General features: G+C 40.7%; 5 protein-coding genes across 6 annotated transcripts in view; 2 read left to right on the plus strand and 3 right to left on the minus strand.

Annotated features, from left to right (window-relative positions):
• LOC308097333 (cell division control protein 42 homolog) overlaps window positions 1–10,852 on the minus strand; it is an 11,794-nt gene extending 942 nt beyond the window's left edge. Inside the window, exons 1-6 of one of the 2 annotated variants that reach the window (XM_080445069.1) lie at window positions 10,795–10,852; window positions 6,830–6,954; window positions 6,495–6,567; window positions 5,417–5,526; window positions 3,176–3,373; window positions 1–1,144 (exon numbers count right to left, since the gene is read on the minus strand). The exon at window positions 1–1,144 is cut by the window's left edge and continues 942 nt beyond it. In XM_080445069.1, the coding sequence (XP_080301195.1) occupies window positions 1,055–1,144; window positions 3,176–3,373; window positions 5,417–5,526; window positions 6,495–6,567; window positions 6,830–6,934 (576 nt within the window). In that variant the 5' untranslated portion in view covers window positions 6,935–6,954; window positions 10,795–10,852 and the 3' untranslated portion in view covers window positions 1–1,054. The other variant, XM_080445070.1, reaches the window with a different exon arrangement.
• Window positions 10,853–20,192: 9,340 nt separating this feature from the next.
• On the minus strand, window positions 20,193–21,754 carry LOC308097140 (CMRF35-like molecule 3). The gene is made up of 5 exons (XM_080444744.1): window positions 21,667–21,754; window positions 21,368–21,546; window positions 21,083–21,269; window positions 20,710–20,776; window positions 20,193–20,556 (listed from the first exon to the last, which is right to left on the minus strand). The coding sequence occupies exons 1-5, from the start codon at window positions 21,701–21,703 to the stop codon at window positions 20,403–20,405; spliced, it is 624 nt and encodes a 207-aa protein (XP_080300870.1). The 5' UTR covers window positions 21,704–21,754; the 3' UTR covers window positions 20,193–20,402.
• A 2,869-nt stretch (window positions 21,755–24,623) lies between these two features.
• On the plus strand, window positions 24,624–33,783 carry LOC308096575 (acidic mammalian chitinase-like; the record flags this gene model as incomplete). The annotated part of the gene is made up of 12 exons (XM_080443992.1): window positions 24,624–24,628; window positions 26,157–26,215; window positions 27,081–27,110; window positions 27,404–27,605; window positions 28,388–28,444; window positions 29,086–29,251; window positions 29,908–30,032; window positions 30,551–30,674; window positions 31,192–31,377; window positions 32,244–32,360; window positions 32,977–33,118; window positions 33,488–33,783. 12 exons carry the CDS (start codon window positions 24,624–24,626, stop codon window positions 33,781–33,783), a joined length of 1,509 nt encoding a protein of 502 aa, XP_080300118.1.
• An 889-nt stretch (window positions 33,784–34,672) lies between these two features.
• mfsd4ab (major facilitator superfamily domain containing 4Ab) lies at window positions 34,673–43,171 on the minus strand (the record flags this gene model as incomplete). Its single annotated transcript, XM_080443678.1, has 10 exons — window positions 34,673–34,798; window positions 35,547–35,667; window positions 36,037–36,107; window positions 36,320–36,467; window positions 37,055–37,228; window positions 37,398–37,513; window positions 39,201–39,360; window positions 40,301–40,552; window positions 41,967–42,165; window positions 42,942–43,171. 10 exons carry the CDS (start codon window positions 43,169–43,171, stop codon window positions 34,695–34,697), a joined length of 1,575 nt encoding a protein of 524 aa, XP_080299804.1. The 3' UTR covers window positions 34,673–34,694.
• A 25,667-nt stretch (window positions 43,172–68,838) lies between these two features.
• Window positions 68,839–72,089, plus strand: part of lemd1 (LEM domain containing 1) — a gene marked incomplete at its 5' end in the record, with an annotated part of 9,027 nt that continues 5,776 nt past the window's right edge. Inside the window, 2 exons of the mRNA XM_080443691.1 lie at window positions 68,839–69,054; window positions 72,013–72,089. The exon at window positions 72,013–72,089 is cut by the window's right edge and continues 14 nt beyond it. Of these exons, the coding sequence (XP_080299817.1) occupies window positions 68,839–69,054; window positions 72,013–72,089 (293 nt within the window). The remainder of the gene's footprint in view (window positions 69,055–72,012) is intronic.

The raw sequence follows: 72,089 nt of genomic DNA on the forward strand, positions 1-72,089 counted from the left end.
TGCCATTATCATGGGCTGTGAGCTCCCATCAATCACTGCCAATTAAATATAAGATAATATAAACATTTCAACAGTGGTTCAATAAAAATACCATTTCAGGGTGTTTTGCACTTACACATAAAATCTACTGTATATTTTAGTAGAACCCAACCAATAGATCGGTCTGACCATTATTTGACTTTGTCATTGGTCTAAAAGTTAAAATTTTAGTAACATTAAGTTAAATGTTATATATAAATTTTAATCAAATCCAAGTTTTTCAAATTGATCCAAAAGGTTTGCACTTCGACAATTTCAGTCAAACATAGGTAATCGGTGGGCTAGGACTCTCCAAAATCAGGATTGGCATTATATCCAAATATATGGCATCGGTCGGGCTCTATATTTTAGTGTAAGTTAGCACTGCAGGCCTTGACGCCCCAACAAAGTGAATAACTGTAAACATACTGCAGTCCCACTCAAATGTGGTGTGCTTGTACAACACTTGTATATTTTATATCAACTCGTGAATGGTTACATCTTTAGTATCCAGTGTTCATGTCACTAAAAGACCATTCTGATCTCAAAAGTCAGATTCTGCCCCTTAAAAGGGCAACTTTGCCGATTTCTTACCTGAATCCAAATCATTCTATTGTGGAAAAAAGAAAAGGAAACATTAAACATGATCTATACTTAGCTGCGTGCCGGTGTTGTGCACCTAAAATAGCAAATCTACCAACGCACAATATGCTGCGGATGTGAGCTTGTAGATCAGCTATTTTCAGCGCACAACACCCACGCACAACTAAGTGTAACATCTTGTGTCCGTCTCACAACAGAACGATGGCATGCAGATTAGAAATCAGCAAAGTTGCAGTTCAAAGTCACGCCAAATACACCAGCTAGTTCGTTTCCATGTCAAACTCTACCATAAGGAGGCATGTCATTTGTGACACGCCAACTTATGTGGGAATGGGATTTTACAGTAACACTTGGACTCCTGCAATAGTGTCAGTCTACTGTAGTTATTACGGTAAAACGGGGGTGGAGCAGAGGGACAAGGCTGGTAGGAAACTCAGAGCAGTACACATCTACGCCTTTTCTTAGGTTCAGGGGGCTCCAGGGCCGCCAGTATGGCCTCATCAAACACATTCTTTAATCCTTTCTGTGGAAACAAAACATTCACATTCAAAAAAACAGAACTACCTCTCAGAAATCATTGATGAACACGGCCAGGGAACAGATTTGTAAAATTGAAATTCCACTTGAACTGGAGCGGAGGACTCAGAATGTCCCTTTATTCAAATTAACAGTACAAGATTCCCCCATAACGATCAACTTGTCTGTATAAAGGACAAGAGCCAATGGAAAACTTTGATCTGGCAAAAGGGAAAAACAAGAATGGATCTAGAAATACAGACAGGATACAGTATAAAGCCTGATTTATAATTAGTTGTGAAATAGCAGAAAATAGCAGATCTACGAGATCTGCTACAAGACCTGTGGTGCTATGTCACGCACTGACAAATGCCAATCTACAAGCTCACAGCAAGCTTGTAGATCTGCCATTTCCGGTGCTTTGTAAGGACACAAACAGAATAGTATAGCTGAGTTAATAACAGAATTTAAAAAATGAAAAATACATCTGCTATGCACAACCAAATGTAAACGATTATTCACACTTCATCGCACAACTCTCCCACGCCAAAAAAATGAAGAACCCTACTATTCTACATCATTATAATCATCAAGTGACAAAGTATAAATTAAGCCGGTATTGAGAACAGAGAGATGAAAAGTAAAGATTGGCACGGTTATGATAAAGGACAAGGCAGCAATGGGCTAATTGAGATTAGGCCGAGTTCAAACAAAAGCAGACATGAACAACAGATGGTGGAGTGTTAATAGGCATACATTTCAGATGGGCATCGTGATTATTTTCGGTGACAAAAGGACTTCCTTTACTGTGAATAAGCAGCAGACAAGAGGCAAAAGCGAGACTGAAGGAGAGACATCAGAACAGACAGCACTTTCTCTTTCTCTGAGTTTCGGGGGGCTCTAAAGCGGCTAGGATAGCCTCATCGAAAACGTTCTTCAGTCCCCGCTACAGGAGGAGAAAAGGGGGGAGGAGATGGGTGAACAACACTGGGGTTAGAGGCCAAGTCGGAAGGAGTTAGCAAAGAAGACAGCCAGAGCAAACCGTACGATGTCGGGACGGGTTGGAAACCTTTTATGTCCAAAACCGTTACTTTTTAGGAAATTGAAAAAAGTACCTGTGTTCCAATGGATACAATGTAGTGTGTAGTTATTATTTAGTCACAAGCGCTTGTTAATACTGTACTTTTCATTGGTTAAATATGGATAAAACACAAAGTAAGAACTAACCCATTTCAACCTGGCGTCCCTATACTGGCCATGACACTATAGGTGAAACCTTTACAAAAATATTTAAAAATTTCTTCCAAAACAGCAAAATAGGGAGATGCGGTTTCTGCCCGACAGCGACCAAATCATTTTAGCAGGGTTAAGCTGGTACCAATTCTGCCAAGAACGTTTTTTTTTTTACATTTCACCCAAAGACCAAGGAGATATGATTTTTCGAAGATCTAGACTCCTATCCACTTCCTTGTTAACTTAAAACTTAAAAATCCTGTATCTCGGCTCCTGAGTACTTTTTTTTTTCAATGAAAAATCTCTGGCAGTGGGCAAACGCGGCCAGAAAAAAGACCTCACCAAATTTTGTTTCTGCAAGAAGTATGCTGCAATTATCTAATAAGGCTGGGCGATATGGACAAAATCAAATATCATGATATTTTTTACCAAATACCAATATGACACATCATAATATATATATTACATTCTATATTCTGTGAATTTTATCAGTTTTTCAAAAAATATAAAAACTTTCTAAAATAGCCGATCTACAATCTCACAACACACTGTATGCTTTGTGAACTTGTAGATCAGCCATTTCTATAATTCTTGAACATTTTTAAGTAAAATAAAATAGGGCTTAAGTTATTAAAACCAGGAGAAGACAATATCCCAATATTATGATGTCCAAAATCCCTATCTAGTCTCATCACGATATCGATATAATATCAATATATTGCCCAGCCCTACTATCTAACATTCATATGACACACATGACGTAGCTCACCAACAATGTAAAACGTGATTCAATTTAACGTCCTACCTGTGTCAGAGCTGAACACTCGACGTATTTGACAGCCTTAAGGTCCCGGGCCAGCTTCTCTGCTGTCTCGGGGGTGATGGGTTTCTGTTTGTTCTTGGCCAGCTTCTCCACTGTGGAGGGGTCATCTCGCAGGTCTATCTGGGTTCCTACCAACAGGAAGGGGGTCTTGGGACAGTGGTGAGTTATTTCAGGGACCCACTGTTGAAAGACAAGAGGCACAAATATTGTCAATTAAAGATGATTTAATACTTTTTTGGAGTCAAATTTTCCGAATTGAGGATGACATCTCTGATGGGGAAATCCAATGCTGGCAAAAGCTGGACTGTTACCATAATAAAGTAAAGTAAAAATAAAACATTCAATATTCTGCTTTTGAACTTTCATTAATACTAACACAGAAGTTCTTGGGTTTTAAAGACCAGCTTAAAGCTCTATTATGTAAATTATTTGTTTATAAAATGTTATTGTATTATGTTGTTAGGACCCCCTCGAAAACAAGATGCTGCATCTCAAGGGCTTATCCTCTAGTTACATTTCAAAAATAAATAAATGTCATCTGTATGGTAGAGTAGGTGACTTACAGGATACAATTTGGTCTCTCTGCTCTTCTATTGAGACATTAAGATCCTGTGTCTAGGTTGAACACAACCCTGTTTTCTGGTTTGACAAAAAAGGTCAAAATTCTATTTCTTCCCCCAGGTAAGCAGGCAGGCTCCATTAGCTCAGTGGTATACATTTCAGCACTTTGCAGGTTCAAATCCAGGGTAGAACAGTTAAGTTACATAGTGCAGCTTTAAATGCTATTTTGAGAGTGTTGCATTTCCGTATCGTGACGCATTTCCTAATTAAACCATAGCCGAGTGCACCTCAGCCAATTACAGCAATGGGGTTGAACAGCATGGATCATTGCAACCTCCAAACACAGTACAGGTGCACAACATTTACCCGGCTATGTGCACTAATCCTGGGCATGGACACACAGTACCATGGCCCGCCCTGGAGGCAACCTCACTCAGACCACAAAGTAAAAAAAATCGAACAAGGCTATGCTGAATAGTTTCTGTTACTGCATTGCCCATCTTTCGCCTCAAATGTCTACATTGAAAATGCAGCACTGCCCTCTAGTGTCTAGAATAATGAATCTGTGTGGAACAGTGATTGACAGGTGCATGTCATGATTTTTATTGGTTTTAACCCATTAAGACCTGAGGCAATTCTTAAAAATTGATTTCTAAATCCTAACAGTTTTTTTGAAAAAAAAAAGAAGTTTTTCAAGATTTTTCAAAAATAGCAGATCTACAAGCTCATAGCGCGGCTATGAGCTTGTATATCTGCTATTTTTGAATAGACAAAGACATCTAAAGTGACACAGAGGCGTTCCAGGTCTTAATGGGTTAAGTGGTTGGTACTTGCTAATGTAATCACACGTAGCATTTTAGTTTGTGAAGCAATTCAGATTGGACCTTTGATATAAAAATACACAAAAAAATGAATTTCTTCTCTTTTTTTTGGCATCCATTTATGTCCCCCATATGACGGATATGCTCCAAAAGGGTGAAAAACATATTTTTCATTTCAGCTCATCTTTAATGCCCTTGTGAACAAAGTTATTTTTAAACATTTGACAGAGGACGGTTGGTACATTAAGCAACATCAGCAAGGCAGGTTAATCATCAAACATATGGATGGGCAGCAGCTTAAAGGGACAGACGATTGGAGTGAACTGATGGAACAGGCGCCATCACAAAACATCTAAGATTAACATATTTTAGGCATGACACAATAAAGAAAATTATCTAATAACATTTTTGTACTCAAACAACTGGTTTAGTGTTGTGTAGCATAAATATCTTTAATATGCTATATTTACAACCAAAATGTGAATGCTTGTCTTTGTTCTATATAATAAAATAAATGTTTTTGACTGCTGGGCAAACATTCATTATTACGCAATTTTGTTTCTCTGTCTGGGTTCAGATAACTTAAGCATTTACTATTACCATTTTATTACCTTATTTTATAAACATTTCTAGTAAACAATTATCACATTAATTTAATAATCTATTGAACAATTGACTAATTGAATAATTGATCAATTATGAAAATGATTGTTTAAATAATCATATAGGCCGACATATATCAAATGGTGACATGCTATTTTCCGTGGAATGTTAACAACATGGATGCTAGGTTTCATGTTGGTTAATAACCTGCTGGACAGGTCGAACAGAATAGACTAACCTTCTCTTTGACGTTCTCAAAGGAGGAGGGTGAGACGGAGGAGAAACAGACCAGGAACACATCTGTCTGAGGATAGCTCAGTGGTCGTAACCTGTCATAGTCCTCCTGACCTGTCAACAGAACAGCAATAACAACATGTCACACACTGACAAATTAGTTCTAAACTAGAAAAAGTGCTCCTCGGAGCACAGGTCTCCGCCAGGTCAGGTAGGTTATTGTGGCCACCTGGTGGCGCTATAATAGGACAATGTAAAAAAGGGTGCCATTTCTTCCTCGGGCTAGTGGGAATGTGCGTGCATTCGTGATTTGAGGCATTTTGTTGCAAAAAGGTGTTTTGGTAAATTAGACCTGCTGGTGGCGCTATAACAGGCCAATGTGAAAAGGGTGGCATTTCTTCCTCGGCCTAGTGGGAATGTGTGTGAAAGTTTTCACGGAAATCGCACACTGTGTTCATGATTTGAGACATTTTGTTCAAAACGGACCAATCCTGCAAACTTTGGAAGCCAACCTTAGCCAATCTGGATGGAATATGAAATATCGGACAGATCCATCTTGATCACATGGACACATGGACAGACACACGGACGGACGGACGGACAAGGGGTAAAACATACTCTCTCGCCATGCCTTTCGGCCTGGCGCAGACAATTAACCCATTAACCAGTGGTTCTGTGGTTAATTTCAAGAACCGCCATAACTGAAGAGTGTACAGAGTTACAGGCCTGTAAGGGGCCATTTAGAACCCCTTCAGGGAACTCTGGGGTCCCTGGACCCCAGAGAACCACTGCAATCTACAAGCTCAATGTGTCACATTGCGAATGTTGCCAGTTTGTAAAAATGTTTTGTCATTTTTTATTTTATTTTTTTAAATTTTTGTCAACTGTTTTCAAAATGTTGAAATTTCTTTAGAAATTAAATACCCAAAATAGGGACACCAGGTTGAAAGTGGTTAAAACCTGTTTTATACTTCGTGGTATGAAGGTAGCTGATCTAATAAGCTCACAACGTGTCGTGCATTATTTTCACTAGTATATAACTAAACCTAAGTATGAATCAAGACGTGATAAAAGAGTCTTACCTGCTGTATCAAATAATCCTAGGGTGTAGGGTTCACCCCCAATCATTACAGTTACTGCATAGTTATCAAACACCTGGATTCAAACAATGACAAAGAAGATATGACAGTTAACACCAACGTTCACTCACTAAACTCTGTAATTAATTAAAAATAAATGTTAAGTTTAAAAGAGTTTCCTTAATATTTTGTTATAGTGTTTCACTGGTCAAAAAAAACTGTCCACAAGTAGTGTACTTGAGGTTAATTCAAACTCTTACGGGTCCATTTAAATTACAATTTTACCAAGGTTTTTACGGCGTACTTTGAGAGTTCAAAGTGATATTTGGCGTACTCACCGTCGGTACATATTCGGAGGGGAATTTGTTGGTCGTGTATGAAATCAGTAGACAGGTTTTTCCCACGGCTCCGTCTCCGACCACAACACATTTGATAGTCTGCATGTCTGCGTTGTTTACAAGACCTGATGGAGAACGCACACAATTACCATCATGTCACACAACTGCCATCATGTTCTCTCAGCTGAGTCGAGTCACATCTCATTGCCGTCGGTTAGAAACCTTGGATCTCCATATATTTCAACTTTTGATGTTTTTCAATAAATTAATGTCCTACTTTGTCGTACAAAACATGGACCATCTACAAGCTCGCAAGCTTGCAGCTCTGCTATTTTTGACAAAATAATGTTTTTTAAGTTGAAGTGAAAGTGGTTAAGTGTGTTTCATAAATATTGAACCAATGAAAAGTATTATTAGCTTGTGACTTAATAACTACATTGGATCCATTGGAACACAGGTTCTTTTTTCCATTTCCTGAAAAGGACATTTATTTGTATAGGAAATTTCACACACACAGCAAACTGAACTCAAGAGTCCTTCACATAAAATAAAAAATATACATTAAAGGAGAATTTCGGACCGCCCAACGTTTTTCTTACCTTTAACCCATTAAGACCTGGAACGTATTTGTGTCACTTTTTGATTTGAGCTAAAAAAGCATTATTTTACACTTTGGCTATTCAAAAATAGCAGATCTACAAGCTCATAGCGCGGCACCGAGTGCCGCGCTACGAGCTTGTAGATCTGCTATTTTTGAAAAATCGTGAAAATGTGTGCAAATCTTTGAATATATAATGTTAACTTTTAAAGCAAACATTTTTTAACTCAAATCTTTGCTTCTGGGGGGTCCCTGGAACAAAATATTTTGAGATGGGGGTCGGCGGCCAAATACATCTCATTTTGGGGGTCCTTGACATGAAAAAGGTTTGAGCACCACTGATATAGAAACATTCAGAATACTGTTGGGATTTAGAGGGCATTTGTAGAATCGGCTTCAGGCCTTAAAGGGCTAATATGATATTATGATGTCCTAGGACGAGTGGTACAGTAGGAAAAATGTATAACTCCATCCCGATGTCGACCGCAGCTAAAAAACAGAACCTATGGTACTTGCGCTAGATCGCATATTTTAATAGCGTTTTTGTTGTTGTTGTGAGATCTAACGTTCTTATGGACAGAAAACACTCCACAGTGTTTATGTTGGATGAGCCTCTCCGGAAGTCTCGCAAGACGAGATTTCACCCGTGACGTCATCCATGTCACTTTGTCAACAGTATGGCGGCTCATTTGGGACAAAAACATTGTGGATTTTTTTTGTCCATAAGGACGTTAGATCTCACACACAAAAAAAAAAAAGTTATTAAAATATGCGACCCAGTGCAATTCCCATAGGCTCGAGTTTTTAGCTGCGGTCGACTCGGGATGGAGTTATGAATTCTTTCTACAGTACCACTCGTCCTAGGATATCATAATATCATATAAAAAGGGTCGTGCGGAATTCTCCTTTAAAAAAAGATATGCGTCTATGCATTTAAGACATACAAACTACAGTATAACCATCAACATTCATGACATTTATTTGTATGTCATTTGTAAAAAAAAAGATTTATAAAGTCCACTCCTTTACATAAACAGAAGAGAACAAGAAATATAATTTGATGAAAACAATCCCATCGTGATCACTGTAATCGTTATCAAGTCTCTAACAGTGGGGTTTAAGTAGTGATCGACACGGTTTGCATTAATCCGGACATTCACAAAATGCAGCACTTTAGGACCCCACCCAACAAATAACTCTCTGTGTCTCTCTCTCTCTCTCTCTCTCTCTCTCACACACACACACGGCCTGTGAAAATAAGCAGGCTGCTTTGACAAGATTATAACGTAGTAGTTTCAGTGCAGTTTGTTCCAGAGAATTGGACCATGGTGACTAAAATGCATCTTCACCACATGCATGCAGATGTTGCTGTAGCTACAGTTATAGTGTCTGATTATCTGACATGTAGGGCTGTCACGATTACACATTTGAAGTTGACAATTAATTGTCACTCAAATAATCGAGATTTGGCATTGAACATTGGAACTAATGAATACACATTTCTGTTTGCCTTTTAGGCGAAGTTCATAATCAAAAATGGCACACGGCAGATGATGACAAATAACTTCAATTTACACTTTTCAAAATAGTAGAAATAGTTGATCTACAAGCTTACAACGCATCACAAAGTGACGGGTTGTAAGCTTGTAGATCAACTATTTCTACTATTTTTTGGAAAATGTTTGAAAATTGATTCACATTTTTCAACATTGATAAGATTATGACGATTATGTAAAATAATTGAGATTATCTCAAATAATTGCGATTAGGTGATTATGTAATAATTGTGACAGGCCTACTGACATGGGATTATTGATTACTGATTGACTGCTTTATCATTATTATTATTGTTGGCACAGACAGTGGACAGACTGTGATTGACTGTCACACAACACCTCATCACTGAGCTCTGCTGTCACATCTAATCACCAATTATGTTTCCTAACCAGTGGCTGCCTTTACAAGCCTAGCAATTAATGAACAGTGGTGGAAAGTAACTAAGTACCTTTACTCAAGAACTGTACTCGAGTACAATTTTGAGGTAATTTTTGCCAGACCCAAGGGGTCGGGCTTGTTTTCTCCATACATGGGCATGGTCACTTTGTCCCCCGGCCCCAGCCAAAAAAGTCTGTCCCCCTTTCGTCACGAACTATTCATGACATCATTACTATGTCACAAGTATGTAATTAAGTAACATAGGACTTCATTCTGGGTCTGGCAGAACCAAGGTCTCCTGGTCTTGTTTTTAATTTACTGGAGTATTTCCAATTGTCAGTACTTTTACAGAACATACATTAACCACTTCAGTCCTATTTTGGCCATTTGAAAATAGCCGATCTACAGGCTCATGGCAACCTGCTGAGCTTGTAGATCTGCTATTTTATACCTTGAAAACCTGTGAAACGGGACATTCTGCGTAATGAGTACTTTTACTTTTAGTACTTTATGTACATTTTGATACAAATACTTCCGGGCTTTTACTCAAGTCAATTTTGAATCCCGGACTTTTACTTAAACAGTAGACTCAAGTAAAACAAATCTGAGTACTTTCCCCCCCACCATTGTCTGCTGTCACATCTAATCACCAATCATGTTTGCTGAGCAGCAGCTGCCTGTACAAGCCGACCAATCAACGAATGGATCAATCAATCAATCATGATCTACAATCTTCATCCATAAACCCAGTGGTGTAAAGTAACTGAGTACATGTACTCAAGTACTGTACTTAAGTACAATTGTGAGGTATTTGTATTACTTTACTGGAGTATTTCCAATTTTCAGAACGTTTACTTCTACTCCACATACATCTCAGTGTGTTACTTTACAATTATCAATTACTATAGTATAAAACATACATTAACCACTTCCTATTTTCCCTATTTTATACATAGACTATTTGAAAATAGCAGATTTACAAGCTCACAACGCGTCACAATGCCACGCGTTGTGAGCTTGTAGATCTGCTATTTTCAAACATTTTAGCACTTTTACTTTTGGTATTTTAAGCACATTTTGATACCAATACACATTTGTAATTTTACTCGAGTCAATTTTCAATTCCGGACTTTGACTTGTAACGGAGTATTTCTACATTGCAGCATTGATACTTTTAGTAATAACATATTTGAGTACTTTTTCCACCACTGCATAAACCCATCATCATCCTAACAGTGATTAAAGCTAATGCTAACTAGCTAAATACTGTAGCTAAGACAGTTTAACATCAACACGGGCTTAATGCTGACTAATGAGCCTTTATTAGTGAAACCCCGGCTAACAAGCTTAATGTAAACAAGCAGGTGTATAATTGTACGTGTTTAGTGTTGATTATTATAGGGTTATTGATCATACGGTTGATAAACAGTACCTGATGTGTTTTTCTTCTTTAGCCGGGCGTTGGCAGCAGCAGCAGCTTGACCAGTGTTGCCAGGTTTTGTGAGAGAAACACGCTGCCTACCAGGTCTATGAAAACAAGCCCATAAGTCAACAACAAGCCCGCAACTTTAAGGTCACATGAGTACTTTTAAACCTATTATGCTACGGCTAGCCTGTACATTTGCTATTTTTTTTTTAAATCGTGAAATAAAAAGGTGAAGATTTAGAAGATTTTTGAAACATTCTAACACCACAAATCTGGTAAGGGCCGGCCTGGCACAAAATATTTTCAGATGGGGGTTATAGGGACAAATACATATTAATTTGGGGGTCCATGACAAAAAAATATTTGAAAACTACTGGTTTAAATAATAATAATAATTTAAAAAATGTAAGCAAGCCTAAATAAGCAACTTCACAGAAAAACAAGCCCAAAGTCGCTTATAATAAGCAGACATGGCAACACTGAGCTTGAGACGGTGACGCAACCTCCACACTTTCTTCTTCTGGTTGTTTATTTATTTCCGGCAGGACAGAGGCGCCTGGGTAAAGTACTGTCCCCTATGCAGTGGTGGAAAAAGTACTCACATGTTTTAAAAGTGTCAATATCATACAGAGATATTAACTTTTAAGTAATGAATGGTTATTATTAAAGATGGGTCTTACATTGCTTCAGTCATCAAATCTATTTCTGTAGGCCTACTTTTAGCATTTTAATTGTTACCCCGCTATAATGATCAACAGGCAGGACTCAAGTATAATAGAAATATACAATATTTATTAGCATTTAGTAAAAATAAGGAATTTCAATAAAACATAGTTTTATTCCAAATTCATTTAAAATCTGAAGTGAGCAATGACATACAACATATAACATTTCCCCAAATGCTTCCCACAAAAACCAGCTTGCTTGTGCTCCACTCCTGATGGCTGCAGGCTTAGAGAGGGGAATCAAATGGGTGAAATCACACGATAACACAGCACCTTACACTTGACCTCAAGGCCAACACTGCAACCAACACTGCAACTCTATAGAGCACAACAACCGAAAAGGCCCAATGCCCTCTTTGCACACGGCAGTCCAAATAGTGTACAAAGCCCCTCACCTGTATGGCAGCCTAATACAAAGGGAGTTCAAGCAGAGCTGGGTTACGTGTGTTAGCTACGATGGGGAAGATGGTTTCTCAAACAACAAATAAACAAATAGAAATTTGGTCAAACCAGCCAACCAGCTCCGCACTCTACTTATCACCATAAGTCTAACTCTAGGAGCAAAACCATGCTCGATTGCGGTAGCCGGCCAGCTGATTTGTGCCATGTACTCAAACTACAAAGGAAACACTATCAAGAAAAAGGAACAGCGGTCAAACCTAGGCCGCTCACTCCACATGACCCTACAAACAAATACCAAACACAGTTAACTCATAATACACACATACTGTATCCAAATAACAGTGTGATATTAAAAGTACAGATAAAACAAACTACATTACCATGTGACTCTGTAAGGTTGCATGAGTGACTTGGTTCACAATTGCCACACTTCATCAACTGCAGCTGTACACTGAATGTCAGCACAAACATGTAGAATGTTACACAGAATCACACATCACATGCAGAAATGTATAAAGCTCTTTTCCATGTACATAGAATTATACTCACATTTCATATCCAGTTTACATGCACAATTCCCTGGAGAGACAACACTCCTTGCATGTCTCAAACACATGAATGGTACACACCTGATGATATAATAAACATTTTCCATGTATACTGTAACAACAAAAGTAAACCAACACACTGTAAAAACAATAAAACACCAAACAGGCTTACCACTCTTCAAGTTGGCACTCAAACAAAACCTCCTCCTCTCACAACACAGTAACCGGCATGGTGTTGTGAGGACCCACAGATTGGCAGCCTCGTACCTGCCTGTTCAGAAAGGCCTTATATACCTGTGTCACTTATGACATCATATAATCTATGCCTCCCTCTAGGGGCTACATAATGGATGAAAGGTACCCATCATTTTTCAATGCTAGTAAAGCAAGCCTGATAAAAGTATCAAACTCACAAAATTCACCAAAACATAGGACATTACATCTACTCTGTTAAAATGTTTCGGTAGGGGGCTTGGGGAGGGGGGGTGTACTCACCATGTAGAAAGTCCCATTTAACACATTTTCAAATGTATAAATTGTATACAAATCCTTTTAAAATAGCAGATCTACAATTAAGCTCACAACGCGTCGCAAAGCCACATGTAAGCTTGTAGATCGGCTATTTTCAATTGGCCGAAATGTATATAGGGCTTAAGTGGTTAATAGATATATAAATGTAGTGGAGTAAAAGTACAATGTTTGCTTCTGAGTGAGATGTAGTGGAGTAAAAGTAAAAGTACTGAAAATTGGAAATACTCCAGTAAAGTAAAAAATCCCACCCAGTGTGAAGTGAGCGGTGCTATTTATGAGTTATTAATTTCATCATGCATCTCGGTAGCCAATCACAGCACGTCCTGCAAAGTGACGTGCTTACATTTTCTACAATATTATTAATTTCATCATGCGTCTCGCTAGCCAATCACAGCGCGTCTGTGAAGTTTGAAGTTAATTTCATCATGTGTCTCGCTAGCCAATCACAGCACGTCCTGTAGAGCTTAGCCTATGGGTGTGTTTTCCACAGCATGGCGTCACAGCGAAAGACACATTTTAGTGACGTAAAGAAAAACTTTCACCACGGATGGGTCCCAAACCCACTTATAGGAGCGGTTACACCTCTCAAAAATCACTGGTTTGTGTAATAATGTATTATTTACTTACTTTGATGAAGTCATCATGGAATGACATCACAACATCATCATCACAACTATGTAACTGTCCTTTAGAATGACTTGTCCTAGTAGGTACAAATGTGATTTACCAAGAAATCAACCTGCTTTCTTACAACTCCCTATTGTAAATTAGTAATCAGAGCTGATTCACGTTGGCGAGTGAAATGTTTCACTGGCTGGTACATCTGAATGGAAGAGAAAATTATTACTTCCGTAGAGCTGTGGCAGTTGGACACGAGGTCTACTGCTTTGGAAGACACTTGAAGGAGAGTGATCGGACTGAAGTGCATGTCTTCAACACAGTGTCTCTGTGCTGGACGATGTTGCCCCCTGTGACAGATGGAGGAAGAGACATTGAGGTTCCCTCCATGCCCTGGTGGCGCGTGTCAGCTGTCCTGATAGAACATTCCATATACATTTTGGGGGGCAATGCGCTTTATGCATTTGATGTCGACACCCACACATGGTTCGATCCCAGGGTTTGCGGGAATGTTCCAAATAACTACAGCAGCTACCAAGCCTGTGTCTTGGGGAAGGCCATATATGCAATCATGTGTAATTCCACTAAAGTAATCTACAAGTTGGACACCGCCACAATGGTCTGGTCTTTAATTAACACCAGAGGCACTCCACCAACTTTGTCCACCAGAGGCACTCCACCAACTTGGTCCTCAGGTGACTCCGCCACCATCATCGGGACAAAGATGTTTGTATTTGGGGGGGCAAACCGAGACAACAACATCATAGTGTTTGACACAGAGACCAACAGCTGGCTGAGCACGCCTTCTGTACAGCTTCGTCCAGAAAGACGCTGGGATCATTCAGCCTTTGCCTACAATGGAGAGCTGTACATATTTGGTGGCCAAAGCAATAGGAAGGACTTTAAGGATCTGTGGAAATTCAATCCAGAGACCTTCTCCTGGAAGAAGGTGGAGCCCAAAGGAAAAGGCCTGTTTTCAATGTATAGTATGTGCTGTTGCATGGTGGGAGATCGTATCATCCTCATTGGAGGATGCAAACAACGTTCCTTAGATTCAGGCTCATGTAGTTTCCATGCGTTTTTTCGCACTGATAAACTGTTCATTTTAGATTTAAGGCCTAGCCTGAAGACATTATGCAAGCTAACAGTTATTCAGTACAATCTGGAGCAGTCAGAACTCCCACACGACATCAGGTGGGAACTGGCAAAACTGAAAAAAATTGAAAAAATGAAACTGAAAAAAATGGTTCTTCGATTAGTGCGGCAAAATAAATGTCTTTATTTTAAGTTTTTATGCAGATGGATACAAAGCTCTCAGCCGAACTAAGTACATTTACTCAAGTACTTTAAGGAAAATGTTGAGGTGCTTTTACTTTACTTGACTTTTACTTGTACTCCACTACACTTCAGAGGCAAATATTGTACTTTTTATTCAACTACAATTATTTGAAAACTTTAGTTACTAGTTACTTTGTAGATTTTGATTATTATTACAAAATAATAACATACATTAACCACTTCAGCCCTATATACATTTTGGCCTTGTGAAATGGGACATTCTGCACACTTTTACTTTTGGTACTTTAGGTATATTTTGATACTAGAGATGGGGAGTGACACGCAGCAAAGGCCTCGAACCTGCGACGCGCTGCCAGGCTACATTGTAGGTGTAACAGTTTTGGACATATGAGGTTTCCACCCGACAGAGACAGATATACAGATAGGAAAACATGTTCGCTCTGAACGCACAAGACCGTGATGGGACCTGATGGTGTGCGTGCGTGCGAGAGGGAGGGGGGGGGGAAGGGAGAAAGACAGACAGAAGCAGAGTTTGATTCCAGCTTGGTGCCACACTAGCTGAGTTCAGTCTATTGAGAGAAGTGTCTTGGCCAACGTGTTTCCCCCACAAGGCTCAACCTAAATGTGTTGTTTGGCCCCAGGCTCCATTTCCTCAGGCTGATTTCTGGTTCCACAGCCCACAGCCCACAGGTAATTTCATCCTTTCTTGTGATAACATCGTCACCCGCTTTGATTGTGAAGCTCTCAGCCTTGTTAAGGTTAACACTAGACCCAAAGAGAATGGATTCGGTTTTACCCAAGTGTAATGATAGTTTGTTGTCAGAGAGCCAGATGCGGATCGTATCGAGTTCAGAGCTGAGAGATTTTTCAATCTGCAGCCTGTCCCTGTCCGAGACCAGCAGAGAGTCATCTGCGAACAGGAACAGGTTGCAGTCCTAAGCTGATGACATATCGTTCACATATATCAGGAACAGTAAAGGTCCTAGTATACTTCCGTGCGGAACGCCACAACTCACTGGGAGGGGGGGGACAGGGTTCCGTTTACTTCGACCACCTGTTCCCTCCCCTCCAGATAGGATCTCTGATTTGACGCATTTTGTTCAAAACGGACCAATCTGCAAACTTTGGAAGCCAACCTTAGCCAATGAGAATGGAATATGGGAAATCGGACAGAAACGTGTTGATCACATGACTATAGACATACTGTGTACCGACTTGCATGACGTTTGGTTAAAATCTGTATGGGTAATATTAAAAAAAGGGTTTTGCACAAATCAGCCTCCTGGTGGCGCTATAACAGGCCCATGTGAAAAATTTGGGTCAGTTCTGAATTGGCATCCAGGGAGTGTGTGTGCACAGTTTCGCAGCGACCGGGCTAACGGTGGCAGAGATTAGCTGCTCGCAGACGGACAGGACACACGGACACACGCCACACGCCTTTCGGCCTGGCGGAGACAAAAACAGTTACTGTTAAACGTTGCCAGATAATGTGAAGATTGTTTCAGACTGATATTGGAATAAAATGTCATCAGCTGCTAATTTAGAAATCACACCCAGTGTGAAGTGGGCGGTGTGGTCATCACAATGATGCGATCATCAACATGTATCCAATGTTGTCAAACACAGCTGGATTCCAATGAAGGTGTAGAACCATCTCAAGGATGATCAGACGAAATGGACAACATCTAAGTTATATATACGAGTGTTACATCAAAGTGGTTTTATATTAATTTCATCATGTGTCTCACTAGCCAATCACAGCACGTGACACATATACACACCCCTAGTATAACACCCCTAGTTTAGTAGACCTTGTATTGTGAATTTGTACTTCCATGTACTGATGTTCTCATGTCTTACTAAATAAAGTACATCAATCAATCAATCAAAGTACAGTACTTGAGTAAATCTACTTAGTGACTGTAAAGGGTCAAGTTGGAACCCCCTAAGGAACCATGACGGTCCTTGAACCCCACCATTTGAAAATAAGTTGTGCCCTAGGGGGACCCCCAGAAGAGGAGATTATTTTTGTTGTCAGATTAGATACAGCACAGAATTCTAGAATGAGCGACCCCCGTCCCCCCCATCCCCACCTCGTCCATTGAGTTAAATGGACAGTTGGTGCCATGTTGTGAGGTTTTTAGCTATTACTTTCACGTTCTCTTTCTATTAGGTGAGGAGATAACAGTGGAGAGAGTGAAACTCATGATCTGAATATTGGACTAACTTTTGGGTGACATATTAATGGGAAAAAAACAGTTCCTCGCTTAGCTGGGGACCCAATGGAACCGCTTCAAGGCCCCACTTTGAGAACGTGATCAGTGATTCTCAACCAATGTCATGTAAACTTAATATCAGGGGGGGGGGGGGGGGGGTCTGTGCATTAGGCTACACACCCCATGCATTTGATGCAGTTTTGTTTGCTATGTTTTTTGTTTTTATCTCATGGGGCCCTAATCTACACCGTACAGTCCTCTGAGAGTGTACAAATCAGGTCTATTTGGATCCTAACTATCAACCATTTAGCTAGGGACACCCATTCAGTAAGAAAAAATAAAAAGTAGTAATCTATGTCTTGAGAGAGATCAATATTTTATATATCTATAATGGGCGCAGTAAGAATAATCAGAGTATGTCCCTTTGGGGGCTCCGTAAAAACATTTGAAATAATGTACTTGATAAAAAGATGAAATTAGGGATCTGGGGTTTATATAGACATTTCAGATAATTTTCACATTTTCCTCAAGACATTAGTACATGCAAATATGAACCACTTTAAACCTGGTGTCTCTGTTTTGGGCATGTCATTATATGAATTTCTAAAATTCTCTCTCATAGAAAAAAAATCACACCCTGTGTGAAGTGGGCGGTGTCTTGCTAGCTAATCACAATACTGAATGGAGTCAACCAATCATGTACAAAAGATAAATACATTTATTGAAACACTCTTTATGATGGACGAAACCATAACTTGAAAAAAACAAATTTTTGGTTTTTTTCAAGTTATGGTTGCTTATATAGGGCTATGCACATGTGTCATGTGACACTGGCCAATCACAGTCCTGAATAGATTGTGATTGGCCAATCACAGCGCAGGATAATTGTACAAATTTCCTGGGCCCAGATCACAGCGCAGGAAAATGTACATTTTTCCAAATCTCACTTATAGGGGCGGTTTCACCGCCCAAAAAAATATATATATATATATATAAAAGAATAGCAGATCTACAAGCTCACAATGCTTAGCACTGTAAACTTGTAGATTGGCAAAACATTTTTATATTTGTTGTATGACAAAGTAGATATAGGAATTACATGGTCAATCCAACAACATGGAGAAACAAAACTATCTACCATCAACATATTTAAAGAGCTGATTGAACATTGGCCTAAACCTTGATCCTAAATGTAAATATCCAAAACCTAAAATGTTGCCTTCCCAGAGAAGAGGAAGTCCTCCAAATATCACTCCAAATAAAAAAAGCCCCGGGGAATCCAAGGAATTATCAACTCTCCCAAAAAACACACACAAACTGTACAAAATTATCTTTCAAATCCCACACCATCTTAAGCTATTTAAACTAAGATCATGTTATTAAGGGGGCTAAGAAGCACTATATAATACTCAACTCTCTCTCAGTGTAAATATAATACACTCTGGAGTTTCATTAACCATAGTCAGCACCATAGTCCTCAACAAATCAGCACCATAGTCCTTAACATTGCCAGCACCATAGTCCTTAGTCAGCACCATAGTCCTTAACTTAGTCAGCACCATAGTCCTTAACATAGTCAGCAGCATAGTCCTTAACATAGTCAGCACCATAGTCCTTAACATAGTCAGCAGCACCATAGTCCTTAACATTGTCAGCACCATAGTCCTTAACATAGTAAGCACCTTAGTCAGCATTATATATCATATTCTATGAATGATGAATCGCTAATCAAGGATCCAGCAACATTATCTTAAAGCTTGGAACTACCATAAGCCCCGTGGTCAGTGAAAGCCCCCTCCAATATACTGTACTGTATAACATCTCCCCCTACTGGTGGACTTCATCATAGCCTTGAAGATAGTACTAGGCTTAAAACATGATTAGGATATGACTGTTGATTTAGAGCTACTTAAAGGTGATCTGATGCTGTTGTCAAACTGTTGACAGTGACACAAATATTTAATTTATCTTTTATCAAAGGATTTGTGCTATAGGAATTTAACTTTATTTAATCCCCATACACCAATTTGATGATCTGCAATCTGTACTCACTATCCATTTTACCCACCATCTCAAAGGTGATTGAAATTATACAAAATATAATATAAGGATAATATGGATTTATTCGTTTTTGGGCGGTGAAACCGCCCCTATATGTGAGGTTTGGATATTTGCACCCCCAATCCTGCGCTGTGATTGGCCACCAGTGTACCCCCCTAACCCTGCACCGTGATTGGCCAATCACAGTCTATTCAGGACTGTGATTGGCTAGGAAAACATGACACATGTGCATAGCCCTATAAATAGGACTATGCACATTTATGGTTTTTTTTAAGTTAGGGGTGTATAATGGTTGGTCCACAATATTACTTTTCTTCCATCACTTCTTCCATCACTGTGATGACCACTGTGACCACACCGCCCACTTCACACTGGGTGTGATTTGTTTTCTACCTTTTATTGTTTCCATTTTTTAATGCATTTTTGTGTGTGTGTGTGTGTGTGTGTGTGGGGGGGGGGGTCAACTTTAGTACCCGTATGCAAAATAACATCAGCTATAATGTCAAATTCTGGCTTTGTTAGGACCTCCTCAGCAGAATATAAATAGGACAAGACTAATGGTGACATGTGTTACATTAAAATAATACAAATATGCATGAAATAATATGCTTGTAGTTAAATACCTGATTCTGCTGTCTCTTTGAGGTCCACTTATAATTCAGAAACTCTATTGAGCACAGAGCGAACAACTTAATAAATACAGAAATAACCAGTTATTAGTTACACACAAATTTATAAAATGTCTTCATTCATGTTGCAAAGGAATTATACAATTGGCTATGCTGTTTTCCTATATAGATTTTAAAAAAAAATTATTACAATAATTTACATGCAATAGAGGATGAAGGAATATGTTTGAATATTGATATAACCAAAACATAATAAATTAAATCAAATAATAGTAGGGTGATGTAATTTTTTTTGTTTTTTTACAAAAGACAGACAGACAGACAGACAGTGATTTCACCCATTTATTGTAAGATTGCAAGATGGTCCAACAACAATACACTGTGTGTGTGTCAGTGTGTGTGTGTGTGTGTGTGTGTGTGTGTGTGTGTGTGTGTGTGTGTGTGTGTGTGTGTGTGTGTGTGTGTGTGTGTGTGTGTGTGTGTGTGTGTGTGTGTGTGTGTGTGTGTGTGTGTGTGTGTGTGTGTGTGTGCAAATCATCCATGGTCTGGAATCATGAAAATAGAATATGTTATGTAACTTATATTTTAACAGTTACTTTGTGCTTGTCTTGTTTTGCTGTCATTTTTCTTCACATTATTCTTCAACCACACAACAATGTCAAAGTAACATGTTGATGCAAAACAAAGCAACATTAAGATAAATAGGACCCAGCGCAGAGTGGCCCACCAACCGGTTATCCTAAAAGGAAAAACAAGAAATATGATTAATCTTACATTGGTTATTTTATATGCCTATTTATGAATCCACTTTACTTTTATTTGGAAGAGAGTTATTGCAGTTTTATCAATGCAGCTAGTGGTCCTGTTGTCCTTTTAGACTTCATTTACTCACCGCATGTCATATCTTTCGATGAAAATGACTGTTGAATTGGTTGTTGCGATCAAGGTAGGCGTTGTCACTATGTGAATAAAATATGCATATATATATATATGACATAAAAAACAAAGCCAACATATTTTGGAATGTGTTCATTCATTTGATTTGTGTTTTCACAATCACACAACCTCTTGTCAACCACTTTAGCCCTATTTTTAAAATAGCTAAAAATAGAATATCTACAAGCTCACATCACAACATGTTGTGAGCTTCTGGAGCTGCTATTTACTATATTGAAAATGTGTGAGAGTTTGTGAAAATGTGTGAAACCTTTTTTTTTTTTACATGTTCATGGGTGGCCGGCTTGAATGTGTTTCAACTAGATTACCTGTGTCTTGGATCCGCAGGTAAACAGCAGTGAAGATGTCCCTCCCAGGTCTGGAGATCCCACACCAGTATGGGCCCTCGTCACTATGTCGGAGTGAAGTCATCCCTATGGAGAAGACCCCTGCATCCTTATCTTCGGTGATGAAGCTTCTGTCTGTTTGTCTCGGCTTTGTGGTTTTCACCACCACCTAGAAAGATAGATAGATAGATAGATCACTTTACTTATTGCAAGTTGCTCTGGATAAAGTGCCTGCTAAAATGCAAATTATATAAATAGATAGATAACCTCACAAGATTTGAAGATGTGTCCCTTGCACCAGTACTTTGTGCGGTGCCTGTAGTGAGCGTCATAGTGGCAGGAGATGTTCACAGAACCCCCTGCTCCTGCTGTCACCCGCGCTGGAGCAGAGAGCTGAGCTGAACCCGCTTCGAACCTCATTAGCACGAGCAGATTGAGGAACGGAGCTACAAAATGCACAAAAACAACATTTCACCATCATCAAAGGATACAAATTCAAACATTCCCCTAAATATATTCTGCCATTAGGGAGCTATTTCAAATCCTTAACAAAATGCCCTCATTACCTTTGAGAAAGCTCATGTGAAGCCCACATATCTTCATGATGCGGATGTGAAGCAGCCCACAGAAAACTATTTACACAGTAGGGACCCCACTTCTTCCCCTTTCTTTGTCTTGAGCAACGCTGTAGTGTGTGTGTGTGTGTGTGTGTGTGTGTGTGTGTGTGTGTGTGTGTGTGTGTGTGTGTGTGTGTGTGTGTGTGTGTGTGTGTGTGTGTGTGTGTGTGCGTGTGCGTGTGTGTGTGTGCATGTGGACATGAGTCATGAAAATACACTCTTGTTTCAGTCGATGCCGTCATGTATCATGTGATCTTAGAGGTATTAGAATGATCATAAGTACATAAAACAAGTTAACAAACATAGGCTATCATTCATTCATTCATCCATCAAATATTCCTGCATTTCTAGAACATATCCTAACTCTAACTCCAACCTTAAAGGGATAGTTCACCCTAAAAATTACTTATTTTCTATCAATTACACACCCCATGAAGCCTTGAATTCATGGCGATTTTTTGTTTCTGTCGCATTCCTATAAGCCAATAATCTTATGACCGGCCTTAGTGCAAAGAGCCCAGATCCAGGGGGAGTCAGCAACACAGGTGATGTCAATTTCCTGAGGGGAATGGCCCGCCCTTGCCACTGACTGGGTGAATTCCCCCTGTCTCGGTTGTCTCTCCTGGGAACAGAGTTTGGGATTTTGAACAGCAGGTGGCACTAAAGACCTGCATGTGGCCACAGAATAGGCCTACTGCCTGGGCCACCAGCAATACAGCACATGAAATGTTTCGTTTTTCATTCCCAGCCTATATAGTATGTTGAAATGTTCCTGTCCATTGCTTCGTGGAAATTCAAGCATTTACTTCCTTGACCTACTGGCAGTGATTTGACGCTGATCACTCCAGTGGTTTGTGAGATTAGCTGCACACACACACACACACACACACACACACACACACACACACACACACACACACACACACACACACACACACCATAAGAATGACAGATAAAGATCCAATGGATCAGACCCTTCCTCACCAAAGAGTCTGCCCAGCTCCTTATCAGCCCTCAGTCATCTCGATGTGATTGACCATTGCAACTCTCTCCATACTGGCCTCCCGGCATGCTCACTGAAGCCCCTCCAAATGATCCAGAATGCTGCAGCACGCCTGGTCTCCAACCTCTCAAAATGTTCACATCTCCCCCCCTTTTGTGTTTCTTTCACTGGCTTCTGGGTGCTGCCCGCACCCAGTGCAACACACTGGTGATGACCTGTTCTCTCTGGACTCTGCTTGTGTGACTCTTTACCTTGTTGTTTATTGACTACAGCTCATGTTCACTCTGCTTCTTCCGATCTCGCACTTGTAAGTCGCTCTGGATAAGTGCCTAAATTGTAAATTGCACAAGGCAATCAAAGGCATGGCACCCTCTAACGTTCAGGACATGATCCAACCCCACAACCATTCCCGCTCACTGCAGATCAGCTGCAGGAATGTTGTTCAAGTCTTCCCTAAAACACCCTGGCCAACGCTCCACACACTCCCTAACTATGGAATAAACTCCCCCTTACAGTCAGAACTCCAGACTTACTCCACTTTGTATCCCTTCTTGTCACCTTTTAGATAGATGCTAGTATACTCTACAGATAATATGTTGGTTACTTATATTATTTAGATAGCATGATGTTTAGACAGATGCTAGGTTTGATGTTTACCTCCTAATTACTTTGAGGCACTAGATTGTTCTCTTTGCACTCTACTTGTGTGAAGAGTGACTATTTACTTGTTTATTGACTAGAGTTCATGCTTACTCTGCTTCTTCCAATCTCTTGTAAGTTGCTCTGGATAAGGGAGTCTAACTAAATTGTAATTGTAAAATTCTAAATTGTCGTGTCATCTTTGAGTGCAGGCAACCACAGTTGTTACTACTTATTACTGTATGTTCAGAAAGAAAGATGAATGACACACTGGATGACATTTGATAGTTACATAAGAGTCTTCCATGGAAGTAAAAAGGGAAGTGTGTTGGTTTAATTTACATTAGTGATGGAAACCACCTCCACTGTTTCCACAACAAAACCCAAACATTGAAACCAAACTGTTGCAGTGTCAGCATAATTATGAAGAAGAACAACACACTGACAAACCTCTTTCAACCTGGCGTCCCTATTTTGTGCATGTCATTCACCTACATGTGCGAACATTTTCAAAAAAGATGTTCAAAATTGTTCAAACTTTCTAAACTCGCAAACATTATGAAAATAGCATATCTACAAACTCACAATGCGTTGCCATGAAGTGTATGTTAAATGGTTAACTTCCATCGCTTTGGCCTGAAAGGAGATACAAGGATTTATAATATAGTCACACAAGAATGCATGAGACCACATAATGTCCTGTTCTCTCTAATGGCTCAGTTTAGCCTGATTATCAGCCTGAAGCTGCGTGGAGCTTCAGTCTGAAATTGGCTGCAGTGTCGGCGATTGCAAGGGGGAGGGGATTCAAATTTCCCTAAACCAATCACAAGAGATCCACGGATCCGCCTACATCTGACGTCATCGCACAGCTTGCTTTAGCAGATATTCGCTGATTGGTTTGTCGTTAGACCCACCCCCACCTCCGACTCTCATTGGACGGTACTGGAGGGTATCGAAGATATCCTAGGCTCACATTTCAACACCTAACCAGACCAAGAGGCAGTCCACTCAGAGAGTGGGCGGGGTCTATGGTTTGGAACCAGGCTAGGCTCAGCTCCCATATGGTCATGAAATAATCTTGGCCCACTTGACCCGTTTAGTGAGAGGAATAGTTGACATTCACAATCACCAGATGCACTGTCGTCTGCAAAAAATTGTGAGAGATCAACATAGTCACACCACCAGGAAGGCCACTAGGGGATACGGTAAACAAAAACCCAGAACAGATGCAGTATTCATATCTGTAATGTATAGGGTCATTACGATGTGGTACACGTTATGATAATTGAAGCACCACCCATAAGTTATAAGAAACTACGGGCCCGCCCTTTTGTGCCTAGCTACATTTTCCACCATTTTGCGTTTTCTTCAAAACACACTTTTTGCTACCACTCTTTCATCCAAAACTCACAGAAATCGGTATATCAAGATTTATCAGGCTGCACAAATTAATTAATTAATAAACCTTAGCACCACTATTCTGGGATGAACATTCTGTGCAAATAGCCGATATCCAAACAAGCTTGTAGACATTTAGCGTAGAGGCGGGGTATAGACCCCTGGGGGACTGATCTGGTCAGCAAAGGGCTTAATTGGCTAAAGTAAAGTAAAAACCCTGTAACCTCTTCTTCTTTTCCAGCCTCTGTGACATTTCCTCGATGTTTTGTAATTGCAGGGAGACACCGTGAGAACAAGCAGGCAGGGTTGTTGTCACAGAAACGACCTCTTTCATTACGTTTGCTTTCAAGAACCAAGCTGTTTTCTGCTGACTCCAGCATATCTTTGATCAAATATCACACACACACACGTTTCATTGAGATAAAGTGTGCTACATTATAATGGGCTGTAAAGCGATTAGATTAGGTGCAGATTACGTTATATTACAACGCAAACTCCGCTTTATGACATATCACAGCCTGCTTTTGATCGTGTTAAGTGCCAAGCATATTTATCTTTATTTATCAAGCTATTAAATACTTTTGGAAAAGTATATAGTTTTGCTGCTTACTTATGTGAGATGTAAGATAAACATTTCTTAAACCTCCTAGCTGGTATAACAGAAGTACTTTATGACAATATACAGTAGGCTACATAAGCTGACATTTGGTTAATATCTTTTCTCTTGATTCCCAGACAACAAACAAACAAACATTAATATTCATGTACTAACAATAGGAATAGCTCTATTTTACCTCTTGCTTATTGCATATGAGATAACAGATAGACAGTTAACACTTAACCACTTAAACCCTAATTAGTTGACCGGAGAACCCCAGGGCTCTATACCAGATTGCCTTTCCCTTGACACCAAATCTACTATCTGAAAATAACTGATCTAAAATCTGGTATTTTTCCTAAATGTTCGCCCCCAGAATAGGGACGCTAGGATTGGTGAATCAAATAATTAATTTGACTAAACAGCATACAGCAGTTGGTGAATTATAGAAAGATATTAGAGATGGTAGCATTTGTATGATCCTATTTTCTAAGATCTCCGTATTCCCTAATTATTATTATTAGTTATTCTATAATACCCATGGCCTTTTTAGCCGTGGCTTTGTGTTTTCTGTGGTTCTGTAATTGTGTTGGTTGGACATTTCATTATCAGTCCTTCACACAAGGAGAAATGTTAAACTGGCAACGTGTGCATGGAGAATAAAGTATGATAGGTAATCATACATGGGTTCTTATGTTGGCACATTTGATAATCCTTTGTGAAACAATCTTTTGCAAATAAACCTTTTTTGGCAAAAGTCCCATGTTAGGAAGATTTGAGCAAACTGTGTGTGTATAAAAGGGAGCGTACCTGTAGACTCACTCACACTGCGATCATGGGGAAACTTCTCATTGTGACTGGTAAGTTAACTGAAATGCATTTTGTACTTTTCTTTTTACTTTTATTGAAATGATAATGTACTGTAGATAAAGGAGTAGTTCACCCAAAAGAATATATATATTTTTTTATCAATTACATCAAATTATTGTCTCAGGAATGCAACAAAAACAAAAAAAATTCCATGAAAATGATAATGTACTGTAGATAAAGGAGTAGTTCACCCAAAAAAATACTTTTTTTGGGTATCAATTACATCAAATTATTGTCTCAGGAATGCAACAAAAACAAAATAATCTCCATGAATTTAAGGCTTCATGGGGTGTGTAACTGATTGACAGTTCTTTGGGTGAACTACTCCTTTAAAGGTGATGTAAGTGATATATTGTTGTTAAAATGAGTGTTAAAGCTACATATAACTGTAAACAAAAATATTGCGTAAAATTATATTTTGAGAATTTGTACGTAATTTAAAATAACCTACACACAAATGTGGTGGTTGTACTGTAGTTGGTCTACCTGCTCTTCTATTGAGATGTTTAGACCCAGTGGTATGGTAGGACCAGTACTGGTCCTACCATAGGAGTGGTGCTGCCTGAAGGTCAAAAAACAATATCTCCCCTGAGCAAGCAGCAGGCATGCTTCGGCAGATCACTGGTAAAACTTTCAGCATTTGCAGTTTCGGCTGTTACAGAGTGCAGCTTTAAATAGCCCTATAGCTATTCTGATCATTGCAATAGAGAGTATTTGTTCAGTGCATCTATCTCTCGTTGCAGTGGTGATTTCTGAGCTACATTTATACTTTGTCATTCAACGAAAGATAAATTAGACTTACTTAACTTTTTTTTGTTTTTGGTTTAAGCTAACTATTATGTGTCTTTCTTTCAGCTCTGGCCCTGGTGCTGCATGCGCAGCTCGGTGAGTTTTCTCTACTGTTCCAGAAAAATGCACAATTGACTATTTATTTTATTGGACAGAGGACACCTTCTGTGTCTTCATTCGGTCTCTTTTTTATATAACATAATGGACAGTGATGGACAGTAACATATTTGAGTACTGTATTTAAGTACACTTTTGGGCAGCCAAATCAATGCACATCATTGATATCAATTTGGGGGTCCCTGACATGAAATAGTTTGCAGGGATGTTAAAAGCTAAAATGTGTTCCTGTATAAAATGTCAAATGTTGCTTGTGCATCGACACTCGACAGCTTCATCCTACATCCTGTCATGTTACTTCACCAACTGGGCCCAGTACAGACCACCCCCCACCGTCTACTTCCCCACCGACATCGACCCGTGTCTGTGTACCCATCTGCTGTACGCCTTCGCCACCATCAAGAACGGCAAGCTGGCCACCTATGAGTGGAATGATGTGACCCTGTACGGACAGTTCAACGCTCTGAAGAACCAGTGAGTCACCAAGAAGCACACACACGCACGCACACACACACACACGCGCACACGCACACGCACACGCACACACACACACACACACACACACACACACACACACACACACACACACACACACACACACAGTAATGTGCTCTAAGCTGTTTGTCAACACGTGCCTCTGCTTTCCTAGAGTTTGTAAAAACATGTTATTCTGTACCCAGAACAACTCAGATCTTCCACTTAAGTAAAAGTAGAAATACAGTACCACAGTGGAGAAATACTCTATTACAAGTAAAAGGCCTGTATTTCGAATTAACACAAGTATTACGATCAAAATCTGTGTAAAGCACCAAAAGTGCAAATACTCATTATGCAGAATGGCCAAGTCCAGAATAAAAAAAACATTACTTTATTGTATTATAATTATTGATGCATTAATGTGTATTGTTGCAGCTTGTAAAGGAGGGGCATATTTTAACTATTTTATATAGCCTACTGCTGGACAGCTTGTGACCACCCCCCCTCACATAATATAGTCATATCTTAATCTATAATAATACACCCTAATTTGTACCCTAACAAAGTAACTAAAAAAGGCAACATTTGTCTTCAAAATGTTGTGGAGTACAAGTAGCCAATAAAGTAGCAGAACATTTAAGTACTCAAAAGTGTCCTCAAGTACAATACATACAATGTAAATGTACTTACAGTTACTTTACACCACAGAACTAGGTAATATGTCATATTTCATGCAGTTCATAATCACTGTGGCATAAAATGTCTTTATTGTTTGGCAGGAATGGAGACCTGAAGACCATGCTGTCTGTTGGAGGATGGAATTTTGGCTCTGCTGGGTGAGTGGTTGATGTGCACACATCTGACAACTGTATGTGACTAATGTTTTCAATTTAAAGAAAAAAGTTGTCCTGCCCGGTTCTCCTCAGTGGCTTGAGCTATTGATCTGAAATTGCACACAGCCATTGACCATTACCATGTGCACGGAACTGTGAAGCCAGTTTTTCCGATTTCCCCAACTGTCAGCTGTTTATTCGCGTTTTTATGTAAAAGAATGTCGCCATGGTTACGGCTGCCCAGCTGTGGGATGGCCCCACGAGCTATGGGATGAATGGCTCCCGGGTTGCCAGATCATGTGCGCATATCCCCCTACGGATGCGTCGACCGGGTATGGACTAGTCTTGTGTAGTTGTCAATATAACAACTCCACAAAAATGGGTATTTGAAGACTTCTCTGAGGTATTTAGTGAGTCGCTAGAGTCTGTCCCCGACACTCGTGCCAAAATGACACAAGCATCGGAAATGCGTGAGAAATTAGATTGTTGTTGCGTTCCAAATTAACGTCTGCGCTAGGACAGTGCAGTATTAATTTTGGAATGTGGTTTTGTTTCAAACTGAACTGAATTCAGTTCTAACAAACAATGGAGCTTCCAGAAATGTCCTCAAAAAGACGTTTAATCAATCTCTGCTCCACTGACAGGTTCTCTCAAATGGTGTCCAACTCTGGTAACCGTCAGACCTTCATCGACTCAGTCATCTCCTTCCTGAGGAAGTATGAGTTTGATGGACTCGACATCGACTGGGAATACCCAGGAAACAGAGGAAGCCCATCTCAGGATCAGCAGCTGTACTCCGTTTTCCTTGAGGTTTGTTAGCGGCCACATCGAGCATATATTTACTTCTCCATTCATGACATGGTACAGTATCAGAGCTACACAATGAGTTATAACTTGCTTAGATTGACCGTTTTGGAAATACATCATAAGGAAACAAGTTTCTTTTGAGTGAACGGTACTCAATGCAGATTTTCACACAATATTCTCAGCACAAAATACATCTTTGGAAAAATAATGTATGCTTGATATGACATACTTAGTTAATACTTTACCCAACAAATGAATAATGGCGTGTGTAGCCTACATCCATTTTCTACCACTTATCTGGAGTTGGGTCACAGAGGTAACAGTTTTAGCAGAGGCTAACTCTGGCATTAGATGCCTCCTGACATATTAGATGATCGAACCACCTTAACTGTCTCCCTTCCACGTAAAGGAGCAGTGAGCAAGGAGATGCCAGCCACCCTGCCGAGAAAACATATTTACTTCACACCAGGTTTCCTATTTCTGCTTGAGGTCTGAGCCATGGGTCTTTGTTCTTTTCGAAAAAGTACCTCTAAGCTCCAGTGAATAAATGTTTTACAAGTGAAAAAACTGTGCGACTTACATTAAAAGTCTTGTCTTTCTGTTTCAGTAGTTCAATCGATAGTATATTCTCTTCTGCCTGTTGTGTTGACATTAAACAGGAGCTGAGAGCCGCCTTCGAGGCCGAGGGTAAGAAGACCAACAGAAATCGTCTCCTGGCATCCGCTGCTTTGGCCGCCGGCAAGGGCACCATCGACTCTGCTTATGAGATTGCCAAGATTGGCCAGTAAGCATGCGAAGATATAACACATATTATGCCCTTTGCACACTGTTTGCCTCTTTAACATTCTCAATAACGATGTGAGTAGGGATACCGATTATTCAACCTATTTTATTAATCGAATGATAATCGGATAATCGCAATTTTCGCATCACACCATTGCAAAAGAAAATCTCTAACAATTGTTTATTATTATTCTGGTTGTCGTAGCCCACCCATTGGTTTCCTTTGTAGGCATAGGGTGTCCTGCGGCGAGTTACAAACCTGAGTTGCTCCGTCCGCAAAATTACAAAAATAGCCTACAACGCGTCTACTTCTGAAAATGTTTGCTACTGTATTCAAAATATGGAAAAAGGGAAAAAATACATTTATATTTCTTGCCCCCAAAATCGATTATTTTACTATTTTTGTAATCAATTAAATTGATTAGATTTACAAAACGTAACTATGATTCTGATCTTCATTCATATTCTGTTGATGTGATGAATGTAAGCTGCTCACACACTCTCTCCTCCACATCCCAGGTCTCTGGATATGATGAACATCATGACTTACGACTACCACGGATCATGGGACCCCTTCACAGGCGAGTGCAGCCCCCTGTTCAAGGGCCCCAACGACGACGGTGGCTTCATCTATTTCAATATCGTGAGTAGAAAAGCGTCTCCCAGTTCAGTGTGGATTACCAACCAAAACCTGGTGGCTGGGGCAGAGGATAAAGCAGCATTCACACTTTAATACAAAAGTATTATAATAGAAATACCACAGTGTAGACATATCTGGATATTGACTTAAAAGTGCAAAAGTATTAGGATCAAAACAAAAAATACTCATTATGTAGATTAGACATTATTTCAGAATGACAAGTATTACTTACTTCATAGTATAATTAATGATAATGTAATTGTTGTTTATATTTTATATTGTTAATTCTGCAAAGTAATTAAGGTACCACATACATTTGCCTCCAAAATGTAGTGGAGTAGTAGTATAAAATGGAAATAGTCCAGTAATACTAGCACATCAAAACATACTAGCACAGTACTTGAGTGAATTAATTTGGTGACATTCCACCACTGAAGTGTGCAAATGTTGAAAACTGAAAACATGATGGTGTTTTGTTCAATACCTGTTTAACTGCAACCACCGCTGTGCTCTGTTCCAGGACTACACCATGAACTACTACAAGAGCCAGGGCGCCCCAGCGGAGAAGCTGATCGTTGGTTTCCCAACCTATGGTGCCTCATTCACCCTCAAGAACGCTGCCAACCATGGCGTGAAAGCCGCTATCGCTGGTGCCGGAACTGCTGGGAAGTACACCCAGGAACCTGGAGAGCTGGCTTACTTTGAGGTACGTGTTGTACGGTGACGGTATCAGTTTGGCTGGGATTGCCCCGGTTTCAAGTTGTAGTGTTCCGAGTTCCGACAAATACTGTTGTTGTTCTGTAACTAAGTAAAGAAAGGTGAAGTCATTAGGTGTGCTAAGTACTAAAATAATTGGTGTAAAGCTACATACTAGAGGATTTAGTATAGATCCCTGGCGGACCGCGGTCAACTATAGCAGTGGTTTTCAACCTTTTTCGTGTCACCCCCAAATTGACACATATTAGCCCACGGACCCCCATTTGAAAAGATATGCCTGGGACTCAACCATCTTGATTTCTTGGGGGTCCCAATCTACACTGTATCATCATCATTAGTGTTCATTTAGGCTGCACCAACGCTCCTGATTTCGTGTATAGAGGGGCGGGTGTATAGAGGCGCAGAGAGACTGCGCCTGTTCCCATTGGTTCACCGATCTGTCCGTCAACCCCCGCCCCGTTAACACAACATTACGAGCGACGCCCACTGCACTCTGGTTGGTTGGGGAAATGAAACACTTCCTATACCGGGTACACCGACGCGTTCCTCCAGGCTTTTATTTTTTAGCAAAACTAAACAATAAAAGTCTGGAGATCGAGGCTAGTGTTCATTTAACTCTGAGAATGTATAAATGGAACCAAATGGACCCGTCAGGGTCCATTTGGTTCCATTTGTACACTCTCAGAGTTACAGACACATAAGGGTCAATTTGGTTACTAACTATTAATTTGGCTGGGGACCCCCTGGAACCCCCTCAAGGACCACTGGTGGTCCCCGGACCACTGGTTGAGAACCACTGAACTATAGGGTTTAGCTGTTTGCTAATAAAGTTTTTGTTTTTGTCAAAAATGACAGATCTGTGGATTCTTGGAAGGAGCAACTCAGGTTTGGAACTCACCTCAGGACACCCCATACGCCTACAAAGGAAACCAATGGCTGGGCTATGACAACGAGAAGAGCTTCCAGATCAAGGTAAGGAAGCAATTCAATGGCATGTACGTGTTGTACATGCCATAATACTATGGTATGTTTGTGTTATGTTGAATTAGCACTGTTTTGTTATATGCAATGAGCACAATGTATCACTGAACTCAACACCTTAAGAAATAGTGAAAATATGTCATTTAACCACAACAATAGCAACATTGGTGTAGTGCTGCTATTGTATACAGACATTTGCTTTTCTCTGCTGTTATTTAGACTTTTATAGATCCCTGAGGGACACCAGTAAACAAATGATATATGTTTAAAGTATTTAATTGCCACTCATTGTTGTCTTGACGAGAGCAAATGCATGTGAATATTAACTCTCCATGTCTCATATTCTCAATCCTTTTCATTTCAAGGACCCTCAGTTCTGTATGCCGTAGCCCACAAACCCCCATAACTCTCAGAGTTACAGACCTGTAAGGGTCCATTTGGTTCCTAACTATCAATAATTTACCTGGGGACCCCCTGGAACCCTCCCAAGGACCCCTAGGGGTCCCAGCCCAGACCCCACGTTAGGAGAACTGCTGCTGTGCGGGACATCTCTTGCATTCATCACAATATTGCAGTATTATTCATGACCCGTCCTGGCTGTCCGTAGGTTGACTGGATGATGAAGAACAACTTCGGTGGAGCCATGGTGTGGACCCTTGACATGGATGACTACACAGGCACATACTGTAACCAGGGCAAATACCCTCTGATCAATGTTCTGAAGAAGAGCCTCGGTCTGGAATCAGCATGTAAGAATCTAAATCTAATAAAGGCGCTGATCTTCAGGTATACCGATGTGAAAGCTATGTGCACACATAATGAGGAGATTTATCACCTGAACAGTAAGAGTCACTATTCTGGGGGAAAACATTGGGCGAAAATAGCCCAAGGCCGCTGGGTGAACAGATTTGGTGTCAAGGGAAAAACTCAGTGGACCTAGTATAGAGCCCTGGAGAACCCCGGTCAACTAAGAATATAGGGTTTAAGGGGTCAAGGCTTAATTTGTCACACAATATTATCACTCTACAGAAAATATACGCACATTACAATACATACAAAAGTGTTGATGTGACAAAGTATAAATAAAGTCAACTAATCAACTATATAATCTTTTCCAGCTTGCAAAGCCCCAGCCACACCCCTCCCCCCAGTCCCAGGCGCTTCCACCACCAGTGGTAGCGGTGGCGCTACAACACCAAAGCCCATTCCAACCAAAGCGCAGCCCCAGCCCAGTGGAGGCGGCGGCTCCAGCGGAGGCAGTTCCACCTTCTGCCAAGGAAAGGCCGGTGGCCTGTACCCAGACCCAACAAACAAGAACGCATTCTACGAGTGCAGCCAGGGCAGGACCTACATCCAGCACTGTGCCAGCGGCCTGGTCTTTGACACCTCCTGCAAATGCTGCAACTGGGCCTAAAGCCACCATGGTTACAGATTGACTAGTTAACTGCTCAAGAGGCAGGAAGCTTTCTCTGTTTTGCATTTGTTAACTCGTAACAACTTATTCCATTATGACTGCAAAGTCCTTCCAGCCAGATGGAATGGATAACTATGTAGAATGTCACTCTGTTCTCTTGAGTGGTTGATTTAGAAAGCGATCCAATAAACATTGCAGTTGCTGAAAATGTTTTGCATTCCCTCTCTTTGCTGATGATTATATCAAGTGCCATGACACAACCATAGGTGCAACATCTACTTAAAAAAACAAAACAATTGTCACTGTTTAAATACAAAAGCTCTCGCGGTTTTAATGCACATTATCATCGTGTACAGAATCTCAGTATACCGTACGGTAACAAAGTCACAACAGCAACAACACAGTTAAACCAGATTTATAAATGCATAACTCCATTAAATAGGAGCCCAAATGCCATAGTGGGTTTCACATGGGATAATAATGACAATCACAATAATGCTTTGTTCATTTAAAATGATAATTTTATACAAAACACACACAAATGCAATTATTGGACATCTTTGATTTACATCTAAGACATAATAAGAGTTTGAAATGACTATCCCTATAGCAAAATATTGATGACCTCCTTAAAGCTACAATACCGGACTTATTTTAATGAATAAAAAAACATTATTTTAACCAATCTGTATGGTAAAGTTATTTTAAGCAGACAACGCACCAGATTGGACACAGTACATTACAGCACTATCATTATTGTAATTTGGTCATCATTGCGTTTATCTCTGTCTGTTAGGGGGAGTAAGAGAGTAAAAAAGTACATAAAACGTTGTAGCTTTAACAAATTATTTGATATCAAGCACAATAAAAAGAGGTGGTGCATTCTTCAAGGGCTTACAGGGAAACACTCCTCAGCTGCTCTGGTTGTGGTTTTCTTCTATCTGCTCGACGGTTTGGGCAGCATTATTAAATACTACTGTTGGCTCCTCCACCATGGCTGACTTTTTGGATGTTCCTTTTGGAAGGAAGGCAGGGTGGGGGGAAGAGAAGGAGGGGGGGGGGATATGATGAATGATGAACTTCAAACCAAGGCCAGTTTTATCATGAACATAATTACTGATTCTATAGAAACGGTGAGAGAAAGCTAAAGAGTAACTAAACCCTACAACCAAATGTGTGTAAAGCCTGACATCTAGTTGCGCAAAGTGGAGTACTGCACCATCTGTCATCTGCCACAGAGCGATGTCTCTACATAGCATTCTGAGAGTCAGCGGGCAAAGCTCAATGACGTGTGATGTTAACAAATATTTATGTTGTATGCAGTGTTGTAGTTTTTTTCATGATATCGTAATTCTGGGGTTAAATATAACAAAAATACGCATCAAATCATTGTGAAAGACATTGTTTGGAGAACAAGGGTGTATCATTGTTTGCTTATGAGAAGGTACGATTTTTGTTTTGTTTTCTTCAGTGGTAAATCATTGTATTTGTCATGTTTTGGCGGTGGGTGGGCCTTTAGCACTATATAGGGTGACATCACCTGGCTCCAAAACCAGCCAATAGCAGAGAGCCACTGCAGTACCCAGCTTTTCACCACAGATTTGGTTTTAGTTCATAATTATTAATGGTGGGCCTGGACTGCTGGTATAGCGCTCCAGGCACATAGGCTACAATGTAGCCTGACAGCTTTCCTATCTATAATAAAAGGTATAAAAAGCCCCAAATAAATCTTTAAAAACAATAATTATCATTATTACCTGTACCTGTGAGGTAGTTTTTGTGCATCCGATGGAACAGCAACAGAATGAAGAAGAGGATGAAACCACAGCAGCCGATGATCACCCCACAGAGCAAGAAGCTGTAGCTGCCTTCAGTCTGAATTATCTGCGAATGGGACAGCGAAATTAAACAAAAAAAAAATTAAGCATGAATTAAACATAGGAACTTTGTTCTAAATCTATGCAAGGAATTGCTTCTTTGTTTTGTAAAATTTGAAATCAACCACTTAAACGGTTAAACCCTATAATACTATAAGCCCCCAAGGCTCTATAGTAGGGTCCCTCCTTTTTTCCTTCTACACCAAATCTCTTCATCGTAAATAGCAGATCTCACAATGCATCACGACTTGTAGGTTATTGTCATCAAATCTTCACCCAAGAATATTGATACTATTTATGTGGTTCATGTGGTTAAACTACTATAAATCTGTGTGTGCTTTGGAATTTGCAGCAAAATGGCACCCATCAGTCTTACCGAGCCAACCACAACCTGCATCACCATCTCCCCCATCCCTGCGCTTGTTACCAGGACAGACGTCGCACATCCTGAATGGAGAAACAGTGCACAACTTGTATTTCCTGTTTGTACTTTTACAGCTTTCTAGGTTAAATGTATATGCGACAATGTCGCTTTCCAGATCTGACCTTCAAGCTAACAACGTGTCACATTCCGTTGGCAAACGACACGTTCGTAATACGGATTATAAATGAGGCGTTATTGTGTTATTGATTATACCAATGTTTAGCTACTACTATACCTTGGTAGTCAAGGATATCTTCAGTATAGGCCACCATGCAGGGGAAAATGCTGCTGAGGAACAGGCCACACAAGCAGGTGCCAATAAACAGAAAGCTGCTGCTTGTGTAAAAGATAAGCAGCAACAACACAGTGACAATGACGCCGGCCTGGAGGACACAGAGGACAAGGCACCGTCAGTAACAGAGAAACCTAAGGGTATCGGTCAACACTTCACTTTGAAGTGGACCAGTGTATCATAGTGTCATGTATCATAGTGTCATAGTAACGTCTGTCTCTCCCTTCCCTACAACACCCTGGCCAAGTCCTATAGCTTTCTTTGGTGAGGAATGACCTACCCCACCAGTCAGGAATGCAGACTCACTCCCTGCAGCCTGAAAATTAAACTCTTCAGACTACACCTGACCCCCTAGCACTCCTTATATTACTCCTCATTCCTCTTGTTGTCTATTTTTTTTTCATTGATGGTAGTTACAGTATACTAGGTAGTTGTTCACATATGTTGTTATTTAGATAGACATTTACTGTTTGCTTGACCTCAAATGTTAGTATTCTAGTTTCTTTGTAGCACTACATTGTTTTCTTTGCATTCTATTTACATGAAAATGTACACTGTCATTTGTTGACTAGGGTTCATGACACTTACTCTGATCTTACACTTTGTACGTTTCTCTGGATCTGGCAAATGCCTAAACTGTGAATGCTCAAATGAGTAAACATTCTTAATGTTATTTACCAGGTTGAACATGAGCAGCCTGACAGGCTGGATGCGGACAGAGAGTGCGATGGACAACAGGCGGCCCACGGTGATGGCCGCCCAGAAAATACTGGCCAGGTAGCCTGCCGTCTTGTGGGACAGCGACATAGGAGCTGCCACGGCGTAGGTGTACACAAAGCCAGCATACGCACCCTGACAATACAAAGCAAAAAAAAACACAGATGTTTATGTTTTCTGGGTACACATATAAAAAGCGAACACTGCACTATACTCATTGTGATCGACGCATTGAATTAACATTAATAGAAAAGGAAGAAGAAAGATAGCACATTATATTCAAATATTCACACGCCTCACTCACCACAATACCATCGGTCATGAAGAGCACCATCCCACCCAAGATATGAATCATAAAAAATGACACCGGCAGCCCACGCAGGTTATCGTTCTGACAACAGCCAAAGATATCTCCATGACCTGAAACACAACACAACATTTTGCCATGCTCAATGTCATATTTTATTCATATTTTTTAGAAAAGATTTCATAAAATGATTTGAAAACCAAGCAGCCGATAAAGGCTCAATCAGTGATACAAATACAGTCAAAACAAATGGGTTTATCCTCACCAGAATAATAAAAAATATATATAGCTCTTGATCGGGGTGGATTACCGCACAGGCCTACCAGGCTGAGGCACAGGGCCCAAGGGCTCAGGGGGCCCCTAGCCAGAGCCTTTGTGTCAATTGTCACTGTTGTTAACTTAGCATTTTGTGTCAAAAGGTTTAGTCCTGTGGGCCAAATCCGTCCCATGGGGAGCTTTCTTGTGGCCCCATTCCAGATTCCAATGTAAAAATGTATTATTTGATTACTTTTGCAAGCCTGTGCCAGGGGCCCATTGTCTCATAATCCACCTATACTGTAGTGTATGCACTTGATACACGTTTCTGTTATCTAGATGACTGAGTTAGCTCTTGATAAAACAACTATTATTAAAAAAAATACAAAAAAACATTGGCTTAAAATACCTATCATTTTATTCACGATAGAGTAAGAAAGTTCCAAAAACATATTTTACATCTACATCATCATTGGGGCACAACACCCTAGGCTGAAAATGTAGTTGTTTTCCACTTCAGGTGGAAAAACGACACCATCACGCCGACCTTATAGTACACAGTGATGTAAGCAACACAGCTGCAGCTAATCAAATTAATAATGGGTGCATTAGATTTTAGGTGTGTCAATACTGTCTATCATGCTTGCACATTGGCATGGCTCTGGACACGCCTATGCAAATCTAACACACTCATTATTAATTTGTGTGGTGCAGCTGTGTTGCTTACTAGTCTGCCATGTTTTTAATCTGTTGTAGTTTTTAACCTGAACTGGAAAACAAACTACAAAATCAGCCTAGGCTGTTGTGCCCGTAGATATAGAAACCTAGATACCTCATTGGCCGCTGCAGTTCATTGGCGCGACCTGTATCTCGGGCGCTATTTTGGAGAAGGCAATCACAGCGCGTCTTTTCCGGTACTTGTCAGAATCTAGTTGTATAAAAAATATCCCGTTATATTTTTATACAACTAGATTCTGACAAGTCCCGGAAAAGACGCGCTGTGATTGGCCAGTAGTCAGGAAGCTTGCCTTCTCCAAAATGGCGACTGAGATACAGACCACAGACATAAAGGTAGACGCCTCCTCCGGCTCTGAGGCGTCTGTATCTCGGGCGCGCTTCCTCTTCCGCAGGGCAAGTGGGAAACTTCCGCGTTCGGTAGGCCAATCAGAGGCAGGTGAGGGCGGGACAACTAGATTCTGACAAGTCCTGTAAAAGACGCGCTGTGATTGGCCAGTATTCAACGCGCTGTGATTGGCCAGTAGTCACTTTGAGTGGCAGCGTGCCCCCGCTAATATGGCGGCCGCGATGCAGGTCGCTCCAACGAACTGCAGCGGCCAATGAGGTATCTAGGTTTCTATATCTATGATACCTATCTTCGATACGATTCGATATCTATGATCTATGGTTGTGCTTGTGCCCCTGTTCAAAACAATCCTGGACTGGGCCTCTTAATGACCTACACAGAGATACAGCGTCTCCTACTGGTACCTCTAAGAAGTGTCTTCCACACAAGGCCTCCTGAGGAGGGTCCATTCAGTTGCTTACCTCCAGTTTCTTCTTTTGTCTCCAAGTCGAGCCCGTCTGCCCCCTGCTGGTGCTCCATGCCCAGTTCATCTTTATCCAGCAGAGTGGGGTTGGTGCTGGGACAGCAGGGGAGCAGCTGTTCTCTGTACATCAGAAACAGCACTGCCATGGGCACCGGCAGCTGTAGGTGGGGTTTACAAACGGACATGAAGTCTGAGGAAATGTCTCAGCATAATGTCATAAAAGTCAAGGATTAACCGACTAGAAATAGGTGGTCAAGGGGTCAAAGGTCAAGGTCAGACAGTGACCTCACAAAACATGTTCATTAAAGAACAGTTTGGTCCAGCACCTGTTCTTTACATTTTAGGAGGTGTATAGGACCACTTCGCCCATTTTTAACGTATCGTCATTTAATTGGTCCGCACTAATGACCATTATAATATGGTACCATTTTTGGGCGGTGAAACCGCCCCTATAAGTGAGGTTTGGATATTTGTACAACAAATCCTGCGCTGTGATTGGCCAAAAATGTACAAATGTACAACCCTACAAAAATGTACAACCCTGCACTGTGATTGGCCAATCACAGTCTATTCAGGACTGTGATTGGCCAGTGTCACATGACACATGTGCATAGCCCTATATAAGAAACCATAACTTTAAAAAAACCATAAATTTGTTTTTTTTAAGTTATGGTTTCTTCCATCATAAAGAGTGTTTCAATAAATGTATTTATTTTTTGTACATGATTGGTTGACTCCATTCAGTATTGTGATTAGCTAGCAAGACACCGCCCACTTCACACAGGGTGTGATTTTTTTTCGCTTTTTGCTTGCCTCTTTCTTATATTATTTGACAATTTGGCCAGTGTTTGACCGGTTTTTATATTATAGTTTTTGATAAAGTAATGGTCTTTTTTCTTTCTTTCTTTCTTTTTGAAAAATTAAAAAGGTCTTAAAAGTCCTTAAATTGTCACTTAACTGTCATCTGGAGACCCCCCCAAAAAACATCTGTGGGGGTCCCCACCCACGGGTTGAGAACCACTGCTTTTAAGCAATGCATCTGGTCTGTGATTGTGATGTCAAATAAACATACTAAATCAAACCATTCCAGTGTCTTACATTGATAAGTGCCATAATCCAGAAAGCATAGTGCACAATGGACTCCTCCTCCGGCTCCGCGTGGGCGGGCAGGAGGTTCTGGTTCTGGCTGATGTTGTGGAGGACCATGGGACTGTTACGCAACGTGTTCCTGAAGTGATGCATGATCTCGGTCTCGTTCCCGGTGTGGTTCCCGCAGCCCGTCTCTGACAGGAATGGATCTGCGATCAGCGGACTCACCAGGGCTCCGAACCCGATGAAGAAATGCAACGCCTGCAGAGTGGGGGGGGGGGGAGCGGAACATTGATGAATAACGACTTTTTTCTCAAGGAAGAAATTCTGGCTGAATCGACGATAATGAAAACGTTTTACCGTTTTATACATCATTAGTAGGTACTTTTCATAGCACGGCTCTGCAGAGGTCTAGCCGTCTAAAGGTCGGTCTGTGTGTTTGTGTGTCTGTGTGTCTGTAGTTAATCGCATATGTCTTGCACACTGCCAGTAGGCCAAAGAAGCACCTCCACTATTTTCCCCCACATAATGTTTTATACTTTTTGAAATAATTTAACTTTAATTTTAATAATGGAAGTCAACAGGGCACTGATTGGACTGCAGCCTTGCCCAAATTTGGAGTCATACATCATAGATATGTCATAGATAGATGACGTCTCTAACGTCTAACTTCTCTTTGAGAAGCCCGAGGTCCACATGATTAATAACTTTAAAAAAAAACATTAATAAACATAGTCATAAAGAAGATCAGATGAATCAAATTCTCTTCATGTTTTCGAGAGGATGCTGTTTATACTTTGGCCCACGTACTCCTAGATGCTACTTGAATGTTAATGCTATCCCAACCACACACTGTTTTGCAGCCACAAAGCCGCTGGCAGTAAGCTAATTGCTTCTTCCCACAGACAATCAGATATAAACGGAAAGATATAAACAATCTGGCCAGAGAAAAGAAAAATAAGTTCGGGAAATGCTAATACTCGAGATTACAAATGGAATTTTACAGGTCCAATTTGGTTCCATTTATACACTCTCAGATTTAGACAAACAATGAGGATTTTACTATGTAGATTGGAGTACCAGTTCTAAAAATCATAATTGGATCCGTGGCCTTATGTATATGAAACTGGTCATCCTTGATATTAAAAAGTTTAAAAAGTCACTGTAACAGTTACATCAATAGTAGCCTCGCGTAGCCAGACTACTGTATATCACTGCGTGGATATGAGTCTGGTGCTTCTATGAGGACGTTTTTTTTTCTCCAAGGGGGCGGGATCAAAACAATGGCTCTGGACGCAATTGGTTAAACCTACAACCAACTACCAATTACAGTCTCCCATATTTGAATACTGGGCCCTGATTGGTCACCCCAGACTTCGGGAGCAGGAAATGGATTCACAACGGAGCGGTGCCAGACCCAAATCGCTGAGGGCAATTTTTTTTTTTGCACTGGCAGATTCGTCTGGTCCCAGGCTACATCAATAGCACTTTAGCCATGTAACCTATACATACTTAATTGCCCGGGGTCCCCAGGGCTCTACTATACTAGGCCTGCTAGTACTTTCCTCTACACCAAATCTCCCAAAATAGTCATAGAATGCTATTTTCGCTGGATGTTGGCCCCAAGAATAGGGACGCTAGGGTTTGCCTTAGTCCAGCCAGTGGTTATAGTTACCTGCAAGAACATGGCGGAATCCTTCTGATAAATGGTGACCAGCTGGATGTTGGCGATGGTATCGATGATGCCCATGGCCAGGCCCGACACCGCCATGGCGATGGCCAGAATCAGAACCGTGTTGCACCATGGTATTATGGCAAATATTACAGAGATGACGAGAGCAGAGATAAACAAGGCAGACAGAGCGCTGAACAACCTTTAGGGGAAAGACAGAATAAAGTGAGCCGCATTAATGGAAGTTAACAGGACTTATTGTTTCCCCATTTAATAATAATTGTACAGTGTTCATTAAATGCAGTTCTCATTTTTGTATACAGTGCAGAAAAAAGAAAAGAAAAAACAAATACAATTCTGTGGAGTAAACAGCCACAGTAAGAGAAATAACATAGACACGCACGTACACACGCACACACGTACGTACACACGCACACATGTACGCACACACTCACACAGAGACAGACACAGACACACAGACACACACACGCGCACACACACACACACACACACACACACACACACACACACACACACACACACACACACACACACACACACACACACACACACACACACACACACACACACACACACAGTGTTCTGTGAAATGCTTGGCCAGGGGGGGAGATATTGTGCTTATGAGCTTTGGGCAATATTACTTGTCAACCGGTAGGTGTGCTACGTGCTACGGCACCTCCAACCACTGCAGATGTACTAGTTATACTGCATCCACATACTCTACCATACACATTGTTTAACCACTTATATACTTAGTTGACCGGGGTCTCCCAGGCCCAGGGCTCCATACTACTGTAGGTTTTCTCCTTTGTCCGTCTACACCGAATCTCTTCACCCCAGAATATAGGGATGCTAGGGTTCATGTGGTTAAAATAACATTTTATCCTTTAAAATTAGTTCTGGCTTGCAGCTTCACCTCTGAAACAGTGCAAATACACCACGGGCCAGGTTACTCACGTTTTCTTGAAAACGCCACCGATGGAGCTGCCAATGAGCAAGCAGAACTGCTGAGAGAAGAACACCCAGGTGATCTGACTGAGCGTGGAGTTGGTCTGGCACTGCAAGTCCAATATCGTAGGTCCAAGAAACGCGATGCACAGTCCAAAGCTGAAGAACACACTCCAATAGGTCAACGTGTGATGGGCATTCCGTTTGAACAAAGTCAGTATCCTCTCTTCCACAAACATCCTGACTGACACTGACCCGACCCGTCTTTCCAGTCAGCAAGGAAGTAGTTTAGATCTCTGTACGAGACAGATACCAACTATAGTAAGATGCTTGCCATCTTGATTTCTTTTAAAGCTGCTCCATGGGCCTGTACCCTCCTCTTTGAATTGCATAACTGAAAGGATGTCCTCTGTAGTTAATGGGTAGAGTTTCTTCTAACAATAATATGTCTATTTAAATTGTGTCAATCATTTGCAATGAAAAAAAGAAGTCTGGTGTTGAAATCCTATCCAAAAGAACGGCTTTATGTGTCATCGTACTTGTACATGGACTACTAGGATGTACTGTACATTGCACAACTTTGACAGATGCCTGTTAACGGTAGAGAGACTGTATATATTCACTCATACGTAGAATGTTTATATTCTTTCACGTATTCACTGTTGATGGACTGTACACATAGTATGTATCCATTCTTATATTTATTGTCGATAGTCTCTACAGTACAGTCTTTCACACTCACTGTTGATACAGTGTTCATATATTCACCGGCCATAGATGTACAGTACAGTATTGTGATGGATATTCATATACTCACTGTACATTTATATTCATTGTTAGACTATAATTATATTCACTCATTCAGAGATCCAGTGCACAGATATAGGGCCAGCAGCTCAGTAGTGTTTATTATAATACTTTAATTGTAATTATTTTGGACAGAACGTGTTTTATATGCATGGATAACGCATTATGAATGAATTAAGCTAGAATTTTGATTCAAATACCACCATGTACTGTACAAATCCAGAAAACTCATACGTAGCAAGTAGCTCTTTTATCTTCATATTAGTTGATGCCTAAGTTCTCCTCTATGGATCAGAGACATGGAGAGTGACAAATATTTCCACCAACAAACTCCAGACCTTTGTTAACAGATGCCTAAGACACATCCTGAACCTCAGGTGGCCCGATAAAATATCAAACGCCAGCCTGTTGGAAAGAACCAACCAAAACGCCATCAGCCAGGATGTGAAGAAGAGGAAGTGGGGGTGGATTGGACACACCCTCCGAAAGCCAACTGATAACATCACTAGGCAGGCACTGGACTGGAACCCACAGGGCAAAAGAAAAGTGGGGAGGCCAAAACAGACCTGGAGAAGATCAGTCGAGAGTGAGGCAAAGACAGCCGGACTATCGATTCGTGGGCCCAGCTGAAGAAAACTTCCCAAAACAGAGTCCGATGGCGGGGTGTGATTGCGGCCCTATGCCCCATCTAGGAGCTTACAGGAATAAGTCAAGTGATGCCTAAGTGCTAAGCATTTGCCTACATGTGGTGAAAAGTGATTTTTATAAATCCCTTTTTTATGCATTACCATAGCAGTGATGGTATGTGCATGATTCTAACTTTTGTCTCTCTAGTATCTGATGGAAGACCCAGCCACATGGATCAACCACAAGGCATTTATTTACCATCACACAAGTCCAGTAAATTCAGTCCATTCAAATGTAATTTAAACATGCTGCTTGCAAAAAAATCCATAACAAAACATGAAAGGAACACAAATACTTTTTGCTGCTTGCCATTAATAACTCTTTCAGCTTGTGCTTCGTGATGTGCTGACACACCACACACAAAAGACAACATAGAATAGAACAACACCTAAAAATACTGTCAGATACAGCAATACAAAGGTAAGAAACAACAATAAGAAGCATCACCAATAAAGAAACAGCATACAAAAGTATACACTCCTGCACTATGCAGAAAAACAAGAACACCAGGTTACAGTGTCCTCAAAGCATCAAGACAAAAAAAGTGTCAACTGTGCAACCAATTTAATTAGTGCAATGCAAAGAAAAGTGACATTGCACTGATTACTAGTTACTAGTCACAATTATTACATAATCACCTGATCGCAATTATTTGAGATAATTGCGATTGTTATGCATAATCTTCAGAATCGTTTCCATTCATCTGTATAAATTCATACATTTTCAAACGGAAATAGCAGATCTACAAGCTCATAACGTGAGCAATGTGATGCGTGTATCGTCTATTTCCATTATTTTAAAATATGTTTGAAAGTATAAAAGTATTAAATATATGGCCTGTTTTAGCCATAGTACATTATTAATTTTGATTATTGGTACCGGCATTGTCAGTCATTTCTTTGTATATTTCAGTTATTTGTCATAATCTGCCCTGTGCAATTTTAGTTTACAAAGCCCGAAAAGGCAAACAGAAGTGCGGCACAGAGTGCCGCGCAATGAGCTTGCAGATCTGCTAATTTTTTGTAAATCTTGAAAATGTGTGCAAATCTTTGAATATATATATATATATATATATATATATATATATTTTTTTTTTTTTTTTTTTTTTTTTTAAGCAATTTTTTTTTACTCAAATCTTTGCTTCTGGGAGTCCCTGGAACAACATATTTTGAGATGGGGTCCAAACACATATCATTTTGGGGTTCCTTGACATGAAAAAAGTTTGAGGACCACTGATATTATAGCAAAATGATTTTTTTCAAAATACTTTTAGGATTTAGAAGACATTTGTAGAATCCCCAGAAGCAAAGATTTTAGTTAAATATTTTCACTTAAAAAAATATATATTCAAAGATTTGCACAAATTTTCACGATAAAAAAATAAATAGCAGATCTACAAGCTCATAGTGCGGCACTCGGTGCCGCGCTATGAGCTTGTATATCTGCTATTTTTGAATAGCCAAAGTAAAAATGACACAGATGCGTTCCCGGTCTTAATGGGTTAAACAACCTATCTTGAAAATGATTGTCATGGAATTTGCTGGGCAGCTTCATGCTCCGTGGAGGATGACCCTCACTGATTTTGTACGTATACTGTACGTAGGCCTACTAACATTTTAGAAATAACACTTAAAATGTGCTCTCATGTCATGAAAGACATTTTAACAGCTTAGGGTAAAATGGCAGCTAGCTCACAAACACCTAAATGAAACACACCCACAATGAACTTTACAGCATTACCTTCAGCTGTGTGTAACTGTCAAAATGTCAGCAGCGAAAAGGGTCCATATTTCTGTAGACACATTGAGTTCTCAACGTGGGTTCATTGAAAAGTTATAAAGCTTATAAATAGTAATGAGATGAGAAAAAACATTAGGTTCTGTGACAAAGTACAGTAGCCTATAAATGTATTAAAACAGACTCAATTTCAGACTAGTCTCTAGAGTTCAGGAGGGTGGACTGGGAATGGCTTTGACAGAATAGTACGGTTTGGGTAGGGATGGGTAAATGTAGAGGACACATTTCACATACTGTTATGTGCAAATGTACAGCAACTAAAAAATAGCCCAAAGGAGCGAACTAAAATATGAATTATAATCATTTAGAATAATATGAAGCTCGCAGCACATAGCGTTGTGAGCATGTAGATTGGCTATTTTCTGTGCCCAACAATGGCACGCAACTAAGTATAAATTTAGACAACCCGTGTGAGACAGATTTTTTTGGCTAGTGGACATAATTTGGTAAGTCTCAAAGACTGTGAAACTCAGGCTCAGAACTTCTGATACTGCTAGCGTCTCCCAGTGTGTCCTTAACCCTTTCAGACCGGGAACGCATCTGTGTCATTTAAATATGTCTTTGTGCCGCGCTATGAGCTTGTAGATCTGCTATTTTTTGAAAAATCTTGAAAATTTGAGCAAATCTTTGAATATATATATATATATTCAAAGCAAACATTTGTAACTCAAATCTTTGTTTCTGGGGGATTCTACAAATGTCTTCTAAATCCTAACAGTTTTTTGAAAAAAAAAAACTTATGTTGCTATAATCAGTGGTTCTCAAACTTTTTCATGTCGGACCCCCAAAATTATATGATTTTATGCCGCGGATCCCCATCTCAAAAATATTTTGTTCCAGGGACCCCCCAGAAGTTGTAATAGAGTTAAAAATGTTCGCGATGGAAAAATAGATATTAAAAGATTTGCACACATTTTCACGATTTTTTCAAAAAAAATATATTATATATATATATTTTTTTGAATAGCCAAAGAAATCTAAAATGACACAGATGCGTTCTCGGTCTGAAAGGGTTAATGTTTCACAGCTGACAGTGAGCCTATGTATTGGGTATAAATGTTCAGATTTATAAACCATGAGCCATAGGTTGTCTTATACAATAAACTAGGCTTTAGAGTGAAGGTAAAAAACATTAACCCTGAGGAGCATCTAAGCAGGGCTTTCCCACAGTCCTTTGGATAATATGGACGATTTATGTAATGAACAATGATGAGTAATACTTTTTATTGTGCAAACACTACAGGCGTATGAGTCAAACATAAGGCATAATTATTACCTAGTTTCTTTAATCATTCTAAGGGCTGAGTAAAGCTCTACTGGTTGTGGACCAATAAGGACTTCCGCCAAGGTTGTAAATTGAGACGGAAAAGAATAAAAAAGAAATATCACGACAGGCATACAAATCTTTATCTCAACTGTTGTTGAGATCCATCTTGTACATTGAAAAGCTCTATTTTATTTCATTGTTGATATTTACTTTATGCCCGACTGGTGTCTTACAGTTTACCATGTATACAGTAGCTATTGGTCCTATATATATTACAATGGCCCTAGCTAGGTTTTTCCAACAGCAGTGAACTTGTGTCTTCCCTGTGCTTTCAACCTCGCTGCTATCGCTGCAATTGCACATGAATTTCCCTGCTGGGATCAATAAAGCTTTATGTTATCTCATCACATCACTTCTGTATGTGCTACTACTACACACACAGTATCCAATATGTTTTGTTGATGACAGGATACAGCAGAAGCATGATTAGAGCTGTGCACACATCTGTCAATGACCTGATCACATGACCTGAAATCCTCCTGGCTATGTAACTGATTTTCTAGCCCTCGTCTCTTCATAGTTGGAGATGTTGGTCTGCTACTGAACGCTGAGAAACATATGTTTGTACAAAAGGCATTCATTAACATCATCCATCCACCCGGCTTCCTCTTCTGGATATACAGCAACACACAGTCACTTATTTCTTCAGATAATTGTCAGCCAACATAAGAAACATGGTCGCAGAGGTTGCTGCTCCTGGTTGCTGCAGTATCAACACCATTTTGTGGCAGAGATACAACAATAAGCAGATTTTTTATGTATACGGGATGTTGTCAAACAAGGAACAAGGAGTTTGTAGAAAATGTGTGTAGTTTAACAAATAGAAAATAAGAGAAAAGCCCTTTAACCCACAACTTAGCATTATTACTAGATTATAGTATACTGTTGCAAAATACGTCGTACTATTTTATATTTTTTCATAAAAGTTATGCATCTGCACATACTGTATGTACTTACAGCATAAAAAGTAAAAGTATTCATTATGCATAAATGCCACTTTTCACAAGCTTTCAATATCAAAAGTAGAGGCATGAATCTTTATTGTCTCCGCCAGGCCGGACAGCCAAAGGCAGGATACTATGTTTTCACTCCTGTCCGTCCGTCCGTCCGTCCGTCCGTGTGTCCTTCCATGTGTGTGTCCGTCCATTTGTCTGTGAACAGATCATCTCTAGCACCGTTGGACCGGTCGGCATGAAACCTTGCATGTCTATCTCTATAATCATCTCTATAGTCAGCTCTATTCATCTCTATAGTCATCTCTATAGTCATGTACTATAGTCATGTACTATAGTCATGTCTATAGTCAATTACTATAGTCATCTTTATAGTCATCTCTACAGTCATGTACTATAGTCATCTCTATTCTCATGTACTATATAGTCATCTCTATAGTCATGTACTATAGTCATCTCTATAGTCATGTACTATAGTCATCTCTCTATAGTCATCTCTATATTCATGTACTCTAGTCATAGTCATCTCTTTAGTCATCACTATAGTCATGTACTTTACAATATGTCCGGCTACAAGGCTGCCAGTCCGACGTGCTAATGGGAAGCATTGCCCCAGGGAACAGTGCTGTCACCCTTCCTGTTCACCATCTACACTTCTAACTTCAGTTTCAGAACTGGAACATGCCATCTCCAGAAGTTCTCAGATGACTCTTCCATTGTGGGTTGTATCACTGAGGACAGTGACGAGGAGTACATGCGATGCGAGAGTGTGGTCAAGCCAACAGCACCTCGCTGCCCTCCACACTCTCCTATCTAACATCAGATCAGGGCCTTGAGCTCTACAGTATTGTTAGCTAAGCTGTCGCGCCGCAGTGCATCTAGTACAGAGGTGTCGTGGAGAACTTCATCAGATGGCCTGAACAACATCACCTACTGCTGAACATAAGGAAGACCAAAGAGCTGGTGATAGACACCAGACGGAGCAAGAGGAGGACCCCAGTACCCATTACCATCCAGGGGGAAGAGGTAGAGATTGTGGACTCCAACGAGTTCCTTGGCGTCCACCTGAACAAGGATCTGGACTGGAAAGACAACACCAGTCTGTTGTAGCCAGCATTCTGTTCTATGCAGTGGTGTGCTGGGGAGGTGGCATCGACGCCTGGGAGCTGAACAAGCTCAATAAGATCATAAAGAAGGCCAGCTCTGTTGTTGGCCTCCGAATGGAAGGGCTGCAGTCAGTCGCAGAGAGGAGGATTAGGGACAAACTAGACTCCATCCTGGTTAACCCCTCCCATCCACTCTATGGCGAGCTGCAGGATAGGGTGAGCACCTTCAGTCAGAGGCTCACTTTCCCCCCGAATATGTATACGGAGCGGTACAGACTCTCTAAGAACTCTCTCCCTCAATGCATGGTCCTGTGTCGGCCCTGGTCTTGTGTACTATAGTCATCTCTATAGTCATGTACTATAGCCATCTCTATAGTCATCTCTAAAGTCATGTACTGTACCATTTAAGATGATTTCTTAAGCTTTTAAGGAAGGTATATTCCCTATTAGCATACAAGTCACTTTCCAATTCAATTAGACTGTATTGGTGTGTGTGTGTGTGTGTGTGTGTGTGTGTGTGTGTGTGTGTGTGTGTGTGTGTGTGTGTGTGTGTGTGTGTGTGTGTGTGTGTGTGTGTGTGTGTGTGTGGGGAGTAACTTATTATGCACCGAGAGAGATGCTTGCTGGGACTCAGAAGCCAATGAAAAAATGAAATTGTGCCCATCTTCTTGTCTAATGCCCAGACTTTTTAATAAACCCCTTTTAATGCCCAGAAAATTAATGCCCTCCCCCAGCCTTAAAAAAAAAGTTGAGATCTATCGAGATCCAGTTCTCAGATGCATCTGAGACCCCAATCCCCCAATGGGCCACAGGCAGATGGTTAATGATGAAATATAGTCTCGATTTCAACACCAGATGGTGCTGCTGCTCTGTAATTATGCAACGTTCCAAGCTATATCAGTCTCACTAACAATATTTAACCACAAAATATTACCCAAAGAACTGCATTTTTGCAGTAGGATACCAATTATATTGCTTTCAAACGGAGACATACACACATATTTTTTTATCTAATGGCATGCGCTGTGGTGGCAGTTACCACGCGAAGATCAATCAGGACTAACTGGGCCAAGAGTGCAGCTTCTCTCCTTTCTAGCTCATCTCCATAGGCTGACATTTAAGCCTGATTTAGACTTGGTCGTACGGCTGTGTCGCGGCCCGAAAATAGCCGATCTATAAGCTCACACCAAGTCACGGATGAGACGTGTTGTGAGCTTATAGATTGGCTATTTTCAGTCCACAACACGGCCGTACGACGGAGCATAAATTAGGCATTATTAGCCAGCAACACTCAGTCAGAGGTCTGAAACTGTGCCAGGTCACATTGTGACAGGAATCCTAATCTGCAGCCTTTATTGGTCCGTTCTTCTTTATTTATACTGCGCCGTAGCCTATATGACCCGGCCCCTTTGTGTCGTTTTTGATAAAAATGCATTTTGTCATACGATGAAGTATAAATGAGGCTTTATTTTATTCTGTCTCCCACTGTTTCTCTGTTGCAGGGCTTTGCTTTTGCTTTTCCTTCAGGGTCCAGTGATCCTGCACAGTTGTTTCTGTGAATCCTTAGGAATCACGGAGCACCTTCTAAATGCACTTTTTCTTCCTTAAAATGAGTCAACATATCGGCTCATAAGACCACAATATATGCTACTAACTTGCAAGAAGCAAAAGCATATAATGCAAAAGTATTTCAATATTACTTTTTCTGACAGGCAGGGATATTATGTAACACATGCATTTACAAAAGCAAGGCGTAATTCTCTTGGAGACATGGAGAACCTCTCCACAGTTCTCAGACATTGCCTCCCTGGACAGAAATGTCCAGGGAGGACACCTCCCCCACCTAACACCTCCCCCAGGCCCAAAATAGTGCCCTGGCTATGTGGGTATGTGGTATGGAGATATACATGTCTGCATGGCGACTGAACCACCTGCTGGTGATCCAGTTGAAGACATATAACAGCTATGTGTAGGGTTCTATTTGTAAAAGACTTATAACCACTATAAACCCTATACTAAGTTGACCGAATTCCCAAGGGCTCTATACTAGGCCCTCTCCTGTTTTCACTGTCTTTGCCAAAAAATGCGCTACGATGCTATTTTCGCCGGAGTTTTTAAGCCCCATTACATTTTGTCATACAACAAACAACAACGAAAATGAAAATAGCCAATCTACATGATCACAAAGCGTCACAATCATGCATCACTTTGTGAGCTTGTAGATCATCTATTTTTACTAAATTATTTTTTTAATTAAAGGAATATATATTTTGTTTTAAATAGTAAAGTAAATAGTAAAGCCAGGGTTAATGTGGCTAACATAAAACAATACATTTATATATTGTTAAACTGTGATACTATTATATATAAATATCAAACAAACCTTAACCCTAAACCTAACACTAACGTAAGTGGGGAACATACTGTAGAACCCAGGGAACCTGGGGAATATAGGGATGACCCCGGATTTACCACTATCCCCCCAGCAAATCCAACCCTGGCCATGATAATTGCGACCTCTGTGTTATTATGACCAAATTCGGTTAGCAAGAAATGATTTGGAGAAACTTGAGAGCAAAGGAGATGGGGTCAAAAGATAATGAACGTTTAAGTCATTAGTATTGCTACTGCACTTGCAAAAGTGTCACCATTATTACTTTAAAATGGCTGACAAAAACCTTTTAGTTCAACTCCACCAAGGCTTGGAACATGAAAGGAATCTAAAACGAGGGTAATATGATCTCATCTTTTCATGCAGATGTACTTTATTGTGCCAGCTAGACTCAGAGATTCTCAGATGTAATACAAAGGCAAAGCTTGGCAGGGCACCCAAACTTTTGAACCCTTTTTATGTGAAAGAAAAGTGAAAAACTCAGTGATTTGATCCCTTTTGAACAGAACTCCAGAGTCATGATGATATATAAGATGGTAAACTGCCCAAGGACTTACAAAATGTCAAAAATGTTCAAACTTTTTCAAAAGTCATGTATGGATCTGCTATTCTCGCTCTTTTTTAAATAGGGCTTAAGTGGTTAAATTATCTCTCTATAGAGTACAACAGTCAGTCACCGCCATGTTTTTTCCCCCACCTTTACAGGTTCCAGTGGTAGAAATCCAGTTCATTTTTCCATAATAGACATTTCAGAAAATCCTTATATTAAGAGATTTAACCCTGGAACCAAGAAAACCAGGCTCCTGGTGAATCATGACCATAAATCATTTGATTCTATTCAAAAAGAAAAAAAGGAAAACGTTTTAAAAAAAGCCTTCTTCCTCCGGGGGAGTATCAATCGGCACAGCAAATTCCAAAACAATTCAGCCAGTAGTTTTTGAGATACTGTATGTTTTTGTTGGGGCCAAAAAGTAAAGTAATGTACAGATAACAACATAAACCCTACAGTATACTTTGCTGTTCGCCGATTATGACATGCCCAGAATAGGGACCCTAATGTGTAAAACGGATATTTCACTTTCAAACATGTTTTGGGTAATTTTAACATCTACTTGGGCTTTTGTGAACACCCCAGACAGTTTTTCAGTTGCGTGTCTGATAAAATGTCTAAATACTGAAGCAAGCAATTTAAAAACTGTCTGGGATGCTCACGAAAGTCAGAGTAGATGTTAAAATGACCCCGAACACGTTTGAAAGTGAAATATCCCGACTTAAAGTCAATGAGCTACACATGCAAATACACCAGCATCTTTTAACATGCTGTCTGACTCGCTAACGTCCATCCAGCTGTTCAGAGTCATCAGAGACTTGAGTGTGAAGGATCTCCAGACACTAATATTCTCATTCTGTTAGATGAGATTAACCCGTTCAATCCGGCAACGCATCTGTGTCATTCCTTTGGGCTATTCAAAAATAGCAGATATACAAGCTGAGCATACAAGCTGAGCACATACATAGCGCGGCACCGAGTGCCGCGCTATGTATGTGCTCAGCTTGTAGATCTGCTATTTTTTTTTAATGTGTGCAAATCTTTGAATATATATATTTTTCAAAGTGAACATTTTTTAACTCGAAATATTTGCTTCTGGGGGGATTCTACAAATGTCTTCTAAATCCTAAAGTTTTTTTTTTTTTTTTACTTATGTCGCTATAATAACTTTTTCATGTCAAGGACCCCCAGGAAGATTTTTTCAAAAATAGCAGATCTACAAGCTCGAGTGTCGCGCTATGAGCTTGTAGATCTGCAATTTTTGAATAGCCCAAAGAATTAAAAAATGACACAGATCCATTCCCGCTTCCCGGGTCTTAAAGGGTTAAAGTTCAGACATTACAATGAGAACATTCTCATGCAGAGTTTTCTCAGTCACCACCACAGTCACATCTGGAGCCTATACTGACCGTAATGGCTTCTGTCATCATAGCCAATTCTCACTCTGTCACCTAAATGAACAGGGGACTGTTAACACCCCGCTCTGAATGCTGTCGTCTGGAATCATTATGAGATCGAGGAGGGTGTGATTCTGGACCCCCCGCTGAGGATCGAGTTGTCTCCATGAAACATGACTGTGGATTGCTACTGTATTAAATCAGTGATTCTCAACCTGTGGGTCAGGACCCCCAGGGAGATCCCCACATGATTTTGGGGGGGGTCCATAGATGATTTTATTTTTTAAAGACCATCAACAATAAACAACAAACAATACTACAAGTAAGACGCGCGAACGCGGGAAGCGAACGCCAAAAAAAAAATATAATAATGAAAAGAAATCATCTAAAAAAAAGTAACCAATAAAAAAATATATAAAAAATAGAAAAAAAATCTGCGTTAAAAGGAGCATCTTAGAAAAATACAAATTCACAAAAAAAATACTTTGAATGTTTTTGAACAATTCAACAAAGTGTTTGAAGTGCCTGTTTCACCCACTTCCGGGGGGCGGAGCCAAAATCCGAGCCCGAAGTATTTGTTCGTAGACCCCCACTTAGGGGGGGTAGAAAAAGTTTCGGAGCGATTCGGGCACTTTTCATTTAACATGGGGTTTCAATGGGGAGTTTTTAGGAGCCTTCTCCGGGGCGTGGCTTCCGGGGGAAGGGGCGGGCTTAAACGCAACCTTGACAGGTGTGTTCAGTTTTCAAAGACCTTTCATTTGATGTATGGTACGTCTATATTGGACATTTACTTGGCTGCACACAGGGCTGAGGATTAGTGCACACAAAGACACAGACAGAGAGATATGCACACAGAGACACAGAGACACAGAGAGACAGAGACACAACCCAGGCAGAGTTACATAGTAAGCTCCACTTGGTCGGAGGCGCGGCTTCGCCGCGCCTCCTTCCGCGTTCGCAATAAAGACTGGTCAAACATTGGCCAAATTGTCAAATAATAAAAGAAAGAGGCAAACATTTTGAAAATAGCTAATCTACAAGCTTCGCAACACGAGGTGTTTTTAGCTTGTACATCTGAAATTTTCATAATATCTATCTGTGGAACAGAGTCAAACTAAAATTCATATAATGCCTAAACTCCTACAATTCCAAGTGCTCGTCAGGGTGGGGGGTCCCCAGTTCAAATATGATTATTTTGGGGGGTTGCAGACTGAAAAGGTTGAGAACCACTGTATTATATTATACCATTATGTATTATCACACCCACACACACACACACACACACACACACACACACACACACACACACACACACACACACACACACGCACACACGCACACACGCACACACACACACTTTTTCCTCTTAGTATATATTAGTTACTCCAAGTTGTATCACTTTATCTGTACCCGTCGTGTGTTTCATAACTGCTGTGATGCCATGACAACTGAACTTCCCCCACGGGATCAATAAAGGTCTATCTAAAATGGGACCTATAGGGTTAATGTGGTTAACATACATTTTTTATTAGATTTATGATATGATCAATCATTAATATCAAACACATCAGACAGACTACTCTACATTATACCCCCCCCCCCCATTCCCCCAGCATATCTAACCCTGGTCCTATATACTGGCAATGAATTACTTTCCCGCCTCTATGGTGAGATTATGCAGCGAATAAATTGGGAGGAAATAGATTAAATTAAACATCTACTGTTGGAATCATGATGCTATTTTTCTTTTCTTTGAAATCTTAAGAAAGGAGCCATGCTGCCCACATGTAAACCATGTAGCTGACTCCATTGTTATCTTTGGAAAGTAGTTTCTCTCCAAATGTATAACACTAGAGGTCCGGGCGCCCGTAGCCGCGCACGGGGCTCTAGCGAGGGCTCGCTTATTTTGGGGTACCAAAATCATGGGATAAAAATTTCCCCAAAAAAAGTTTTAAAAAATATATATATTAAAAAAATATATATACATGGGGGACCCCCTGGGGGTTCACGGACCCCCTGGGAGTCTGTGTTTCGGTTGCGCTCGGCGGTGGTCGGTGCTGACGCTAAGGAACAACATGGTCGACCCGTAATGTTGTGAGTTTGTGCTGGCCGCAATTAATTATGCTCCGAGGAGGCAAATGTGTGGTGAGCAATGAAAAGTAGCCTACGCCACCCGTAAATTAATTGCGCGCGTTGTGGCTTGTGTTGTTAGTGACATGTGATGTGTTGTTGTTGTGTTTAGTGCGAAACAATGACATGGGAAAATGATGGCTTTTCATCTCTCCAATGTAATATAGGATAACCTCTCAGATCTCAGTGGGAGGGGGTGGGGTGTTACCAGAGCATCTCTACTGTATATTCATAGATTTTCAGCCGAACAGAAACATCCCAACAAGCACAGTGGAAGTGAAATGAATTCCTCCTCCCGCTGCCTTGAAGAAAGAACATTCGTTCTTCAGTGCAGATGTTACATCATGCAAATGATTTCATGAAAGCTCAGGTCAATGTGCCAAAACAAAACAGCAACACATTTCTACACGATCAACCACATAACAGCATGGTAGCTCTCCAAAAGAGTCTGATCTGTAGAGAAAATTACTCATTAACCACTTAAACTCTATACTTCGTTGACCAGAGTTCCCCAGGGGTCTATCCTAAGCCCCCACCCTTTTTGCCTCTACACTTTCCTACAAGTTTCTTTGCCAAAAATAGCCGATCTAAAAGCTCACAACACGTCGAAACACAACGTGTTGTGAGCTTGTGGATCTGGTATCTTTGCTGAATGTTCGCCCCGAGAATAGAGACGGTGTGGTTAATGTTATTATTTATGTTATTTAGTTATGATGGCAATAGCTCAATCTCTCTTGTGATTCTTTATCATCCCAGGACTGGTTATGATTACTCGGAAAAAAGCATGGCAAATTAAAATGTCAAATTAAGGACAGGATAACAGGAGATTAGTTCCACACTAGAATCGGTCGTCTCAAGACTATAGATGACTCACGCAAAGAGAAAACACAAGAATATAAATCAGCCATTTTATCCCTTTTCATGGATGAAATTATCTATCTGCATATGGGCACGGATAACTGGAACGGGGCTGTGTTAGGGCACAAGACCTTCGTCGGGGTTTGATGAAAGGCGATTTGAACTCTTGCAAAGCCTTTACACAAAAGCCTTAAACATGCCATTTGTTTCCACGCATAGCTAATAGGCTCCTGTGTAGAGGATTAGAAGCAGCATTATGCACCTGGTGTGTTATACATGCCCCGTCAAGAGCCAGACGCAAAAACTCTTGATGCATGTGCATCTGCACGGTGATATATGTTTGTACACACATCTGGACAGAGATAACGCTATCGTGATTTATTCTCCTTTCCTGTTATGAGATATCACTTCCTTTTTTTCCCCCCAAAATCCCCCCCCCCCTCCTCCTCCTCTCCTCTCCTCTCCTCTCCACCCAATTGTGGAGAGCGGAGCAGCGATGCGTGTCTCAGTGAGACCTGGTGAATAGTAATGAAGCGAGGCTCTGTGTCTATTTGAGGGAAAGAGGGAGAGAGAGAGAGAGAGAGTGGGAGAGTGAGAGGAAGAGAGATATTGAGAGAGTGGGGAGAGAGAGAAAGAGGGGAGGGTTTGAGGAGGAGGAGGAGGCGGAGGAGGAGGAGGGGGGTCTCTTCTTGAGGCACTGATGCAGCACAAGCCGTGGTGAGGAGAGAGAGAGTGTGCGAGCATATTGGTGGAGGAGAGAAGGAGACACAGTTAAGCATTAATCCTCTCGCGCCCCCTGTGACACGATCGACGGCCTCATCACTCATCCCCCCCCGTCGGCGCGGCGTGACTCCGTTCACCGAGATCTTTTAACAAACTGTATCTTTTCTCTGGGCCGCTTCATTATACAGTAGCTCATTCTCTCCCTCCACCCCCCCTCCACCTCACTAACACACACACACCCCACCCCACCCCACCCAACACTCTCAGAACACGAAGGGGAGGGGGGGTGAGTGGGTGGGGGGTATTAGCAGAGGAAACGATGGACGAGTAGAAAACTGAATGTGTCTCAGAGAGAGAGAGAGGGGGCAACGGCACCTGCTGTCTTCATCCGAGATTCGCCAGGCGAAGCGAGCATTCTCCCCCCCACTAGTAATGGACTGTTATGAGGACAAAGAAACGAGTAACGGACGCTCGAACAAAGACTTCTGGAAAAAAGCAAAACAAACAAAAAAAACGGGTCTCTTATGGGGATATGGGAGTCTTCCAGCATTGATCATTTTGTTATACGTTTGTTTAATTGATGATAAAACTAGACTGCCAACAACATGTGAAAGGGAAGTTGAAGTGGGACTTTAATATGAAAGAATCAGGAACCCGCAGAGAATATGTGGCAAAACAAAACTGAGGTTCAAATAGCAGATGTGTGTCTCACGGACGCGGACACATTGCGAGCTTGTAGATCTGTGAGCTTGTAGATCGATGCCGCAACGCCGTCGTCATAGGACAAAGTGTAAATTGGGCTTTTAAAATGGTTTTCACCTCGTCGTGAATCTTGGGTTATGATGAACTAGGCTCAACTGGAATATTCAGCAAACGGCCTGCAAAGATCAACCAGAGAGCCAGTTTTGAATGGAAGGGAACACAACACAATAGCAGCCCCCCTTCCACTTCACCCTCTCTTTTATCCCTTCCATCCAGGACCCATGGGCACTCTGCCAACTTGGAATCTTAAGAACTCATTCAAAGAACGCCAAAGAAAGGGACTTGTTTTAAAAAAAAAAGAGAGGAAAAAAAAACAGGACCCATTCTCTCTCTCTGCCCTTGTTTTTCCTCTTACATTTCCCATGTGAAGAGAGGGATTTCTGCACGGATCGGGGCTCGCATCTGGGGGTTTCTAGAATTGCCATTCAAGAAACGTTTCTCGTCAGATTTGTGATTTGAGCGTTGCATTGTGAGAGCACAGTGATCTCCCAGAGCTCCCTCTCTCTCTCTCTCTCACTCTCTCTCTCTGTCTCTCGCTCAGTCTCTCTGTTTTCATTCTGGCTTTCCTCTCCCTCTGTATCTCTCCAGTCTTCCTCCTGCTCATAGTAACTCCTCCCACCCACTACCCCATTGTCTCTGTCTATACAGTATCAGGATGCCACAGTCACACCAGTGGGGGCACACAGGAGGGCTACAGGGAGGTAAGTGTCACATTTTATAGCCTTGAGAATCCAATCCATCACTAAAATGCACGGAACCGTTAATCTTTAAACTATCTGAACTAGGAAGTGCACTGAGGACAGAGAGATATTTGGTTTCATAAAGGCTGACAGAGACAAGAGAGAGAGATATAGGGGGGCTTCACTGCTGTTTTAAGGTTTGTAATGTGTTACACGCAGTGTCTGGTGACTGTACAGTCAGACAGAGGTAAGGAACCACAGTGATAGGCAATGAAATCAGAATATGTAGCCAACAGTCTTTAAAAAAGTATTTTGTCAAATTGTGGAATGTTATTTTTGTTGTGCATTGTTATTGTAAAAGGGGTGTGGGATGTGTGTGTGTGTGTGTGTGTGTGTGTGTGTGTGTGTGTGTGTGTGTGTGTGTGTGTGTGTGTGTGTGTGTGTGTGTGTGTGAGAGAGAGAGATTTTCTGAATGTAGTGCGTGTGTGTGTGTGTGTGTGTGTGTGTGTGTGTGTGTGTGTGTGTGTGTGTGTGTGTGTGTGTGTGTGTGTGTGTGTGTGTGTGTGTGTGTGTGTGTGTGTGTGTGTGTTGGGGGGGGGGGGGGGGGTCGGGGTATACAGGTGAAGTCTGCTTGCACTTAGAAATAAAAAGGTTAAAAAAAGAACCTATCCATCACAGACTTCATGTTCTATAGAAAGAAAGACACCTGGCGTTTTGCTAATCCGAACCACGAACCCGTCTGTATTTCCATAGAAACATCTGTGCTCAAATTGGCTCCTGGTAGAGAGGGAGCATGTAGGATGTTTGGGATTACAGCTAATCCTCCCCGTGGCGGAGATTCACCATCTCGTCTGGCCCGAGTCTGACACAGAGGTTTTACTCATTTATTCTGAGACATGCATGAAATCCTCAGTGTTCATTTAACCACTTCAACCCTACAGCGTATATACTTCATTGACCGGGATCCCCCAGGGGTCTGTACTTGCCCCCCCCCTCCCCCTCTACACCAAATCTCTTTGGCGCAAAATACCTACTTTCGTCGAATGTTCGGCCTATTATGACATGCCCAGGACAGGGGTGCTATAGGGTTCATGTGGTTAACTCTAAGAGTGTACGAAAACATTTACCTATTATTATTAAGGTCTAAGAGTTAACCCATTAAGACCGGGAACGCATCTGTGTCATTTTCCATTTCTTTGGCTAGTCAAAAATAGCAGATATACAAGCTCATAGCGTGGCACCGAGTGCCGCGCAATGAGCTTGCAGATCTGCTATTTTTGAAAAATCTTGAACATTTCTGAATATATACATATTTTTGAAGCGAACATTCGTAACTAAAATCTTTGCTTCTGGGGGTCCCTGGAACAATATATTTTGAGATGGGGGTCCGCGGCCATATACATATAATTTTGGGGGTCCTTGACATGAAAAAGTTTGAGCGCCACTGATATAGAAACATAAGTATTTTCAGAAAACAGAAAACTAAAACAGGATTTAGAAGACATTTGTAGAATCGGTCTCAGGTCTCCGAGTTAAATGAACACTGAGGAGTTTACTGCGTAAGCCTGCAGTGGTGGTGGTGGTGGTGGTGGTGGCAAGAGGTGGGGGTTTACTGTCGGGTTTGGTGACGTGGACCTATGCTTCAGACGACTCTGTTCCAATTCACTAAGCAGTTAAGAACTGTCACCACTTGAAAGTGTGAACTCACGTTCACCCTACAGTGGATGAGGCCAACAGGGGACAGCTAATTAAGTTCATGAGCCGTTAGTCGGGTTAGTTTAATTAATGACGTTAAAATAATTTACAGACTTCATAGAGTTCACCTCTTGCCAGCGTTTAAAGCTGCAATCCGTAAGTTTAATGTCACTCCCCAACAGAGAGAGGTAATTGCAGAGATGACCGAATTACAATAAAGATGGCGCCGCATCTATCGTCCGATACAGTGCGCCATCTGCTTCAAATAACTTTATCGACGTTGTCAACCGGTCGGTGCCCTACTCACCACCAGGGTCTAAATGTCTCAATGGAAGCAGATGTACTAGTTTATATTAATATATTCTTGTATTAACATGCTCTGCCATACAGATTGGTTATAGCCTTTTATTCATGAAAATGAGTCCAGGATAGTCGCTTTAAAACTATATGATTTATGAACCACTGCATCCTATATCATGTTAACCACTTGAACCCCAGCATCCATATTCTGGGGCGAACCGATCTACAAGCTCACAACGCGTTGTGAGCTTGCAGATCTGCTATTTTTTGGCTACGAGATTTGGTGTCGTTGACAGAAAAAAAGCGTCCCAAGTACAGAGCCAAATCAGGTCCAGTTTACAAAGTCTAGAGGGTTTAAGTGGTTAATCAGAATCGTTATTGTCTTTATCGTTAACCACATGAACCCTAGCATCCCTATTCTGAACATTCGGCAAAAAAAAACTATTTTTGGTGTAGAGGAAGAAAAAAAAATCTACCAAGTATAGTCCAGTCAACAAAGTATATATAGGGTTTAAGTGGTTAAGAGAAAAGATATGCATATAAAATGTAGAAGTTGTGTCTTTACTCTTACATTTCCACAATAGCCTACCTTGTTTTGACTCTACGGCTGGGCACAGGTGGATAAGAAGTGGAGCGTACATGTAAATGCTCTCAGTAGTGGACAGTTGCTGTAGTACTACAGGAAGCTTTGTGCGCTGCCTGGTAGAGAGAGAGAGAGAGAGAGAGAGAGAGAGAGAAAAAAAAGTCAGGTTCGTCTCAATGGGGCTTTTGTTGTTGGAGGCAGCAAAACAGTGAGTGACAAATACCTGCTGGCCCCTCTGTGTCTCAAATACCTCAGCTCTGAACTCCATACAATGTCAACAACCACCTCCTCTGTCCTCCTCTCCGTCCACAAGTATCTCGCTGTTTCCATGTTTTTGTGAAGGCTACTGTGTTCTGGGGAGGGAGGCATCTGGCTCGGCGGGTTTTGGCCGGAGTACAGTAGCGATGGTACAGTATCTCTACACCAGCAGCTAGCTCTCTGAACTTTTTCGTGCCAACGACCTCCAAATTTATATGCATTTGGCCGCGGACCCCCATCTGAAAATGTTTTCGTGCCAAGGACCCCCAGAAGAGAAGATTTGTGTTAAAACATTTTTAATTATTCAATGTTTTTCACAACACTTTGCAAAACAAAATGTGCAGATGTACAAGTACAAGAGCTATTTTTAATAGCCAATGTATAAATGGATAAAGTGGTTAAAATGATTGTGATGCTGTATTAACACATTTTGCTGGGGACCCCCTGGACCCGTTTTCTGTTTTCGCTCTACATTAAATATATTTGCTGAAAATAGCAGATCTACGCATTTTAAGCTTGTAGATCTGATAATTTCCTGCAAAGGTTTTTGGGAACCCCTGCATTTAACTCTGAAGAGTGCACAAATGGAACCAAGTGGATGCTTACGGGGTCCATTTGCTTCCATTTCGACCCTCTTCAGAGTTAAGTGAACACTGAGGATTTACTGTGTCGAAATTATCTCGGCAAGTGGCCAATGACCGTTCTCATTTGTTCTTTAAAAAGAAGTTACAGCGGAATGTGAATGAACTATTATAATGAAACACATTATACTGAAACAGACTGTAATGAAGCCATCCTTCATAATATGATAATATCATATCTTTGGTTAATGTAAACTGAGAACGAGTTGATTGAATGGCGCCCAATACTGCTGTAATGAAAAATATTGTAAGCACGTCTTGAATGGTTGATTATACTGTATGGGCCCAAGACAATCTGCATTGAAAGTTTGCAATTACTACTCTCATATCCATCTTCCCAAACATTTTGTTCGTTAGCATATTCTAGTGAGATTTTTTAGGCTGATGAATTAAATAAAAGGCTAAAGTAATGAAGTCCTTTGCAGAAAAGGAGACGACTTTTCCTGAATACATAAGACAGAGTTTACATAACCCGTCTTGAATTCAATTACAAAACCCTTTGATTAATGCTCCACCTTCCCATCATAAATATTGATTTAAGGCTGCAATTTTAATCAAATATTATTATTTTAATAGCCTTGGGAATTGGATGGCTTGTGGATAGATTAGATTAGTGCTCTGTTAATTCTGTTTGAGTTGGTAGTGTTAAAAATAGATTCTTATTCCCCCAGGAATCATGAGATACTATAATTTCATTCCCTCCGTGTAGGTTTCAGATGAACACCACCATGTCCTCTAGTTAATTATTCATGTAGATGGGAGTTTTAAACTGTGAATACAATCTGCTACCTCTCCCCTGCTAGGGCCGACTAATGTCGATATTGTATCAATATTTTGATATGAGAATAGATATCGTGTGGGATTTCGCCTATCGCAATGTTATATGGCAAAAGCGTTGCCTTTTCCTGGTTTTAATCACTTCCAAGCCTTATTTTATACTTTAAAGAATTGCCAAACAATAGCAAAAATAGCAGATCCACAAGCTCACGCACGTTTTTTGCTATTGTTTATGATTTTTGACAAATTAAAAAGAACATGTATGTTTTCATCACAATATCAGTACAGGTTACCAGTGATATTTGATTTTGTTTTCTTCGGCCCTGCTATTTCTGTATTGTCCTTGCATTCATTGTGATGTTCTTGGAGTAACCATCTTTTCTCAAGCTGTATTAACGTTATTGACTGCATATTTGTGTCAGTTTCTTTATCAATTTGCTACTGTTTGTGTTTGTTATCCCACAACTGTGTCCTATGGCTTTCTATTCCTATGTGATTTCTGTCTAACATGTCACGTAGGGTTTAAAGCCATTGGGTGCAGAGTGGACGATCGACCAAGGACACACTGTTGGCACGCTATTTATCTAGATCTGAAGAAAACACATTTGATGTCAGCAGTTTGAACATCTCTGGAATCTTTTTTTTCTTTCTTAACATAGATGAATCTGTCCCTATAACCTAATAGCATTTCACCAATGTCTCACCAAGGTTCTCTTCAGTTACTGTTATTCTTGCCCTGCACATTCAACACAATGCGTGTTGAATATGCAGGTGTGTGTGTATGTGTGAGTATTACTTCAATTAAATGTGTAAAATACTACTCAATGAAATTGTACAAAAGCATAGAATACTGTAGTTCATTTCCCATTGAGACCTAACACTGATTAACTGCTTAAACGGCCCTGGAAAATGCCTGCCAGGTGAAAGCACTCAGACAAACTACAGCGGAAATATATGTCAGTAACTGCAAGACGAGGTTAGAGTTGAGATGAGGTTATTTCCTAATAGTTGTATGATAATCTATACCATTCTGTGTTTCTAAAAGAAACAGTTAAACATTTCAACCCTAAACTTTGTTGACCGGAGTCTCCCAGGGCTCTATACTGGGCCCCCTTCAGTTTTTTTGCTCTAGACTAAATATCTTTGCAGAAAATAGCCGATCTACAAGCTCAAAACGCATCTTAGATCTGCTATTTTCACTGAATGTTTGCCCAAGAATATGCTAGCTTTCAAGTGATTCATATTATTATGAACCACTTCTAAATTATGAACCCCATTTCTAAAATAGCCGATCTATAAGCTCAAAACGCAGTGTGACACGTGAGCTTGTAGATCGGCTATTTTCATATATTTTTTAAATAATTACTTTTGCCCGCAACATTGATTATTTTATAAAAATCGATTAGCTTTCATAATCGACTAAATCGATAAGTTCAAATAGCTGTTGCCCCCATACATCAATTACTAATACCAGTATGAGTAACGGATATGAAACCATTTCTTTAGATGAATAGTTGGTATGAGTGACTGACAGTGTGACATGTTGGAACAGACAGATTTATAAATAATTTGCCCCGCTTCGCTGATGAATTGTTTTTGTTTATTTATTCACAGTGCAGTGGTGTTGCGTTTTAGGTTTTAATTTGGCTGCGGCACAGCAAAAGTGTTAATTAAACTCTGGAAGGGTAAAACATTTAGCTGCCAACCCCCTGGTAATGATGCTGGCGGGGAAAAACAACACCCAAAGGCTGAAAGAAAAATCAAAACAAAGGTATAATGTCATTCTCTCTAGTGTTAATTACCTACTTTCTGTCACTGTTGAGTTTGCTGTCAATGTTGGGACAACATGCACTAAATACCCCCTCTGACAACCAGCTGTCATTTCCTTCAGGGTGAAGTCATTTTAATTAAAGTCAACAATGACATTCTCTCAACAGCAATTTTTGTGACTGGACTAAAAGTTTGTTCAAATTAAAACAATATGCAGACTCGGAAATTATGAAAGTCAATTAAAGTTACAATCCAGGACTTATTTGAATGAATACAATTTTATTTTAACCGATCTGTATGGCAGAGTATGCTAACCGTAATGAACCCTTTAGCGTCCTTATTCTGGGATGAGCATTGGCTGAAAATAGTCGATCTACAAGCTCACAACGCGTTGTAGATCGTCTATTTTCGGGGAAGAGATTTGGGATAGAGGGAAAAAAGGAACTGACCAAGAGCCCTAAGGCCTAAGGGACCCTGGTCAACTATATATGTACATAGGGTTTAAGTGGTTAATACCATATAACTAATAGAACATCCACAGTAGTTGGAGGTAGTCTCCCTAATCTTCCATGCGACATTTAGACTCGGGTAGAAGTAACACCTACTGCTTGACAATGTCAATAAAGTTATTTGAAGCAGATGTCACACCGGATTGGACACTATCTTAATTGTAGTTCAGAGATTGTTGCTATGACCCATCTCTGCCGGGAGAGACAACGGACATAATACTTACAGATTGCAGCTTTAACACAAATGCAGATATAAAAAAGTATGGGTGCAACAGTTAATCACACTAATCGATGTAATGTAATCAATTATAAAAATATATATAATTGATCATCAATTAAAAAATTATACTGATCGATTTAGTCAAATATAAAAAATAAATGTGTTTTTTCCCCCGCATTGATTCATTGACATAAAAAAGATAAAAAAAACGTGCTTCGATTAATCGCTTAGAAAATAATCAATAAGCATAGTAACACCCTACCCCCTCTTCAGTGGGTATGAATGAACTCGGCATGTTTCATAGCAATCAGCTGACTAGATTGTGAGATCTTGTATGCAAGTGGAAGTTTTATTGGCCTAATTGACGTGCCAGAGCGAAGGCTACAGGGTCACCATAATCAGTAGCGGTCATGAAGGTACACAGCAACTTCTATAGCAAACCCCCTAGAAGTTCTGAGATATCTAGTTTGGGACCTGTCAATACTGACCTGAACAAAATGTATTTCCCTTGTCGACAATACAAGACATCTAATGTGATTGTGCAAATTCCAACATTTTGAAAGGCCCAATGGAAAAGTGCGAGACCACTGGATACCTTAGACTAGCATGAACAAGAAAAATGATTATAATAATTATGTTGCCCTGTAGCAGTGTTGAACTGTACACAACACTGTTACAATTACAACCCTCCCTAATGAGTCATTTAATCCTTCGCTCATGAGTGACCGTGATAAGAGTTTAACACTCACAATATGCAGGTACTAAACCACCCCATCAATATTATATTTATACTAATCTCTCAAGACAGATTCAGCTCAGCAAATCAAGCGAATGGGCTCCCAGATTGTATTTATACAGACACACCTGGTTAGATCCCGTCCTTCTCCGGCATGAGAAGCTGTCACAAGCACATCCAACCATGCACCCTGAAAACTCTTTCATATCAGTCAGAACAAACAGCGAACGAACACCAGACTTATATTAATCTAGTCAAGTCACATTTTCGGCATTTGTCTGTTAAAATTGTCAGTAATTTAACTGATTACAAAAAAAAATACTAATAATAATGTACAGTGAAAACCAGACCAAAAAAACGTTTGAGTCATGTTTACAGTGTCATCAGAATGTTGTGTAAAAGATCATTTATGAATTCACTGGGTTGTGTGTGTGTGTGTGTGTGTGTGTGTGTGTGTGTGTGTGTGTGTGTGTGTGTGTGTGTGTGTGTGTGTGTGTGTGTGTGTGTGTGTGTGTGTGTGTGTGTGTTACAGGCCTACCCTTTGCATCACTGGTTGTGGTGTGTGTGTGTGTGTCCAAGCATCTGCGGCCAAGACATGAAAGAATGCTGCCACTCCTGCACGCTCCACCAGGTGGCGCAGCTGCAAACAGTATGTGCAGCATCTCCAATCAACGGTACGCGTGCGACCAGCTGCGTCACACACAAGGTTCGACCACCTGGCCAGCCACGGACACGTTGGTTGGAAGGTAACGCTGCTGTTATCAAATGCTACCAGTGGTGGAAAAAGTACTCGTATGTTTTACTTGAAATGTGACTACCTCTATGACGCAGCCTCATAGAGGTTTAAAGAAAGAAGGTTAGCATTATCTTGAATCTGTTTACCTGTGTTTTAAAAGTAAATTAAACCGGAACTATAGCATAAGAACAAACGGGTAATATGGACACTATCCTAAACTCGTTTAAATTAGCCTTCTTGCAACTAGCAAAGCTAGGCACCTACCTACATAGCATCAACATATCTCAAAGAGAAAAACAATTATTATTAATGAATTGAATGAATACACAAAAGCATTTTAATCCGATCGGTGGCCATTTTCTCAGAATTGTCTCCTTATGCTTTCAGCTACGTGACCCTATTGGCTGGGAGGTGTACTGCACTCTGATACATTATAACTCTATGAAAAAATGGCTGCCGATAGGAGTAAAATGCTTTTTATTTAACAATACGGAAGGTACGGGTACTTAGACCTGGGCGTTTTAACTTGTTACATCCATGGCCGTGGGGTCAGCACTTTATATTTGAAATCTGAACGTTTATGTAGATGTACGGGTTGTAAACGTCGACATTTCTAAAACCAGGAACAAGTAGCGCCATGACCGTCATGATATGACAGTCATGTTTCAGGGCTATGAATACACAGGACAGGACCCGAGGACCACAATGGGGGGGGGAAAAAAAACCCCTACAGGGCTTTTTGTGTTAGCCTTTTAACAATCATTGTGTCAACCGTACCTCTGTAACTGTTAATAAAGTATTCAATCAATCAATCGGGGAAATTGGTGCTCTGATATTTACAGTGGTGGAAACTAAGTAACTATGTACTTAAGTAAAAAAAATTACTTTACTGGAGTATTTCCAATTTTCTGTACTTTTACTTCTACTCCACTACATATCAGAGGCAAATATTGTACATTTATTTGAAAACTTTAGTTAGCCTACTAGTTACTACATTTTGATTATTATAACAAAATATTACCCACCTCATTTCGGCCATTTGAAAATAGCAGATCTACAACAAGTTCAGCAAGTGAGCTTGTATACCTGCTATTTTCAAAGGATTTTTATACATTTGAAAACTTGTGAAATGGGACATTCTGCATAATGAGTACTTTCTACTTTTGGTACTTTTACTCAAGTACATTTTGAATTCCGTACTCTTACTTAGTAACAGTATTTCCACATTACGGTATTGATACTTTTACTTGAGTAAAACATTTGAGTACTTTTTCCACCACTGACACACACACACACACACACACACACACACACACACCCCCCCCCCCCCCCATGGCGATTGTTAGTGGAAGCAGCTGTTCTCAATCTCCGCTCAGAGTTGTGTGTGACAGTCAGGACAAGGCTAGTTGTTGTAGTCGCTTTGACAGTGCAGCACGTGGTTCTTCACGGATATTTTGAGCAGTACTGTTCCACTTTAAATTGTAGCTTTTGCCCGTGGTCGTTGTCGTCATCATGCCGGTGTTTGTGGAGGATCCCAGCCAGTTGTCAAAGTCTAGACTGAAGTCGGACCTGGTCGCGCACAGCGTCGCGTTGCCCTCCGATGACAGCAAGAAGCAGGTTTATGTGGAGCTGCATTTGAAACACATTGATCACAAAAGTACTGCCGATTTCTCCAGCGATGAGGAGGAGGACCTGGCAACCCCAGATGACGATGTCGTCGCTGTCACTGTGAGTGTGTTAGCCCGTCAGCCGTGCTTGATTCAACTATCAGAGTGGTGGGAAAAGTACTAAAAAGAAATTCAATTATCAATACTGCAATGTGGAAGTACTCTTGTTACAAGTAAAAAGTCCCGAATTAAAAATGTACTATAGTGAAAGCACCAAAAGTATTGGCATCAAAATGTACTAAAAGTACTCTGTATAACGAAAACTTGTGAAATTTCACAAGTTTTCAAATGTATAAAAATCGTTTGAAAATAGCAGATCTACAAGCTCACAATGTGTTGGCATGTGAGCTTGTAGATCGGCTATTTTCAAATGGCCTAAATGTATAAGGCTGTAATTATGTTTTTTTTTTAATAATACAAATCTACAAAGTAAATAAAGTTTTAGTGGAGTAAAAGTACAGTATTTGCCTCTGAGATGGAGTAAAAGTATTGGAAATACTCAAGTAAAGTACAAATACCTCAATATTGTACTTAAGTACAGTTACTTAGTTACTATTGATGCAATGCTGGTGGATTACATTTTTTTTTGTCTCAGCAACTGACTGCAAGATGATGATTAAGTCCAATCTAGACCACCTAATTGTAGCCTGTTATAAACTTTTAAGGCACTTTACAATTCAAACAATCCTGCCTAAAGAATGATCACCAAGTTAGTCTTGTCTTGCTATTTAAACTTCGAACATTTTTGCCTCTGTGACCTGGCCAAAATAGACACCAGGTTGAAAGTAATATTGAAAGGAATATTGCACCATGTATTAATGCTACTAAAGAGGGATTAAGCCTTAAGGCCAGTCCACACCAGTGCAACTCCTTGCAACATGCAACTCCTTGCTACCATTATCCCCCATGGCAGTTGCAAGAAGTTGCATTGGTGTGGACTGGCCTTAAAACTGTTTTGTTGCAAGGAGTTGCAACTAGTTGCATTGCTACGGTCTTTCCGCAAGCCTGATTTAGTAGTTTTCAGGTTAAACTATAGCAGAAAACATGTAGTCTGCACAACGCTGACATTACAGTACAAATAGTGACGTAAGTAACCCAGCTGCAGCTAATGAGATGAGAGCCTGTGTCTGAATGTTTTGAATATGCAAGCATTGGCCAGTAGCACGTGCTACTGGCCATTTACATAACATACAGAGGCAATGGTGTACACATTGCCTCTGTATGTTATGTAAATGTAACACACCCGTTATTAATTTGATTTGCTGCATTGCTTAGCTACTTGGCTGCCATGTTTATTTTTATTTTTATTACCATTCTGTAGTTTTTAACCTGAACTTGAAAACAAACTACAAAATCAGATTATGGGTTTCCTGCCCCTTGCTGTCCAGGTTGATGTTCTGGCAACTGTTGTGAATGTGAATGAATGCATTTTGAACTGATACCCTGCAAGGTCAGCAGCTGTAAAGAGTGCCTGTTGGACAGCAGTGGTGGGGGGTCCTATGGGGGCAGTGCAATCTGGGTCACTTCACACTGACTGGCTGCCACCAGTTGTACAGCTGGTATAGATGTCACTGAGGGAAATGTTTGTAGTGAGGGGTTGCCTAACTTGCCTGCCTGCCTGCCTGGGACATCTTTGCTGCTGCAAGCTCTAAACACCTGCCACTTTTCATTCATTTGTGTCAAGAGGCGGAGCTGATTCGCCAGCTACTTGCTGCTCGCTATTTTGATTACTTTGAATAGGAATAAACATTTCATGGCCTGGGGATTCTGCAAACTGCAGCCTCAGAGATATATACAGTAATTATTTTTTTGATCTCTTGATTGTTTTAATCAGTTTTTGTGAGCAGTGTGTATATTGCTCACAAAAACTGCTAAAACAAAAGTGTTGTGGATAAGCTAAGAGAACAAAAGGATCAAAGTGAAAGTGTTCATTTCTTTAAACGGTGTGAGTGTGTGTGTGTGTGTGCGTGTGCGCGCACACACACACACACACACACTCTCTCACACTCTCACTTGTCCCACACATCTTCCCACATCTCCTCAGAGTGACTGACAGCCAACTCCTAGCCTGACTCAGCCTGAATTTTCATTTAGTTTCACTCGATTGGTTCATACTGGATTATCCCGATTGGGCCGGGCCGCAGGTTAGATTTTCAATCGAGAAAACCCTGCCGCCTTCAGCGTCACCAGACCCCTGAACGCGAGGCTAGCCAACTCCACCCTTCTCCTCCCTTCTGGAGACCAGGTCCTGGGCTGCTGTCCTGGCTGGCAGAGTTGGCTCTGGGTTTGGGCTGTCGCAGGGGCCTTGGACTGGCTGGAAGGAGGCTCGGCAGCTGGGTCACCAATAATGGCGGCTCCTTGACATGGGTTGACCCTGACTATCACTGCGTTGCATCCCCACCTTCAGAATCTTCCGTTGGTTAGGCTCTACTCCTCAGGGCCACCTCGCTGCTGTCTTCCCAGCTAATGCACCACTGTGGCAGCCTCACAAGACACAGGACAGACAGCAGGGTTTTTGGACCAAGTTGCCATTTATTTCCAGAGCTCTACAGTTAACAGAAATATCCAATCCAGCTGCTTGCCAAGTCTTAGGTATAAACCCACAAAGTAGTCAATGCAGCAACATACGGAACCTCTAGAATCAGAGGGGAGCAGATGGAACAGTTTGTCATGACTGAGGCTGTCCTTGAGTGTGTGGGGATGGCTGATTTATCCTGTGTGCATCGATTAGCCCCAGCCCAGAGTCTTAATTAGTTTGACTCGTGTGACTGCGTAAATCATCCATCACCAGATCACCAGCCATCCTACAACAATGTCCACACCAAGCACGATGACTATAGATATGGTTGAAAAAAAGTTCGAGAAAACTAGAGTCCACACCACAACATAACTATGGCAAATGTAAACGATTTTGTTCTTTAGTTATAGTGCTTGGTATGGACGGCCCTTTATACACAAATACATAAATAACTTTTATATCATGCATGCTAACAAATCCGCTACACTTTTTTTGTTTCAGGAAGAGACGATGCTGGATCCCAGTGGACTAACAGATGATGAGCTCAGGGCAGTGCTGCTCAAATATGGGGTTAACGC

Source organism: Gymnoscopelus braueri (genome assembly GCF_963280865.1).
Source record: "Gymnoscopelus braueri genome assembly, chromosome: 12".
NCBI classification, from domain to species: domain Eukaryota; kingdom Metazoa; phylum Chordata; class Actinopteri; order Myctophiformes; family Myctophidae; genus Gymnoscopelus; species Gymnoscopelus braueri.

Coding starts and splice junctions, on each gene's coding strand:
- LOC308097140 (XM_080444744.1), bottom strand. CDS start 21,703: ATGAAGATATGTGGGCTTCACATGAGCTTTCTCAAAG. Junction 21,547..21,666: donor TCACATGAGCTTTCTCAAAG/GTAATGAGGGCA, acceptor TGCATTTTGTAG/CTCCGTTCCTCAATCTGCTC. Junction 20,557..20,709: donor ATCGAAAGATATGACATGCG/GTGAGTAAATGA, acceptor TTTTCCTTTTAG/GATAACCGGTTGGTGGGCCA.